Source organism: Arvicola amphibius, chromosome 12 (genome assembly GCF_903992535.2).
Source record: "Arvicola amphibius chromosome 12, mArvAmp1.2, whole genome shotgun sequence".
NCBI lineage: Eukaryota > Metazoa > Chordata > Mammalia > Rodentia > Cricetidae > Arvicola > Arvicola amphibius.
In genome coordinates, this window is record NC_052058.2 from 23,762,075 (window position 1) to 23,833,834 (window position 71,760).

General features: G+C 42.4%; 2 protein-coding genes across 6 annotated transcripts in view; both read left to right on the top strand.

The window, feature by feature from the left end:
* Positions 1-4,761: 4,761 nt before the first annotated feature.
* Uap1 (UDP-N-acetylglucosamine pyrophosphorylase 1) lies at positions 4,762-38,879 on the top strand. 3 transcript variants are annotated; one of them, XM_038349196.1, is made up of 11 exons: positions 4,762-4,918; positions 11,707-12,029; positions 20,253-20,457; positions 22,903-23,078; positions 25,207-25,379; positions 28,169-28,362; positions 28,878-29,018; positions 29,915-30,103; positions 31,117-31,167; positions 36,518-36,584; positions 38,294-38,879. In XM_038349196.1, the coding sequence occupies exons 2-11, from the start codon at positions 11,750-11,752 to the stop codon at positions 38,384-38,386; spliced, it is 1,569 nt and encodes a 522-aa protein (XP_038205124.1). In that variant the 5' UTR covers positions 4,762-4,918; positions 11,707-11,749; the 3' UTR covers positions 38,387-38,879. The 3 variants fall into 3 exon arrangements, with proteins under 3 accessions (XP_038205124.1, XP_038205125.1, XP_038205126.1); XM_038349197.1 differs by having other exon boundaries at positions 31,120-31,167; XM_038349198.1 differs by lacking the exon at positions 31,117-31,167.
* Positions 38,880-69,869: 30,990 nt separating this feature from the next.
* Positions 69,870-71,760, top strand: part of Ddr2 (discoidin domain receptor tyrosine kinase 2) — a 125,443-nt gene continuing 123,552 nt past the window's right edge. Inside the window, exon 1 of one of the 3 annotated variants that reach the window (XM_038350053.1) lies at positions 69,870-69,964. The gene's annotated coding sequence lies outside the window, so the exon portion shown is untranslated. Of the gene's footprint in view, positions 69,965-70,314; positions 70,482-70,615; positions 70,767-71,760 lie in introns of those variants that run through there. The other 2 variants (XM_038350055.1, XM_038350052.1) reach the window with 2 other exon arrangements.

Consider the following 71,760-nt stretch of genomic DNA (forward strand, 5'->3'; position numbering starts at 1 on the left):
CTGAGATTTTGTAGAGGGCAGAACAGTTTTTTTTTTTTCTTAAATCCTTTCTTTATTTAAATTTATTACCTGCAGGGGCCAGGGAGATGATGGCTCAGCAGTAAGAGCACAGGTGCTCTTCCAAAGGACCTGAGTTCAATTCCTAGTGTACAAACAACAGCTTACCAACACCTGCAACTCGAGTCTCGGGGCATCTCATGCCCTCTTTTGACCTCTGCAGGCACCAGGCATGAAAATGGTGCATAGACATGAATGCAGAAAAGAACACACATACACAGAAAATAAATGAATTTAAAGAGGTATCACATGAGGCAATATAAAGCAATTTTAATATGTAGGTCTACCTAAGGGCAAAATATGAGACTAAGTGATATCTCCAGCAGAAATAACTTGTGATAGTCTTATGTACATTATTCATGCTGAGCTGAGACGCCTCCAAGGTAAAATGTACAATAAATCCAAATTACATTTTGAGAAATATTTACATCTGAGAGACAGTATTATGGGCAGTTGTGTAGCAAAACAGGTGAGAGGTTCAACAGTCACCACATCTGTGGAAAGGCAGAAATGGGTTAATTTAAATGTAAGAGTTAGTTATTAATAAGTCCGAGTAATTGTCCAAACCCTTATAATTAATATAAGCTTCTGTGTGGTAATTTGGGAAGTGGCTGCTGGAAATTTGGAAACAGACGGGTGGGAGACAAGGCTCCATTTACAATATCAGAGAAGTTTATTATCATTGAACTTTTTAATTATTGGATTGTTTTCACAGTCATTACTTGCAAAGAAATGCTGCTGTATAGTAATAGTTTGGCTTTGAATCTCACTTTTATGCCTTCCTATCAATTTTGTCCTTAAGTAAATCGCTTCACTTTTGACAAAGCTGTTTCTTTATTAAGGGGCAGACCAGACGGTGTCTCGCCAACCCCACTGGGATGGAATGCAGAGTCTCAAGCCATACAAAGCTTGCCTCCTTGTGAGTTCTAAAGCTTTGCACTCCCCGGAGTCCTCACAGACCGACACACTTCTTTACTTTCTAGTTCATTTCATTCAGTGACTTAAGTGCTTCTTAGGTGAGAGTCAGTAAGTGGAGGAAGGGCTATGCATTCACTCATTCTTGTGTATCACTCCCGGCATCCCACACATCCTAGATAAACTGTTTAATCCAAAATCCTCTGAAGGACTGTATAAACGTTAGGAAGGTGTAGAAAACAGAGTGAAAACTCTGACATTTAACAGCGTGTTTTCTACATTTCACAATATTCCAAAACACACCCTGAACTACGGAAAATAGAAGTGTCGGAGGAGCGGTGAGCTAAACCCGTGTCATCTCCCAAGGGAAGAAATTCCTTGCATCCGAGGAAACTGTCATAAGAAAGTCAAAACGCTAATCTGTTCACCACCCACTTGTCTGCACTCTCTTGGAAACAGTGATGTCATAAGTGCTCAGGCCTTGCCCTGACCCAGTCTGGGCCGAGCCAGACTCTCCTGGTGCTTTGTGAACCTCCTGGCAAAAAGCTCCACGAACCAGCTGAGGCTGTCATGGTCAGACAATGGAGGGAAGACTCCTCTGGTGTGGCAGCCCCAAGTACTGGCACACTTAAAAAAAAAATAGGTGGGTCATAATGGATGACGAGAAACACAAAAATGTGGACAGACTGGCACAAGCGTGACACGTCACTGGGGAAATCAGCCAAACGGCTGTTTTTGTTGTTAAGTAACATTTCACAAAGTCAAAATAATTTACAATTTAGCAAAATATGTCCACCCAAAATAATATAAAATGACCATAATTTCATTGTCTGTGTAGAAAAAAAAAACATAAAACCTATTAATAATATATGACATTTCAAAAGTTTTAAATTGTTTAACAATAATGGTTCATCTAAAGCATGTTTTCTCAGAAGGATGTAAGGAGGGTGGGGACACACACACACACACACACACCTCCATCTATATATGGAAAATACACATGAAAAGATTTTTTTAATCGAAAATCATAGTGAATTCATTAATATATGTAACAAATATACATTAGCAATTATAATAAAAAATAAAGCATCCCACATCCCAACATTACTTTTTGTCTGTGTGTTTCTGGGGCTTAAGCTTACCCACCCTAGGTGACTGCTCTCTCTCATGGAGCTCTATTCCCAGCCTTAGTCTCTTCTGGAGTTTTCCCACACAACCAGCCCACTTCTCTTTTCCTTTTCCCTTCATCCTTTTCCTAGTTATTATCTGACTACTGTGGGGTAGCACTTTCTCTTCTCCCTTTCCAACTCTATAAAGCTTTTTGTGTGAATTGAAGTTCAGGGTGATTTTTGTTGTTGTTGTTGTTTTTTGTTGTTGTTGCTGTTTGTTTTTTGTTTTTCAAGCCAGGGTTTCTCAATGGCTTTGGAGCCTGTCCTGGAACTAGCTCTTGTAGACCAGGCTGGCCTTGAACTCAGAGATCCACCTGTGTCTGACTCCCGAGTGCTGGGATTAAAGGCGTGCGCCACCACCGATCAGCTGATCTTTTCAGATCTCAGAATATCTATCTGTCCACACATTCATCTATCCACCCATCTACCTAATAGATGGAAGTATTACCCATTTGTTATTACTGGGTTGAGCTCCTATTACTAAAAGTATGTAACTTTTGGCTAGTATTCCTTTTTGGGGGGTGGAGGCATTCAAGACAGATATTTTCTGTGTAATAATAGCCTTGACTGGCCTCGAACTCACTCTTAGACCAGGCTGGCCTTGAGCTCACAAAGATCCATCTTCCTCTGCCTCTTGAGTGCTGGGATTAAAGGCGAATGCCATCACTGCCTGACTTTTTTTTTTTTTTTTTTTTTTTATAGCAACTCTTAGGTAGGTATTTCCCTTCCCAATTAAAAAAAAAATCTATGGACAAATTTCCTGGTCTTAAAAAAATTATTAGTGTCGGGAGGTAATAGGAGTTAGCAAAGGTACTGAAGTTGCCCATGGAAATACATAAAAGCCTCTATCATGGAGCTGAGTACTGAAGGGCAGCCTTCAGAAGCATGAGGTGGTCCCTCAATGAGACTATTTTGGAGGGAAACAGTATCCCTTTGCTCCGTCTGAGCTCTGAGGGCCTTTATTTGAGTATTTGCTATTGTACTCATGCCCCTCCATTTTGAAAAAGAAGCATTTATCTCCTTTGCCTCTTTACTATACTAGAAACTCCTGGAAGAAACACTCTTGATCCCCCATGGTATCTATCATAAGGTCTAACATAGAATAACTCAACAAATGCATTTTGAACAATCTGCTCTTTCTTGAATGCTGTAGCCGCTGGGTTTTCTTAAGAGAATAGTTCAACCCCAGAGACATGCATATGCAAAGATCAAGGGATTCTGGGCAATCCCCACTGTGTCAGGTTCTATATTCTACATTTAAGACTCAGTGTTTTCAAAACGAAGTATTAAACCAGAGAACACTCCCCTATTGTTATCTAGCTCCAAGAAGGCACGTCTGACACCACCAACGGCACTGTGGGTGGCATTTACAGTTTCTCAGTTGACGTGGCATATAAACAGGATACCAGAAGGCATGCCTGACCAAGGTCAAGCAAATACTGCTCACAAATTACACCCCTGTCCTTGATCCTTTTCCACCAACTGTGTTTAACTCTCTGACCACCCATTCATCCTGCCATTCAACCTCTGGAGGGTAAAGATTTTCTGTTGCTGTCTGGGCAGTCGTCTAAATACCCCAAAGCCACAAAAAGTTCCTTACCGAATGGAAAATTATCTTTTAATTTACAAATAGCACCCCTTGTTAAATGATAAAATCTCTAAATGACATCAATTGATAGTAAAGTCTGAATGAAAATGAATATCCAAGAACGACTAAGGAAGCCGTTGAAAATCTAACCGAGGAACCCTGTCTACCAGATATGCTAAATTTAGGTCCTTCTGACAGCTCAACAAATTGAGACTCTCTTTCAGAATCTGAAAAACTCAACGTAACTTTAAATATAAATGCAACTTCACAACACTGAGAATACAGCCTGCATGTGCACACCCGCTGCTGATGGTGTGACAGGACGGCTGCACATTGGCTCTTTCCTCCGAGGGAGGTAAAGTCCACATACTCTGAGCTAAATCCCGCACCCTGGACTCATTCTCACTGACACACTCAGCACGACCTCGGGTTATCCAACCCCTTTTACTTGATTTCTTCTTTCACTTGTGACTGTGCAAAAGGCAACCGGGCTGGCTTCGCATCCTTGATCCTGGAAGACAATGACAGAGGAAGCCAGAGGCAGTGGCAGGCAGGTATCTGGAGAAGCAGAGACGAAACCAGCTAGCCTAAGGTCACAGCCCCGCCCCAGAGGGATCTCTGCCCAGAAACCCGCGGGTCTTTCCCAACCACACCCGGTGAGTGTTCGGAAATCCGTCGCCTGAAGTCACTGCCCGCGCTCCTCTCCAGCACGACCCTCCCCCGGTTAACCCTGAAGCCCCGCTTAGCAGCTTGTCCTCAAGGTGGCGCCTCCCTCAGGTCTTACCCTCCCCTGGGCAGCGCGCGCAAAGGGCCCCGCCCCCGCCAGTGCGTGAGGGGGCGGTGCTGCAGACTGACAGGACAGCGAGCCATCCCATTGGACAGAAATCTGAGTGACGCGAGACCCGCCTTCCCCTCGCAGGCGCCCTCCCCTTTGGCCGCTCCGGGAGGTTGACGTGTCGGACCGGCAGCCTTCCGCTCCGCCCCTCGGCCGCCAGCGCTCACCACGGCGAGAGGGGCGGGGTGGCCGGGGCCCACGCTCCTCTCGGCTGCTGCTCGCGGCCCGCCCCGCCGCCTCGACACCCCCCCTCCCCCCGGATGACGGTATATATTCCAGGAGGGCGCGGGACGCCGGCGAGTAGTCAAGCCGAAGGAGCCGGAGCCAGGCGGAGCCGCGGGAACGCCGAGGGAGGTAGGGACCCCTCCACCGCGCGCTCCCGTGCCAAGCGCGCGGACCGGGCCACGCGTAGCCGCACCGACCACCGCGCCGGCTGCCTGGAGCTCCCGAGGGGCGTGGGCTCTGTCACGGCAGGGCTGGGACGCGCGGAGGGACTTGGGGGACCCGGGAGAGGAGGCTGGGGCGGTGATGGAGTCCCCGACTCGAGTCAGCGGTGTTGCGAGTGGGCTCTCACCTGGATGGGGAAGAGGAACCAACCATGAGGGTCTCAAGTCAGGGCTCGGGAATAGTTGTGCCATATCTGGGGGTCCCCGGTGGGAATAAGCGGTCGCTGGAGTTGTCAGGGGGAAAGAGTTGGGGCGTTTTGGAAGCACGAGAGTAAAAATTGAGAGCTCAGAGAAGGACAGAGGATCCCGATGGGGGATGTGGCTAGCACCCAGCCGGCTTGCCACTTCCCTGCTTCGTTTGCTATTGATAGAGTGAGAGCGTTCAAATTTCAGGGTTCCTCTCTATTGGCCTGGTAGAAGGATAGGCCTGGAGGGCTGAGAGCATACATATGCTCTTGAAGATTTTTTAAAGTTTGGCCTGATGAAATCTGAAATCGGGTGGTAGTGATTATGCTAATATGTATTTATGTGAGGCAAAAGTAGTTTAGGGACTTGGAGGTGAAGTTCACTGGGCATGGACCCAAGGGTTTTCAGGGAACTGAAGACATTTGTCTATTGCACTATTAGTTGACTCACTTGGCTTGGGGGAAAAGACTTCATAGTCTAGTCTGTGCTGTCAGTTAGTGGTTAGGTTCAGTGTCTGTACCGGCTTTTCTTTTACCTCCCCCCCCCCCCCCCCCCAGGGTTTCCCTGTGTAACACTGGCCTGGAACTCATTCTGTAGACCAGGCTGGCTTCGAATTTTACAGAGATCCACCTGTCTCTGCCTCCCAAATGCTGGGATTAAAGGCATGTGTCACCACCGTTGACTTGGTACCCTTTTTCAAAAGGAGTTTACTAACCCCCATTTTTTTTTGAGGACATATAACAGCAGAGGTGGGGGAGGAGGAAATGGGAAATATTGAACATCTTTAATATGGCATTTAAATTCTAATAAAGGCAGCCGGGCACACGCCTTTAATCCCAGTACTGGGGAGGCAGAGGCAGGCAGATCTCTGTGAGTTCGAGGTCAGCTTGGTCTACAAGAGCTAATTCCAGGACAGGCACCAAAGCTACAGAGAAATGTTGTCTCGAAAAAAACAAAAAAAATTCTAATAAAGGCATGTTTGATAATGGCTTGCCATTTGTATTGATTCTGATGTTTTAGGTTATATCAAATTTAGTCATAATTTCTAGTGCAGATTTTTAGCTCTTAGATTTTTTAGTTGTCAGTATAAAAATCCATGTCTTGAATTCTTTTCTATTGCTATATACCATTTACTTCCATACAACTTCCTTGCCAGTATTACTAGGAAATATGGTACTATACTGATGGTTATAGCTATGCCAGGTAAATACAAATCATGATTATTATGAGTGTTACATAACATGTGAATGAGCTGATAGGATTTTGGTTACCTTTCTAGACGGCTGGTTTTCTGGATATTAGAGTTTACCATGAATTGTTCTATTTCCACAAATACGTTTTTTCAAGTTTCTAAAGGGAAAGGGTATTGAGTGACTTTGTTGTTGTTATCAATACGGTTTCTGTATAGCCTTGGCTGTTCTGGAACTTGCTCTTCTGTAGACCAGGCTAGCCTCAGCCTCCCAGAGATCAGCCTGCTTCTGCCTCCCTATTGCTGGGCTTAAAGGCTGGCCCAGCACTAAATGTCTGCTTAAGGAAGAGTTCTACTGCCCAGGTGGTGGTGGCACACGCCTTGAATCCCAGCACTTGGGAGGCAGGGTCAGGCGGCCAGCCTGGTCTACAGAGTGAGTGCCAGGACAGGCTCTAAAAGCTACAGAGAAACTCTCTGTCTCGAAAAACCAAAAAAAAAAAAAAAAAAAAAAAAAGAGTTCTACTCAGTCATTTGTCATAGAATGTCTGTGGTTTTTAATAGAAGAGCCATCTTTGATTTGACTCTTTAAGGCTCTGTGATACATTTGTAATGTCGCAGGACACACACTACTTGGTGGTTACCACAAGTGAACCTGTCAGAGTTTACTGTGATACAGTTGGTGTTACAGCAGCAACGGCCCATCCAACTTGTGTTTCCTTAGGGCCATGCTGAGTGGTTGACCAGGCCATGTTTGTGCTCACCGTGCTGTACTGTTCGTCTTAAGGATTGGATGAGAATCTGTCCCCTTAGAGAAGACCGCAGTGGCCTCTAGACAACTGCAGCCATCCTTGCTCTCTTCTCTGAATAGATTACTTTGGGAGGCATTTTTTTTCTTAGGCTCCCATTGAGTAGATTTTATTTCCTTGTATCTTTGATAAAATTTTTAGTTTTGTTCAGCTCACATAGTAGCTCTGTCATGTTCAAAAGGTTGGGACTTAGTGCTGTGGAACGCAGAGGTCACTACTTTAGCAGTAGTGCTTTATAGAGGCCTCTCGATGTCCTGGACACGGTCAGAACTGCTTTCTACCATAGTAAGGCACAAATACCCTTCACTTTTGAGGTAGGTGCTCCTCTTTTTGTTTATTGGTATGCCTTTGAGACAGGGTCGTGCTCTATAGCATGGGCACAGTCCCTCTCTATATAGCCTAAAGGATCCTCACCAATCCTAAGATTATGGCATTCATTGTTCCACCTGGCTAAGACCTGACTCTGCTCCATTTTGTAGACATAAAAATGTAGGGCATTGAGCTGGGCAGTGGTGGCACACAACTTTAATCCCAACACTCTGGAGGCAGAGGCAGACGAATCTCTGAGTTCAAGGCCAGCCTGGTCTACAAGAGCTAGTTACAGGACAAGCACCAAAGCTACAGAGAAACCTTGTCTCGAAAAAAACAACCCCCCCCCCCTCCAAAAAAAAAACCAAAACAACAACAAAACCAAAAAAATTTTAGGGCATTGAAGGGTTAAATAACTAGGTCAAAATCATAAACTTTGATCGGAGTAGAGTTGAGGTAGGAACCTGCCTGGTCTGATTCTAAAGTTCAGTGAAGGTTGCCATTAAATTATCCTGCCTGTATTTAAGTGAGACCTCTCCTTGGATTCTTTATATTTCCTCTGCTTTTGTGAGGACAGGGAAAGAGGATACACTTGGAGTCAGGTACACCTCAGCTACTGGGTGTGGTGATCTACCCCTTTAATCCCTGCAAGGTAGGCGGATCTCAGTGAGTTCAAGGCCAGCCTGGTCTATAAAGCGAGTTCCAGGACAACCAGAGCTGCTACACAGAGAAACCCTTTCTCAAAAAACAAAACAAAAGAAAAATTCCCATCTTTCTAGGTACTAGTATTGTAGCCTGAGGCAAATTGTGTACAGGCTTTGAGCCTCATTTTCTCATTGGTTGTGAAGATTATTTAAATTAGACCTCCGCATTGAATGAAAATTTTATTCCCATTTATAGACTCGAGTATTGGAAGTATTTATGACTTGGTATAGACAATGAAATTAGGAGAATGTTGTTCCCAAGCCTGACAGCTTCTGGAGCCCTACACATGCCTAGTACAAGAGGTGGCTCTGGTACAGCACAGTCCGTTTGCAGCACAGTTCGTTCTCCATGCAAGACTTTTTATGGGTGCAGGAGGTACAGGTGACCTGGCTCTTCCAGTTGGCTGCCACCTTTCTCCTGTGGGATAGACCCTTTGACTTTCTGTGTCTGGTATGGCAGTGGATGAGCCTGCACCTGCTACCTTTCATTGCAAAAGCCATAGTGCCTTGGTGGACACCAGCTGTAGGCTCTCATCCTCGTAAACTGTTGGGTGCTGAATGGTTGTGATGAGGTAGGAACTGTTTTGTAGGAAATGGACCTGAGGCATGGGAACTGCAGGAATGCAGATGGAGTGTTGATGCCCTGTACCACTTTGCACCATTCTGTATAAGGAGAAGAATAGGTTGCTTGTTTGGTATCTCCTCCCTAACTCCTGTTCTAAGCAGTTGGAATGCAATAATGTCTTTAGTGAGCCTCAAATTTATTTCTTTCACCCCCCCCCAACTAGCCTGCTAGTTCATGCCCTTCTTTTTTTCTCTATTTTCTTCTTTTTTTAGTTAGCATGCAAAATAATGGATTTCATTATGCCATTTTTAGACATGTATTATTTTACCTGGTTCATATTTTTTTTTCTGCCTTCTTAGTTCCCTTTTCCAAGTAGTCTTTCTTCTGTATTCATATCATACATACGTAGAAAGGGTATCTGTAGTTAAGTCTAGATTGCGTATAAGAGACATACGTTCTGTTCATTCCTCATTCTACTCACTTTACACCTGTATGTATGTGTTTTTTAAGTGTAGATTCTGCATATGAGAGAAAAATGAAATATTTGTCTGAATTTGGCTTTCTTCACTGATGGTCGCTAGTTCTACACATTTTCTGGAAAATGACATTGCAGTCTTTATGACTGAATAAAATCCCATTGGTCTAGATAGCATATTTTCTTCCTCAGTTTATATGTTCATAGGTATCTAAGATGGTTCTGTGTATTGGCTATTCTGACTGCGTGCAAGAACTGTGGATGTGCAGGTAGCTATCCCTGGATGCTGACTTAGATACCCAGAGGTGGTGGTGATAGCTAAATCTATGGTAGTTCTACTTTTAGTTTTTGAGTAGCCTCCATCCTGAGTTTATAGCATCATGTCATGCAAGGGTTCCTTTCTCCTTGCATCTTTACCAGCATTTTTAAAAAAGTTTTACTTTTTACAGTTTCAGTGTGTGTGTGTGTGTGTGTGTGTGTGTGTGTGTATGTGTGTGTGTGTGTACACATGCCACACACGCCACAGTGAATGTGTAGAGGCTAAAGTCAGCTCTCTTTTCTCATTATGTGAGTTCTGGGGATAGACCTCAGATCCTCAGACTTGGAGGCAACCTGCTGAGCTGTCTTACAAGTGTTTGCTTTTTTTGATGATAACCATTCTAGTTGGGTCCCCTTGGTTTTTCATACCCACATTTGTGTTTTAGCTTGCTTTCCTTCTTCTAGCTGTCTTTACCATGTATTCTGTATCATTGCTTCCTCTTTCTCTCTTGTTTGTCAGGATAGAGTTTCTCTGCAACAGTTCTGGCTGTCCTAGAACTCACTTTGTAGATTTTGTAGACCAGGCTGGCCTCAAACTCCTAGAGCTCCATCTGCCTCTGCCGCCTGAATGCTGGGATCTAAAGTGTGTACCACCACCGCTGGGCTCTTTCATCTTTTACATGGTGACAGTACCCTGTGTAGCATTCCGCTGTTGGCTTCCTATTGCTTACTCTTTGATCTCTAACCCATTACCTGGTTTTCTTTTTCTTTTTTTTATATTTATTTATTTATTATGTATACAATATTCTGTCTGTGTGTATGCCTGCAGGCCAGAAGAGGGCACCATACCCCATTACAGATGGTTGTGAGCCACCATGTGGTTGCTGGGAATTGAACTCAGGACCTTTGGAAGAGCAGGCAGTGCTCTTAACCTCTGAGCCATCTCTCCAGCCCCCATTACCTGGTTTTCATGGGATAGCCCCACCCTACACTGTATCTAGTCTCTGTGCTTAAGTGTTCACTTTCTGACTGCTACTTCTCTTCTTCACGCTTATACCCAGGGGCCATCAAGATCTTGTTTCCTACTCCCGTCTGTGTAATCTGCTTGACCCTGCAGATAAAGCTAGATTGTGAACTTTTTCCAGCCAGTGCCTTACCTCAGATCTTGCATTTATTAATACTAGGTGTGTGGTAAACTAAATATTTCTTCATTCTCTTACCTTTTAGCACTGTGCGGTTTAAGATTTTGATTTGTGATCATAGAATACTCGTGTTTGTGACTAACAGGTCTTCATCTCTGACTATTATGTGTGCTCACTTTTCTTTCCAGTTAGGGTCAGTGGGATTTTGTTTTTGTTTTTCAAGACAGAGTTTCTGTTTGTAAAGGAACCGTCTTGGAACTTGGTTTGTAGACCAGGCTGGCCTTGAACTCACCTCTGCCTGCCTCTGCTTCCCCAGAGCTAGGATTGAAGGTGTGCATCACCACCACCACCACCCGACTAGGGTCTGTGTTTTTAGTGAGTAGAGATATTCATGTGATCTCACTTGTTTTCCTGTATAAGTTGCTATTGAAATATAGTTTTCATGGTTATAGGTGGTCTTATTCTACTGATGATGGTTGTGCTCTGAATACAACAGTGGTTCAAAATGGCAAAAGGAGAACAGCTGAAATATGAAGTGACAGCTTGGCGTTCAGAGGAGTAGGGCAGCATGCGCCACTCCGCTGGCTGCACTGCTGAGCTTGTGCTGGAGTCTCCGTGATATGAGCAGTGATGACGATTACAGGGGATGGGTGGAGAGGGCTAGACAGTTAGACAGGACCTGTGAGTAAAATGCTTCATATGGTGCTGGCTCACAGTGCTGATTATTGTCTTCTGAGTATGCGCTTTCACAGTGTCAGAAAGGCAGAAGCTCATTTCTAAATATTGAGTTTTAAAAACTATTGTCATACATAGCTTAATGATGGGGTTATGTTGTGAGAGATGTGTCACCAGGCTATTTCATTACTGCGCAGGCGTCACAGCATACGAAACCTAAGGTAGCTAGGATGGCGTGATACAATCTTATGGGACCACTGTCAAATAAATAGTCTTGTTGACCAAAATGTCATTGTGCTGTGCATGATTTTTTAGTAAGGAAAATCCCCTCTGGTTGGAGCTGGACTTCTGCCTGTTCTTAATTCCTTTTCTCTTTTTGGTTCACAGCTCTCACAACTCTGCTTCTACAAAGTCTCGCTACCAGCGCACTATGAATGTTAATGACCTCAAACTCAGGTTGTCCAAAGCTGGACAGGAGCACCTGCTGAGGTTTTGGAATGAGCTGGAGGAAGCCCAGCAGGTAGACCTTTATACGGAGCTCCAGGCCATGAACTTTGAAGAGCTGAACTTATTTTTCCAGAAGGCCATTGGAGGATTTGATCATTCCTCTCATCAAGAAAAGGTGGATGCACGAATGGAACCTGTGCCCCGAGAGGTGCTGGGCAGCGCCACCAGAGACCAAGACCAGCTGCAGGCCTGGGAGAGTGAAGGTACTGAGCACGGGCTCCTGTCTTACACAGCATACTGTGAGATATGCTGAAATCATTCAAGTTGCTGGATCATATAGCTAATACTGTGCCTATCATACTAGAAACCAAGTGACCCACTAGCAAGTGACAAACAGCCTTGCCAAGGTAGCTGCAGTGTTTCCCATTGCTGATCTGTGCTTTGCTTGAATTATTGATGCCTGGCTTCAAAGCTCTTCTCATGCTGGTCTTTATTTGGCCTCAGTCTCTTTTCGTCTTTAAATTTGATACCTTTGCTGGGTTACTTTCCCTAAAATTTTGTGGCACAAAGTAAAAGTTCCAGTTTAAGCTGCTTTCATCTGCACTGCCTTAAACTGGCCCATGCCTGTATTTCCAGTTTTGTTTTCTTCTGCACTACTACTCCCCTTTCCTAGTGCTGCACATATTTTAGCTGAGGTGTTCTGTTATGCATTTTCTCCTGTGCTTATGTTTATCTTTAGCTTAGTCTGGCCTGTGCCTTTGCTTAGTGGGTCACCTTGAAGGTCGTGAAGTTGTGCAGGCAAAGGTTCTGTTGCTGTGGACTGGCATTCTTTGTTTTGTTTGTGAGATACTAGATCTTGAACCCAGGGCTTTCTGCATGCAGGAACGTACTCTGTGCTGAGCTATAGATCTAGACAGGGTCTTGGTAGTTGCTTGCTGGTTTTGTGCTCACTCTGAAGGCCAGGAAGACTTTGAATTTGCAGCCCTTCTGCCTCAGCCTCCTGAGTAGTTGGAGTTACATACCCAACTCTTACATTCATTTTTCTTTAAAATTTTTTCCTTTATTTTTAATATATATATTATATGAATATTAATATATTATATATGAATGTTTTGCCTTCATGTATGCCTGCACACCAGTTGTGTGCAGTGCTCTCAGAGGCCAGAGGAGGGTGTCAGATCCCCAGAGACAGAAGTTACAGATGGCTGTGAGTTACTGTGTAGGTGTTGGGAATTGAACTTAGGACCTCTCTAAAAGCAGTCAGTGCTCTAAACCACTGAGCCTTCACTCTGGCTTTCTTCTATTCATTCTTCAGATTCACCATATTTGCTATTTTTAGTGCTTTCTTAAGTGTCCCAAGTTGGATTTAGTTGTTTATGCTTGCATTTGATTCCACCTTTAATAATAGCTGTTTGCTTTTGTCTTTCTCATGTCATAAACTTTAGAAGATCAGTCTATGTTCTGATTGTCTATGCATGTCAGACATCAGTTAGAAGGAAAATTTGCAGTTATACATTGATCAATATTGTGTGTTATTTTTCCAAACATTTCTTGTTTATAACATGCTATAATTTAGTCTCATGTGTAGTACTAATTTGTATTTTTGAGAATGGCAGAATAGCTCAATTGTAGCTTTTTGGTAGAGTTGAAATTTTTGTTGTTTTATAATTTAGTAAGTACTCTTTTGTAATAAGAAGTTTGCTAGCCGGGCGGTGGTGGCGCACGCCTTTAATCCCAGCACTCGGGAGGCAGAGGCAGGAGGATCTCTGAGTTCGAGGCCAGCCTGGTCTACAAGAGCTAGTTCCAGGACAGGCTCTAGAAACTACAGGGAAACCCTGTCTCAAAAAAAAAAAAAAAAACCCCCCAAAAAAGAAGTTTGCTAAATATTATACCCTAGATCCATGCATAGCTCTGACAAATTACCAGACAAATCAGTTTAAAGGAAGAAACATGTATTTTGGGTCACAGTTTCAGAGAGTTCCCTCCATCCTGATTGGGAAGGCCTGTTGGAGCAGAGCAGTTCACATCATGGCTGACCTGGAAGGAAAGAAGAATGCCGCTGTTTCACTGGCTCCTTCCTTCCTCCTTTTATTCTACTGGGACTCCCACCCATAGGATGATGTCATCTTCATGCACAGTGGGTCTTCTTTCCCTTTATTTAATCATCTCTGGAAATACTTCCTGGATATACCCAGAAATGGGTCTTACCGGTCTCCTAGGTGATTCTAGATGAGTCAGGTTGACAGTGAAGACAGATCAATGTGGCAGGTTTTCTCAGACTGCCAGCTCCCAAATCATGACATGGAGACTCTTATTATTAGTTAATGAATGCTCGGCCTTAGTTTAGGCTTGTTTCTGGCTAGCTAACTTTTTTTTTTTAAACTTAAATTAACCTGTTTCTCTTCATCTACATTTTGCCTCAGAGCTTTTTACCTTTTCTTTAATTCTGTATGTCCTACTTTCCTGCTTCCTCTGTGTCTATCTGTCTGGCAGGCCAACCCCTGGCTGCTGCTTCCCTTTCTCCCTCATTCTCTCTTGAGCCTAGAATCTTCCTCTTACTTACTCTCTCTGCCTTCCAGCCCTGCCAATCCCTTTACTGCCTAGCTATTGGCCATTCAGATTTTTATTAGGCCAGTCAGGTGCCTTAGGCAGGCAAGGTAAAACAACAACACATCTTTACATAGTTAAACAATTCCGCAACACAAACAAATGCAACACATTTTTACATTGTTAATCAAATAGTCTATTCCAGAACAGACCAACAGAACCTTTGAATGTTTGTCTACATTTCTTGTTAAATCTGCCTCATTTTCTGAACTGAATGAACAAATGAGACTAATCTACTTTATCATAGAAATGAATATCAAGACACGGTTTCTCTAGTTTTGGAGCCTGTCATGGAATTAACTCTTGCAGACCTGGCTAGTCTTGAACTCACAGATATCCACCTGCCTCTACCTCCCAAGTGCAAGGATTAAAGGTGTGCATTACCACCACCTGGTTTATTTTTAATTTCTTGTATTACCTAGTTATATGTTTACTTTTTAAAAATAGTTTATTTTTATTTTATATACATTGGTGTTTTGGCCTTCATGTATGTCTGTGTAAGTGTATCAGGTCCTCTGGAACTGGAGTCAGACAGTTGTGAGTGGCCATGTGGTTGCTGGGAATTGAACCCAGGTCCTCTAGAAGATCAGCCAGTGCTCTTCACTGCTGAGCCATCTCTCCAGACCCACATGTTTACTTTATAGATGTGAATAACTTTATAGCTACAGTTTTATATTGGTGACTAGTTTTGTCTTTGACTTTTTGTCATCCTGTCTCTCACTCACTGAAAAAGGAAGATAACTGGCACCATTGGCATGCCCTATCCCTGTCTCCCTCCGGACTGACAGAGTTATTGATTGTTAAACTGTTCTGACGAGCTTCAGGGAGTTCAGTCTAGGACAACTGTTTCATTTAGGGAAGAGGAAGTAGATTCTAACTAGGCAGGTCTCTAACCTTTCACATCTGTCATAGTTCTACTCCCTTCTGTTCTGTGTATTTAATTATTCTATGAGGCTTTATTCAAGAGTATTCAAAGGCTAAACAGTAACCTGGAAAGATTGGTTTCTTCAGAGGATGCCTTTCAGATCTGAAGTGCTCAGGCATGGCTAACCTAGCCTCCTAGCTTCTTACTGAGAATTGGGCAGGACCAGTAAGGAGCAAGAGAGGAGTTTGGGTGATGCCCTGACTTATACTGACTTTGGAATCACTAACCCTGTCCTCCTCCTGGCTTTCAAAAGGCTTCTCCAAACCAGACACATGGGCTTCTTCCTGCCATATCCCAGCTGCTCACAGGTTCTCCTTAGCATTTGAGGAGGGTGGAGTCTTAGCATTAACACCTCAGGAATCTTGTGAAATGGCCGCAAGCAACAAGCAGGGCATCATTCAGTTTGAGTCTTCTATAGCTTTTAATGGGCTCTGTAGAACTAATCTATGGTCTACATTTATATCCACAGTTAGGACCAAGTATGGCCCAAGAGGGAGCAAAGCAAACTTCCTTTTGGCTCAGTGTCTGGGAGCAGTATTTATTTGTGGCTTTACAGTAGGGTGGAGGTTTGTTTTGTAGCTGACTTTATATCCTTCTCACTTAGCCAGAAACTGCTGTGTGTTTGCACATTCATAGCAAAAGAAAGTTTCTGCAGTTACTAATTGGAGGGAAGAGATTGCCATTGTGAAGGAATCTTATAATGTCTCAAGGACAACTCTGCTTTTTTCCTGATGGTGAAAAAGTGTTTTGTAGTAGTTTCAAAATGCCTGTTTATTGAAATAATGAACGTTGAAACCAAGGGTAGAAAGTTGTCTCTTAGGGGTTAATATGTAATCTCCTTGTTGACGAGAGATCTTACTTTAATTTGAGTTTTAAAGTGTTCTGGCTACATATAGAATAGTGGGGAATGATTGAGATCTTGAAAGAGAAGGAATTAGAAGTTTTGGGAAGAATGGCATTTTAGTAAAGATAAACTGGGAAAAGATGATTGGTTAATAAAAATATCTTTTATTTAAAATGCATATTTAATTAAATAAAATTTAATCTCCCACTATTATACTAATAACTATTCAGTGCTCCCCCTTTCTTGCCATGATGTATCTTCCTAGGATTTGTAGTGTTCCTCGAAGTGGATGCTAGGGCCCGGCTGCATCCCAGTACCTGCTGTGGTGTTTCCTCACTTTATAGTACTGTAGGGTCGAAAAGGAACTGTCTTGTGCAGAAGAAATGTACTCATAGCATTATCTTCTAATTTTTCTTAAATCAAGTATATCTTAAGGAAATTAGAAAATACTAAAAATGTCATTGGGAAAAAAAATACAATTTCTGTTGTTCCATAATCCAGAGGAAAATAACCACTAGTAATCTCATATAGTATTTTTTACATACTCACACAATATATTATTGTGTAGAATGTTATATGGACTTTTAATGAGATAGAAGTATATTATGATTATATTTTGAGACAAATATGGTATAGTGAATGCCTACATATGGTGCTTTGTCAAAAAATTATATTTTCTTTTTGATTATGTATTCCCCCTTTTGTTCCCTTTTTTCTTTGCTGTATTTTAAGGCAAATCCCAAATATTTTGTTTTTGACATCATAGTTCAATATATAATTCTAAATATGTATACAATGCCAAACGTGGTCTCCTCAGCCCACACTAATCACAGGCACCTTGTGTTTAATGCCTAGTGGAATTCATGATAAGGCCTTAGTTTATAGAAGTAGTTCAGATGGACAGAGATGTCCTTGACTAGTCTACTTTTTTGAGCTCAGCATTCTGGGAAGCAGTTTCAGTTGTAACATGATTAAAATGTTAAAAGACTTAAGGTGGGTGTGGTGGTACATGCCTATAGTCCCAGTGCATAGATGTGGAGGCAGGGGGATCAGTAGTAGTTCAAGTCCATTTTTGCGTGTAAAGGGAGTTTGAGGCCAGCATGAGCTATGTAAGACCTTGTCTCGAAAAGCCAAGCCAAGCCCCTTGTGTTTCAGTATTATTTCTGACGAGCTGGCTTGGATAATTTTCCTTTCTTTCCACTAGTCAAATCGCCTGTTGATGCCCCTTGGCTTGTCCTGGAGTGCTCACAATTTAAATGGAAGTTCCATTGTGCTTTGTTCAGAAGTACTGGTGAGACCATCCTTGTTTAGGCACCTGTCCAAGTTAAAGCACTGGAGAGGAACTAGTCCAACCAGGACGTCCTGCAGGAAGTGTTTGACCTTTAACAGGGCCACTGTAAACCTTCCCTTCCTTGTAATGTTATCAGGAAGAGTGCTGGGGCCTTATGGGCTCACAGTGCGCGGATCTCCAAAGAGATATTCTCTAGACCTGGGCCTGTCTCACTCTCACTTGCTTTTTTTTCTGTGCTTTAAAATCCTTCCTGTAAGAAAGTCTAACTATTGGTCCTATTATGAAGAGGTGAAAAAGGATAAAGGATGTGATTATTCAGACTTTCATATTTCTGGATTCTTGAGAACATATGTAATACATATATATAGTACATACATGCATATATATGTAAAAGAAATTTTGACACAAGGTTTTGCTGTGAAGACTGAGCTTGTCTTGAACTGTTTCTACCTCCAAGTGCTGGGATTACATGTGTGAAGCACCATGCTCAGACGGCTTTAGGATATGAAAAGTCCATAGTTTCCTAACTCTTATTCGGCCAAGTACATTTATGGTTAGTTAGCTTTTGTCAGCGCTCCCTGTATGAAATATACGCTGCTGCCACACAGTTTGAAATAATGTATCATTGTTTATTCCTGGAAAAAGTCACTGAATTTTTTGACTACTTAATTTCCAGCGGTATCTTATCTGTCATTATAAGACAGACACTGATTTTAGCACTGCACACTAGTGGTAAGCACTGAAGCATTGCTCTAGTTACACAGCTGGTACCCACGCTTGGGTTCTGTGAACAACTATATGAACTGTGTTTGATTTTTAACTGTCCTGGGCTTGATTCTCCATAGACTGCCTTTCTCCTTTCGTTTTTCTCTGTCCACTCATAGGCTAGAGTCAAGAATACAGAAACCCTTTGCGTGTGTGTATTTTATATGTGTCTTGTATATGCTCATAAGTATGTGAGTGTGTGAACTGTTGCACGCACAGGCAGAGGCCAGGACATCCAGGTGTCTCCTGCTAATGCTCTCCACCTTACTGCCTTGAGACGGGGTTCGTTTATGAAGTTCACCTTTTCTACCAGGTAGGCTGGCTGGCTAGGCTGGTTGGCCAGTGAGCTCTTGGGATCCATCTGTCTCCTCCAGTGCTGGGGTTACAGGCATGCAGTCATACCTAACTTTTAATGTGCATGCTAGAGATTTGAATCCAGGCCCTTCTGCATACAGAGTAAATTCTCTTGGGTCCACAGAAAATCTTTTTATTAAATTGCAATATATATAGATTATATTTATAACTATATATAATAATAGTGGTTGTTAAATGGAGGCAAGATACACATAAAAATATTTCAGTCTGGAATGTGCAACTGGTGGGCACAATCCCAGTTGTCTGTCTTGGGATGACCAGACTGGGTGCACATCCACAGATGGAAAGAACGGAGGAAGAGTGACAAGCTAGGTCTAGGAGACAAATGCCGATCACTTGAGTAAAGGATGAGGTTACTGTACAAACATTAAAGCTGATTCGCTTGGGAAGCTGGAGTAAAGCAGCAGTTTAGGGACATGGTCGGGGGAAGGACTTCATAGGGATATTTTGATGGCTGGTTGCAGCTGAAGAGAGCATTGAAGTGGTGTTGATGGCTTCAGATAAGCTGGTGTTTAAAGCCTGGAGCTGCCTGCAGGGCCCTGGCTTTAGAGTGGAATAGCTGAGGAAAGTGATGTTCTTACAGACTGAAAATGAACAATGAGAAACTTAGGAAAGATGGAAAGAGACACATTAAGAGTAAGACAACCAAAAATGTGTAGTGTGTGTGGAGAATACGTAGTGCAGAAAGCAAAGCCTTTGTCTGGAATGTGTGTGTGGAAAGGATGTTCAGCCATACGTCTGGTTCTGGACACCTGCGGAGGTCCAGACTGCAGTCCTCTGTCTTCAGTTCTGATCGGTCATGAAGTCTGACCTAATGAACTTTAAGTGGGGTGAACTTTCCCCTCTTAAGTTACCCCATTTAGTTTTCTTAATTTTGCCTTTTATAAGGTACAATTAAATTATATAGAAATAATAATAAAAAGCAAGAAAGAAAATTAAATCTCAGCTAGCTAAGGCTACTTTAAGGGTGAAAGTTATGGAAACATAATATGCCTTAAGTATATAATTAAAAAATAGCTGGTGTTGCTGAAGGAGGTCCTAGGACTTTGGTTATTGAAGAAAAATGTGGACTCAGAACTGGAGAGTACTCCGGTTTTATAGAGGTATGATTGTTTAAATTCTTGCTCTACCTAGTATATTATCTTTATGAAAACCTAATATACAAAATATATAAAATGTAAAGTTAGCAAATTAGAAACCATGCTACGTATGAATTTGAAAACAATGATGTAATCATCCATTGGTATTCTTGGGTGGTTCATTCTCGCTTCCATTCTAAAATGTGTGGATATTATGTCCCTTATGTAAAATGATACTGTTTCGGCGTATACCTACATATGTCCTTCTCCTTGCTTTTTTTTTTTTTCTTTTTTTTTTTCTTTTGGTCTGAGACAGTATTTCTCTGTAGCTTTGGAGCCTGTCTTGTAGACCAGGCTGGCCTCAAACTCACAAAGATCCACCTGCCTCTGCTCCCAGTGCTGGGATTAATGGTGTACGCCACCACCACCCGGCCAGAAGAACAGTTCTTAACAGCTGAGCCAATGCTCCAGCCCTAGAAACCTACTTTAATGTGTTTCTTGAAGCCTCTGTCTAGTTTTCGGATGTTTGAATGCATTGTCTAAGCTTAATTCTGTATGTTGATTATGGAAGTTTTGTGATACAAATGATTTCTTTTCCAGGACTTTCCCAGATTTCTCAGAACAAAGTAGCAGTTCTTCTTCTAGCTGGTGGTCAGGGGACAAGACTTGGAGTTGCATATCCGAAGGGCATGTATGATGTTGGCTTGCCATCCCACAAGACCCTTTTTCAGATTCAAGCAGAACGCATTCTGAAACTACAGCAGTTAGCTGAAAAACGCTATGGCAACAAGTGCGTCATCCCATGGTAAGCCAAGTCTCATGTCGAAACATCTGCTCTATAACCTTCAAAGTGTATAAAAACTTACTGACAGGGAGACACACTTCCTGTTACCAGTCTTCTTTGGAAGTATAATTCTCTGTATATGTATATGGTAATATATATTATAGCTGTCTATATGGCCTCAGTGGCTTTACAGGAATATATACTCTTTATTTAATTTTTACACCCCTGACTGAGCACCTTAGGAATTCCTTTTGGGTTCTATAAACCCTCAGTTCAGAAGCATCTTACTGATTGGTGGCCTGTCTAGAAGAGGCTTTCTGTTTGAAAACCAGTTTCCTGAAATCTGAAGGTGTTACTTTATTGTTTCTGATGTTGCTGCCCAGTGTCCAGTGTCATTCTGATTCCTAATCGTTTTCTTTGTTTCCTCGCTCAAGCATTTGGGACTGCTTCTTTATAGAATCTGAAATTCCATGATAAAATGGCAAGGGTCTGTTCTGGGTGCACGTTAGGCCTTTTCGGTCTAGCAGGTCAGGTCCTTAAGTACAGGTTGCCTGGTCCTCATTCCCCTCGCTCACCTCTTCCATGCACACCCCAGAGATGAAAGCTACTTTGACTTTTCCGCTGTGGGTCACACTTGTTTTCTCAGCCTCTGTAGCTCTCTGCGCACAGGCCCTCTGTCTGGTCATTGCCTCCTGGGCCCCACCATGGCAGTTCTGTGCTGCTCTCAGTTTTGTTTCGTTTTCTCTCTGATCTCTTTCTCAGAGCAGTTTTGGAGGGCAGCCTGTTCTGAGGGGGAAGCAGCTGTGTGGTTGATGTCCCTCAGGGCCTTATGACTTCAGTCCCATATGACCAACCAAACTGCTGGTTTTCCTGTCTCCCAGCAACAGCCTCTGGTCCTAGTACAGATTCCCTAGCCTGTACCAGCATGAGAAAAGACTGTCAGGACAAAGCAGCTGCTTATCCTGATTACCCTCTGGAAGATCCCCTGTCCCCCTGGGGGTGGTGTTCAGGTCTGATTCCACACTGCTCTGCAGCTCTCTGAACCTTTTGAAGACATGGTTTGCGAAATTATTTTCCAAGCTGTTCAAGTTCTTCTCAATACAAGTACTGGGATGCTGTGGCCCCCCCCCCCCCCCATCTTGATTCTTGTGGGGGTTTTGAGGAACATCTGTGTTCTATGTAGCCAACATGTTATTTACAACCCCAGTTTTTTCTTTTGAATTTTCCTTAGTGTTCTGTTTCTGTTCTTATGCAGAACAGTTTCTCACCTTTTATATTTGTATAAAACCAAGAATTGTGGCCTAACTTATCACAAAGATCAAAATGCCCAGAATGATTTACTTAGCAGACCTACTTACTGTAGTATTTAAAATTTACTTTTGTTTTGTGTGTGGATGTTTTGCCTTATCTGTTCTCTACATGCTTGCAGTACTTGCAGAGGCCAGAGGAGGGCCTCAGATCCTCTGGAAATGGAGTTACAGTGGTTAACTACACAGTGAATGCTGGGAAGCAAACCTGGGCCCTCTGTAAGAAAAAGTGCTCTTAACCTATGAGTCATCTCTCCAGCCCCTTCTTTATCAGTTTATTTATTCAGTGATTATTAACTGAGTTACTGTTTCTAAGTGCTAAGCATTAATCACTAACTGAAGCAAAAATTCCAACTTTTATGCAGATTATATTCTAGTAAGACCCTGAACCACTACAGTTTCTAATTGTAATTTTTAGATAGGTTTTTTTTTCTTCCTTTGCCATTCTATCACGAATTCAGTTGAGAAAAGAAAAAAAATGATTTGCTTATTTTTTAATTTGTATAAGTGTTTTGCCTGCATATATGTCTGAGCACTTTTATGTGTGCCTGATGCCCAGGGAGACAGGACGAGGCACTCCATCCCTAGAACTAGGGTTAGAGATAGTTATGAGCCACCACATGGATGCTGAGACTCGGGCACTGTCCTCTGGAAGAGCAGAGAGTGGTCTTAACTGTTGAGCCATCTCACAAGATCCTGAATTAAAGTTTTGTGGCAATAAAATATATAATTTTACTTCTGTGATTATACCGGGAAGGTGATCAGAGTCTGGGGTCTATTTCAGATTTTATTAAGAACTGCAAGAGAACATTAGCCTACAGTATTGATGTTATCTTTTCCCCCTCTATTTAGAATAAAGCTTTTAACTTTAGCATGCATTTTCACAGAGTTCTAAATTCTTACTTATGCCGCTAGATATTGGCTTCTGGGAGCATGTCTGATATTGCTAGAAGCTGATTTTTTGCATAAGGATTGATAAAATTTATGGAAGAAATTTAGCAGCTAATTAATGTGCCTTAGCTAGAAAAAAGATGAGGTGAGTCAAATGAGAAAGAAGCAGGTACTCTCGCAGACTCTGTAGCTTAGGAAGTGGATCCACTTTCCTTTGCCCTAACTCCTACAATACCATTGCTTAGAAAATTGGCTTTTCTTTTCTTAGGTATATAATGACCAGCGGTAGAACAATGGAATCTACAAAGGAGTTCTTCACAAAGCACAAGTACTTTGGTTTAAAAAAGGAGAACGTGGTCTTTTTTCAACAGGGAATGCTGCCTGCTATGAGTTTTGATGGGAAAATTATTTTGGAAGAGAAAAACAAAGTCTCTATGGCTCCAGGTTTGTTATCATCCGTATTTGATGGTTTCTTGATAGTAAAGAAACAAATCATTAACTTTTGATTTTCTTTTGAATGTATTGATTTGGCTGTTAAAAATAAAAGGGTCCTCCACTCTTTCAAATTGACAGTAATTTAAAAAGTTGAAATGGATGGAACCAGTGATTGTACCCCTGATCAGTTTTCTGGATATTCATTATCTTCCTCTGTGTGTGTGTGTGTGTGTGTGTGTGTGTGTGTGTGTGTGCGCACACGCGCGCACATATATATATATATATTCCCTCATATATACAACAATGTCTTCAGCACACTATTTACTGTAGTAAAAAACTGGAAAGCATCACTATTTAATAAGTAGGAGACTTGGCTAGTGGTGCAAGTCAGTGCTATATTGCTTGCCCGGTCTGCACAAGGTTCTGGGTTCACATGCCAACACTGAAAAACAAAACAAAGCTTCAAAATAGCAGAGGCTAAATGGTAGTTTACAAATAACCTTAGCTCTTAAATCATGTCGAGGTAATTGCTTAGAGACATTAAATGTCCAAGAGAAATCTTGATACATTAAGAGAGTACGATGCAGAACTGTATACACTGAGTAGGGTCTCTGGCTTGTATCTATGAAGTTAGTATATGCATGTCACCGTTTGTTGATGGCTTTTCAGTTCCACTGAAAGTACTGCTTATATAGCCACACACAGTAAGTGACCCGGAGTGTGAGTTAAACTGTGAGACCTGCATCTATGTGAGTCTGTACTTGGCGGAAGGACTGAAATCAATAGAGAGTAAACCAGTGACTTTCGCCATGTGTGGGCCTCTATTTCATCTGCATTCCTATTTACAGAAGGATATTATTGTTTTGAGGGAAGATTTCATGTAACCCAGGCTGGTCTGCAATCATGTAGCTGATGGGACTTTAAACTCCTGATCTTCCTTCCCCTACTTCCTAAGTGCGGGAATTACAGGTGTGTGCGGCCACACTGTTTTAGAAGGTACTGGAGACCAAGCCCAGAGCTTCATGCATGCTGGGCTACCAGCTGAACTGCGTTCCCAGTCCCTACATTTCTCTCTCTGTAGAAGAGTTTACTGTTATTCTTAGCTGTTTTGGGAACTTTTTCATTATTGTTTAAATAATGGTCAAGATTGTTGAAAGAAATAAAATAACAATGAAAACAGAAAAAAATCTTTTACTTACATTTAGTTTAAATCTCAATAGGTTTTTGTATAAATCTGGCTTCTTAACAAGTGAATTAGTATAAAATGCTTAAATAGTTTTATTTTGAGATAGTTAGTGTAGCACAAATAATAAAAACCCAGAGATAGAAATTGAGGTTCAAGCTGAAAGATCTGAAAAGCAAAGCAGCCAACCACTAGAGGGCTCTTACCTCTATGCCATCTTCCTGCCTTATATTCCTCTTTAGTCCTGGTATTAAAGGTGTGCACAGCCGGGCCGTGGTGGCGCACACCTTTAATCCCAGCACTCGGGAGGAAGAGGCAGGTCTACAAGAGCTAGTTCCAGGACAGGCTCTAGAAACTACAGGGAAACCCTGTCTCGAAAAACCAAAAAAAAAAAAAAAAAAAAAAAAAAACCACCACCACCACCACCAACAAAAAGGTGTGCAACACCACCGCCCGACTTCTATGGCTAACTAGTGTGGCAGCTGGAATTAAAGGTGTGTGCCACCCCTGCCAGGCCTCTTATGGCTGACTAGTGTGGCTATAGCTTTGCATACTCATCTTCAGGTAAGCTTTATTTGATAGATCATAAACAAAGTATCACTGTAGTTAAGTTAGTTTGGGATATAAATACAGGACTGATTTGAATCATAAATATTAATAAAATTTAAAATGGTCTGAAATAATCATTGCTTGATAAGTATTATATTGTACTATATATTATAGGCTAAATTACTGTTTGAGGTTTCCTGGACTTATATTACTGATGTTACTTTATGCATAATTATACTAAAAAGCCTTCAAAATAGCTTTGTTCTGTAACTTTTGACACCTGAACTCAGTGCTTATTCAGTTTTTAATTTTTTTTAAACTGTTATGAAAGCCATCCCAGTAAATCTTCTGGCTCTCTTCACAGTGGGTCATGGTATGCTACTAGTGGGTTATTTTCTTTTTCAGATGGGAATGGTGGTCTCTACAGGGCTCTTGCAGCCCAAAACATTGTGGAGGACATGGAGCAAAGAGGCATCTGGAGTATCCATGTCTATTGTGTGGACAACATACTGGTAAAAGTGGCAGACCCACGCTTCATTGGATTCTGCATTCAGAAAGGAGCAGACTGTGGGGCAAAGGTAATGTGAATAACCATTCTCTGTCAGTCTTTCTACGGTGATTGGCTGGTTTAGAACCATTCATCCTTCGAGTATCTGAGCTGTTCCATTGTTTTCATTACTTGATGGCACACTTGTCACAAGTAAGAATTTAAGCTGTGTGAGGAGGACTGACTCCTTGAGGTAGTGAGTGACAGGGATTGCTACATCTGTGGTAGACTTAGCACTCTGAAGTTGTGCTCGAGCAGCCTAACCTGCTGTTTCTCCTGCTGGCGTCAGTAAGGAGAGCGTGGTAGGAAGAGCGGTGTAGGCTGGAGTAAGGCATTTAACAGGGCTCTCACGGTGTGTGTGAATAAGGTAGAAATGCGGAGATTACAACAAAGCCATGTAAAGGTGATAAATGACTGCTGGAATACCATAAACACAGCATGCAGGTAGGTGTGTAGTGCTGTATATGGCGGCAGTTTTAAATATCTGTGTGTGCGCGTGTATGCATGTGAGATATAGATGAGGGTAGGGATAAGACAGTCAGAAGAGACCTGAAGATTTCAGGAGATTTAAAAATATTGATATAAACACTTTTATCTGAAAGGGTTTAAAAGCTTCTATTCTCAGCAAATAAAGTATAATATGATCATGTTAAATCCCATGGAGACTGACGAAATTATTGAAAAGTTTGGAATAAACATGGGAAGACGGTCAAGATAAAGCACAGGTTCACTTAACATAATGTCCTGCAGAGCCATCTGTTTTGGTGCAATGATAGGTTTTTTGTTTTACGTGTGCCCCACTAATGTGTATGTATGGCTAGCGTTTTCTTTATTCACGACTGGAGAGTATTGGTTGATCCTGTATTTTAGCTGTCATGAGCAATGCAGCAATAACACAGGAACACAGAATAACCTTGAGACGCTGACTGCAGTTCTTTTGGACCCATACGCAGTGGCGCTATCGCTGGAGCACCTGAGGAATATACTTGTGGTTTTTATAAGGAATTTCATATTGCTTTGCATAGTTTCTATGCAGAATTTATGTTTCTGCCAACAGTGTGTAAGAGTTTCCTTTTCTAGGCCCTAGAGAGATAGCTTGTGGTTATGAGCACTTGCAGTTCTTCCAGAGGACCTGGATTCCCTTTTCAGAACTAACCTGTCAGTTCACAGCTGTCTATGACTCCAGTTTCTGGGGATCCAATGCCCTCTTCTGGCCTCTGTGGGTACTGCATACAAACCAGCAGGCAAAACATCCATAAACATAAAATAAAATAGATTTTTTAAAAAAGTTACCCTTTCTATATATCACTTTTCTTTTTTTTGATGATAAACATTTTAATTGGGTTGACCATAAAGTAATAACAAAGAGGTGGAAATTCTAATAACCCCAATTTGACCATTACACACATATATTTATTGAATTATACTGTATTATATAAACATATAGTCATAATAATTTAAAAATGAAACAAATTGAAAAAATAGAGCATTTCAAATTGTAGAATGAGGAAACTGGTTAAGTAAAACTCCTCTCTCCTTCAAAAATCAGCCCCAAACGGACATGTAATTAAATATAAATGTTAAACTATAAAGATGTTAAAATGTAGAGTGTGTGTGATCTTGATGTAAAAGTAGAAACACATACTCTGACCAAAAGTGAATCCCATATGAATTTGAAATGTTTGTTAAAAATGAGACCTCAAGAGACATACCATAATCTTGGTTAAAGGATTTTCTGTTATACAAAAATGTCATTTCTCACCACATTAGTTTAAAAGTATAATAAAAAGTCATATTCAGAAGATGAAGTCCTCAATTTAGCAAAACAGGGTTTGAGAGATCGACGTGATAGGTCTAACAAGACACTTCCTTCTTTGAGATAGGGTATTTGCTGTCAGCTAAGGCTTACCTTCCTAAGGGGCTGGAATTATAGGTAAAGAACCACACAAGACTCTGGCTCTGAAGAGAATAATTGATGTAGTTAATCTATTTGAGGCATCTGTCTAATCAGATACTCAGTAGCACATGCTATGTGCTATAGCTACCGAGTCGTAATGGAAACATAGCATATTGGATGTAAGTAGCTACCAAGCTTGAGCCATCAAAGGCAAACAGTGCCTTCCTGACTTTGTTCCACTTGGTGTCACTCTTCTTTCTGAAATAGAAACGTAATCTTTACTGCTGTAAGCTTCTTATGATGCAGTTAACAAACAGTTTTGTAATTTAGAGTTTTATACTAATAATGTGAACAGTGTAAAAGAATATGATTATTTTTATCTCTCATGGCTGGTTGGATATGAGGGTGCATCGTGGTGACTGGAAAATAAACCTTACGTGCACTTAAAAACTCAGGAAATTCTCTGCCTAGTAAGGCATCTGTTGTAGAGTGTGGGGAGTGAGGGTGGCGAGAGGTTGATTGACAGGAATTACAAACAGCTTTGATTCACTACAGCAGACAGTTGACTACACAGGCACCTCCATGCTCAGGACCCTCTCGGTGCAGCCAGACTCTGCCCCTGCCTCTCTAATTGCTGTGTAAATGAGGTCCTCAATGGTGACTTTAGTTCCTTGCCGGAGACCAGGACTGGTCTTGTGTATTTTAAGAAGTCAGTTTGGTCCTTAGGAAGGACACAGTGTCCCTGATTTCTGGTTGGAAAGAAGTCTGTCAAAGATAGTTAATTTTTTTAAAGCTTAAGCATTCTCTTGGATTGTATTTAAAAATGGCATAAGTAAAATGTAAAGTTAGCCTTTTCGTGTGCATGTCTCCAAAAGAACCTTTAATTAATTTTTCCTTTGCTTTTGCCTTTCCTTGATGGGCAGGTGGTAGAGAAAACAAACCCCACAGAGCCAGTTGGGGTGGTTTGCCGAGTGGACGGAGTCTACCAGGTGGTGGAGTACAGTGAGATTTCTCTGGCAACAGCTCAGAAGCGGAGCTCGGATGGACGCCTGCTGTTCAACGCAGGGAACATTGCCAACCATTTCTTCACTGTCCCGTTCCTGAAAGACGTTGTCAAGTAAGAACAGAATAGGGACCCTCAACTTGTCTTTTTTAGTTGTTGTTAGAGACTGAACCTTTGGGGAGGTCGGCAGAAACCCCAAGTCCCGCTTCACAGAACTCATTTTCTTGAGAATCTGTGTTCTCAGAAAACGCCTCACTTGTGACTGCTTCTCCAAACTGTTTGAGGTGCTGGGTGTGGGCTGTTCCCTGTGCATCCTCCTGCCTCCAGGTGCTGGGACTGGGGCTGGGTGTGCACTGCCATGGCTAGCTTTGCTTTTTTCTTTCTTTAATGTAAAAATCATTTGAATATAACTGGGGAATCCAGTTATATGGTTTTTACATATGAACTGAAACTTTTATTTATTTTATTTATTTATTTATTTATTTATTTATTTATTTTATTTATTAATGTTCTTCACTCTGAAAACCTCAGGGTTACTTATTGATACTCTTGTGCCTGAGTATTTTCAGATTTTTTTTCTCTTTTAAATTGGAAAGTGATTATATCTTTTTCTTCCTTTTATTTCTCAGTGTTTATGAACCTCAGTTGCAGCACCATGTGGCTCAAAAGAAGATTCCATATGTGGATTCCCAGGGGCACGTAATTAAGCCAGACAAGCCAAATGGAATAAAGATGGAAAAATTTGTCTTTGACATCTTCCAGTTTGCAAAGTATGCTTTGAATAGCACCATAAGACCAAATATATGCCTTGAAATGCCGCTTTTTACTGTTAGCTAAGAGGCTGTGCTTGGGAATCCCCCGAGAGTGTCTATTTCCTCCAGACGTCTTGATCACAAGCGTGCAGTCTAAATTCATTATCACTCTCCCATATAACGCCGCTGTCCAGTGTGCTGTGGTCTGCGTGGCCGGAAAGCACAATATTAACAATAATCAACTATACTATCTAAGTCTGTTGCAAAGTTGCTACAGCTGTTTGTCTTTTACTCAGAGATGAAAGAGGGTAATATAAATAGTTGACTAATTTTGTTTCACAAAGTCCACCTGTAAATGTGTTCAATGAACTCTTTAGACTAGATAAAGATCACATTGCATAATGAGGTATATGTTTCAGAATTTGGCCAATATGAAAATGCAGAAACAGTTAGTTGTATAAGGTCATTCTTATACAACCATGTGCCTTCCTTTCCTTTCCCTTTTTCCTCTGTTGTTTGCAGACAGGGTTCATGTAGGCCAGACTACTAGCCAGGATGTGCTTGAACTCCAGGTCTTTCTATCTCCACCTCCTGAATGCTGGGTTATGAGTGAGCCTCCTGCTTCCACATGCTTCACTAAGGCCCTTTTTATCTGCCCCAAATAGATATTAATGTGATCTTGGACGTTACTTTTTTTTTATTTTTTTTTTGCTGTCTCATGTAAAATGAGTGTTGTGGAAAGGAGTTTCCATTCTGCAATGGAAAAGAAAGGTTCCATCTCTCTTTTTATTAGTGATGAACACTGTTTGCGAGCACTGGAAACCTAGTCACTGAAGGCCTTGGGATGCTGGGAGGAGTCAGGCTGTGTGGGTAGTTTGGTTTCCTGTGAATGAAGTCTCGTGGCTCCACTCTAGGAAGTTTGTGGTGTATGAAGTGTTACGGGAAGATGAGTTCTCTCCGCTCAAGAATGCAGACAGTCAGAATGGGAAGGACAACCCTACCACTGCAAGGCACGCTTTGATGTCCCTTCATCATTGCTGGGTCCTCAATGCTGGGGGACATTTCATAGATGAAAATGGCTCTCGCCTCCCAGCAATTCCCCGGTAAGTTACGGTCTTTGCTTTTGTATGTGTGTACCACTTTGAACTTCTTTCTCTTCTGCCTGATGTATCCCCAGATCTTTTCTTGTTTATTTATTTTTAAAGTATCATTGTGTGGGTAGTTACTGACAGAAAGTGACCACTGCTTTGCCCTTTTACGAAGGGAAGGTCAGCTTCACTTCTCCTTAAGAGGAAGCCCTTGGTATCGTGTCTGTCTGTTTTGAAGCATCCTCATTGTATCAGTGAAATAGATTCCACTAAATAATGGTCAGACAATAGTATTTCTGTATGTCATGTGGCTGATTCTGGGTCACAGAAGTTGTTTCTGCTGCCTTGTCTATTTTTGAGATCCACCAAAAACTTTCTCAACTACAGGCTGTCTGCAGCGTTCTCTTACCATGGCACTAGAGAAGGTGCAGTGAAGGGAAGTAAATGCCAGTTACATTCAGTGATACACAAGCTTCAGAAATGTTGTGGGTTTCAAAGGCTAAGAAAAAAGGCACTTGGAGCTTTTCCAATTTTATATAAAGCATTTTTAATCTAAATCCTTTATCTTACAATAGAACTCATCGGCACCTACAATATCCCTTTATAAATCTTTTGTGTTTTTGTATTTAGGTGAGTTATCTTGCCATTTAATTTTTTTTATAAGAGGCAAAATCCTTGCTGCATCCACCAAAGTGTTAGAAAGCCTCAAACATTGGGCCACTGGGCAGTGGCGTGCACTGTCCCCTTACAGATTCTACTAGAAGGAATGGTACTGGTTGTCTCTTAGTCAAGGCCACTCACAGCAGGTTCTGCCTTGTTAATAAGCTTGCTCTGTGACATGTCACATTATTCTCATGCTCATCTTTGATTATTGAGTTTGGTTTTTTAATTTAATTTTTTTGACTGTTTATAGATCCCAATTTATGATTTACCATAAAGGCATGCCATTTGGTTAAGTGTATTTTGCACCTCCATTTCATTGTTATTATTTGTTTCCATTCCCATTAATGCTTTTTGTTCCTACATAGCAGTGCTACAAATGGAAAGTCTGAGACCATCACAGCTGATGTCAATCACAAGTAAATATCCCAGCCTGCTTGCAGTGCATGGTGATGGGCTGTGCTTCTCTCCGTACTAACTGGCATCGTAGTTTAGTGTTCTGTCTTTTGGGGTTCTGGAGGGCGGATGATTGAAGCTCTGGTGTGGGCACGCTGCTTTCCTGGTGGCAGGTATCTATCTGGATAACACTAACTCAGAATCGGTGCATGCAGGAAGTGGGGAGCATGCTTTACTAAAGAATCTGAGCACGGGTGTTTGAGCCTATAGTGACATATTTGCAGGTGTTGGAATCCAGGACAGGTGACAAGCAGGGCGAACAAAGTTGGATCCCAGTAGCATAAGCTGGATGGAAATAGCATTGTGCAGTGATTTTTTTTTTTTCCTGAATTGAATACATACGCTTTCAGTATGGAGGGTGACTGTCCGGATGTTTATCAGCTTCTAATATGGAAGAGACCTCTTTTATTTTATTTGTACATGTTTTGTCTTTGTTATTGTTTTGAGAAAGGGTCTTGGTTTATAGCCAAGGCTGGCCTAGAAGTCTGTTCTGTCTGCCTTCAAGTGTTAGGATTATGGTCACATACCGATGTGTGGCTTGGGTCACTGTGCTTTCATCTTTGTGAGTTATTTTGATTCTAAATCACGTATCCTTTTTTCACTATCAGCAGTCCATTCTATAGCTTAGTGTGTATACCTCTCATCTGGTTACTAAAAAGATTTTTGTTTTTTTGTTTTTTTGTTTTTGTATTATTTTTGCCATTATCTCTGTAGCTGAAAGGTCAGCTGGTATTTTTTTTTACTGCCCTTTAACTAGACTTAGAGGCTGGAGAAATGGCTCAGTGGTAAGAGCACTGGTGGTTCTTCCAGAGAACCCAGGTTCAGTTCTCAGCAGTACAGAACTCTCTGTAGCTACAGCTCCAGGAGTCTTCCAGCTCCTTCCAGGCTCCTGAGCACTGGGCAGCAGGCAAGCCCATGGTGCACAGACATCTGTACAGACAAACTACCTGTCACATAAAGTACAAACAGCGTCCAGGACAAAGAACCTGGAGGTGGAAGCAGAGCCACTGGTTAAAAGCAGAGCCACTCTTGAGGACACCTCCCATCCACATGCCTCTTGTCGTGCTACTCATTCTCCCAGGGGACAAGGCTCTGAGCATTGTGTCTCTGTGACCCTGTAGACAAGAAAGGGATCTCATCTTATACATCTGTCTAGTTTCTTCCGGGAGTCATAGATGACTGTTGCCACTTACACCATGGGAGTTGGGGCACAGAGCCCTTTATCATGTTCTGCCACATCCTTTATTTTTAATATGTAAACAAACTGCTTTCATAATTTAGGAAATAATAGCTTTGCTCTGAGTTTCCTTATTGAACCATAGTGTTACTTTAAAACAAACAGTTTTGCCTGGTGGTGGCGGCACATATCATTAATCCCAGCACTTGGAAGGCAGGCGGAGCTCTGTGAATTTGAGGCCAGCCTGGTCTACAAGAACTAGTTCCAGGACAGCCAGGGTTGTTACACAGAGAAACCCTGTCTTGAAAAACCAAACTAAACCAAACAAAAACAGTTTTTTTTTTTAATGATGTAGCTAAAAGCAACATTATTATCTTATTTGGATTTTTTAAAAAGTGTTTCTTCCCATTGCCTTTTTTGTAGAATAATCAACCCAGATGACATCATAGGCTCATAAGAAATTCCTACTAAAAATCTTTAGTACCAAAGATGCCTACAGAGAGTTGAAAAAGATTATTTGAAAAATGAGATGTAAAAGGCCATCGAGATGGCTGGTTGGGTAAAGGCACTTGCCACTAAGTCTTATGTCCTAAGTTTGTTCTTGGAACCCACGTAAAGGGTTCCACAAAGTTGTCCTCTGACCACCACATATGCACTGTGGGAAGCCTGCCTGTGCACATGTACACACATAGAGGCATGCACGCACAACCCTATGATAGATACAAAAGTTAAGAAAAGAATGAGATATTAAAAGGAAATACTTCATGTGGGAGAGAAAAGAAACAGCTTGGAGAGACTAGGAAGAAAGGAAGCAGGGGTGTGGAGCTGACAGAAGGGATGTTTTTACTTTTCATCTTAATTTACTATTAGCTACTAAGAGATTGCTTGGTGAGGGGATTAGGGACCGTTTCTTATTGGGCCGCTTCACCTATAAGCTGAGAGTATACATTTGGTGATGACCACTTCTATCTTTCTTCCTTAGCTGTTGAAGTCCAATTTCTTGGTTTTGTCCCATTTGCATGCAAGGGCCACCACTGCAGGTCTAGAACAGAAGTTACGTATTCAGACCCGTTGTGTATTTGTTTCTTAGGTTCAAACCACATTCTCATCATAACTAAATACCTCAGGGGATGAAATGGAACTGGCTTCTATGCATCTTATCAGTGTGATGGGCCTGCATTTCCCCACTTGGTTAGTATGGCTGAGCTTCCCTGAAGGGTCAGAGTTAGACTCCTTGTCATAAGACTGTGACACATATGTGGGGGGACTGTGTCTCTTTTCTAGACTGTCATTTACCTTTGGAGTTGGTTTAGTCATATGTCCAGCAAGCTCAGCCTGCAGCTGCTGTCAGTCTCCTAGGTTCTGAAGGATCATATGCAGGAGAAGTAGTCATTTCTGACAGCCTATTGGAATTCATGGCCCATATCCATAGAAATATAGAGATGTTATCAGCAGTACGAGATTATGATCTGACCATGTGGCACAAGTCATCGCTAGTCTTGGAGATGGGATTGCTAGGTATCTAATTCATTTAGTTTATCAGTGAACAGCAGCAGTCGCTCTGAAATGAGTAGAGATGGCAAGGGGATGTTGAGGCCGGGGCTAAACTGTTAAGGATGGGTATGATCAGATGGACCATAGTTGGGATAACTTGGATTAATCCATTATTCTATAGCACCTTGTTCTGTGTGGAAGTAGCGGGATGCAGGGCATTGGAATAGACAGAGTGCCTGGGGTATACTCAGTTGACCTACTTGGAGAAAGACTGGCCTCAACTAGCCTTAGAAGCTCTCTGATTTTATTGATGTTTCCACAGTTTGAGAATTCATTCTTGGAAGAGGAGAGATCTCTAGCTTGGGGTTACAGAGAGGCAGGGTTTTACGTGTGCTGTCTCCTGTTGGCTGACTGTTTTCTGTTTTTAAGAGAGAAGCTCTTGCCGTACAGCCCTGGTTGGCCTCCAGCTCTCAGTGATCTACTTCCCTTGGCTTCTTCAAGTGCTGGGATTACAAGCATGTTCCATATGGCTTCCTTCCCTCCTCCCTCTCTCCCCCACTCCCTCCTTCCTCTTTTTTTTCAAAACTCTTTCTTAAAAATTATTTTATTGCCTGGCACTGGTGGTGCAAGCTTTTAATTCTAGCACTTGGGGAGACAGAGGCAGGTAGATCTTTGTGAGTTCGACGCCGGACTGGTCTACAGAGGGTGTTTCAGGACAGACTCCAAAGCTACAAAGAAACTCTGTATCAAAAAAATCAAAAAGCAAAGGAGTTTTTATCTTTTTAAAATTAAAATATACTTGCATCATTTTCCTCTTTCCTTTCCTTTCCTCTCTTCAGCCCCTTCCCCATACTCAATACCCATTTGATTTCTCTCAAAATCATGGCCTCTTGTTAATATATGTATGTAAATAATCTAAATCTAAATACAACCTGCTCTGTCCCTGTCTGGTGTCTCCTGTATGTATATGGTTTCAGGGCCAACCACTTGGTATTGGTAAGCAATTTGAGGGCTCTTCCCCGGGAAGACTTTTCTCCAGCTCTCAGCATTCCTTTGTTGTAGTTCCTGGTCTAGGGGTGGGGCCAGGTGAGATTTCTCCCCTTCGCGCTAGTGTGGTGTACTTCTTCATTCTTCAGCTTGTGTTTAGACAGCCATGTTGTTGAGGTATCACGTGTGAAGCTTCCCTGTCATTTCTAGGAGAAATTCTCACAGCCCTTCTGTTTGTCTGGCTCTTACAGTCTTTCTGCCCCATCTTCCGAGGCGGTGCTTTGTATTGGAGCTCTGTAGATGTATCAAGTGCGGCAGGACACCCACCATCACTTCTCTTTTTTCTGAGTTGGGCCCTGTGGTGCTTTCCTTCTGTTGCACAGAGAGGGTTCTTTGGTGAGGGTGAGAGCTGTACTTGCCTGTGAGCACAAGGGTGGATGTTTAGAATATAGTTATGGTGGCTTAGAAAATGGTGGTGGTTGGTTCTCCTCTAAGCTCCATATCCTCACTACCCTGTGTTAGCTGGTGTTTGGCTGAATTTCCAGTACCAGGTGTAGTTTTCCCATGCTAAGCAGATGATCAGGCGAGTTAGAGAACTGCTGGTTGCCATTATCACATCCTTCTGTGGTCCACGCTGGCCTTGACCTCCCCCTACTGAGTGCTGGGATTGCAAACATGTAGCACCGTAGCACCAGTGCTTGATTTATGCAGTGCTGGGATTGAACCCAGAGCCCCATGATGCATGGTAGGCAAGTAGTCTACCAGCTGAGCTACATTCTGAACCTACTGTTGGCAAGATTCTTGAGATAACAAATAGCACAGCTCTCCAAGGACTGACTATAAGGAAAACACTCCTGACTTATCTTAGATTATCTAGGAATTCTGAATTCCAAATGTCTGTAGATCCCATACTGAGAATTGACCAATGATGACACTGTCCTTGACACTTTCTGCTCAGTACTTTAAAGGGGGTTTTTGGTAACACAAGTATTTTTAGACATATCAATAAATTAACTGAGCTAGCACAGAGACTTAGATTGTATAAGAAAATCTTGTCCTGGAAAGCCATGGAACAAGGAATGGAATGTTTTCTAACTATGCTCTCCAATTTGGTTGTTGTTACCTACTTGTGGCTCCTGAGCGCTTGAAATGGGATTATTATGACTGAGAAACTGAAGTTTGAAATTCTCACTAATTTGAATATTTTCATTTTAAGTAGCTCTGTGGCCACTGTGTGGACCGTGTGACTCTAGAGTGTTTGTTAGCATTAGGATCTGACTTGTAGGTTTGCTTTGTGAGAATTATAATAAATGTGAAGGGTGCGAGAGACCTAGCAGTGCACCGGGCACTTAGATGTGTCTATCAGTCCTTTCTCACGACCTTTCTGAAACTGGAAATGAGATTGTGTAAGAGGGTCGTATATGAAGAGCTGGAAGTAATTATAGGTACTTGGTCAAGTATTTTGTATCTGACCATGAGAATGTGTTAATAACCTTAGGGGAATTTAGTGGAGGCTACGATCCAGGGCGGGTTTCATTCTCTAACAAGAATTTTGTTACTTGCAAGCTTCTCAGAGGAAAGCTATGGTCTTATTTTCATACTAGCAAGTAACACGGGAAGTAGAATCTTTAACACGCATGTGTATTTTTTCTTAGCTTGAAAGATGCCAACGATGTGCCGATCCAGTGTGAAATCTCTCCTCTCATCTCCTATGCTGGAGAAGTAAGTTGGCTTCACTTTTCCTTCTGTTCTTTTACAAAGTACTGTGTTTCTCCAAATAGCTAAATGTTTGCACCAGCAAGAAGTGCAAAGAGCATTTGAAGAGGTCTATATGTTAATTAGCTCATGTGGATCATGCCACGGCACACGCTAGTACCCTGTGAATACATATTATTGCCAGTTTAAAAAACCTCAGGAAAGCAGGGATCCAGTGTTGCCCGAAGCTGCATTAGAGTTGTTTCAGAGAATGCAGTGTCTTCCTGAGGCCTCCTCCAGGGAGGGGCAGGAGGACCTGTGTCTGTTCTGAACGCTTGCTAACTTCTGCTGTGTCTTCCATCTTTATCAGTGCTCTCCGTCTGTGCGTCATGACCCCTTTGGGGATTACATATCACATATGTTAAGATCAGATGCTTACATTACTATTCATAACAGCAAGATTACAGTTCTGAAGTAGCGACAGAATAATTTTATGGTTGGGGGTCCCAACAACATGAGTAACTGTATTAGAGGGTCACAGCCTTAGGAAGGTTGAGAACCACTGATCTATACCATAAATGAACTACTTACCATTAACAGAAATCTATAACATATAATATCTTTTACCTGCCCATTAGTGCCTATATAGGCTTTTAATAATAAAGTAAGTGTTTTATAATCACCTGACTGCTGTTTAATACATTCTAAGGTTTTCCTCCCACAGATACCTATCCGCTTTGTTCATACAGTTAGCACTGTTACCTTACTGACCTGTGGGTTGAAGTTCCCTCTTGTTCTGGTTACATAAATTTCCTGGAGTTTCTAACAGCCATCTTGCTTAGAAAATTAACTTTTTACTGATGATTGTGGGATGAATGATTAACATCTTAGTAAATGTAGAAATTGCATTATAATCACTTGGAAAGTATGTGTTAGGCTCTGGGTTTCAGCCATACTAGTGAAGCAAATAAACAAATAAAACAACACAAACCAAAAAATAAAGAGATTTGAATAAATTTTTTGGGTATTTACCTTATGCTTCCGTAAATCAGGTATTATATCTAGTCTAGAAAGTATGTGAAGTGGACTTCTAATTTTTTTTCTCTCCAACCAACTTTTGGGATTCATACCTTAACTCTTTCGTGCACCAACCAGGCCAGTGCTGTGAGGCAGAGACCACTTGTAGCAGGCTTTCTTCTGGGCCACCAACCAGCTCTCAGATCATGACATGGAGACTTATTACTAGTAATCAGTGCTCAGCCTTAGCATATACTTGTCCCACTAACCCCTATAACTTAACCTGTTTCTCTTCATCTGTGTTTTGCCTCAGTACTTTTTGCCTTTCTTTCATTCTGTATGTCCTACTCTTACTGTTTCCTCAGTGTCTGGCTGGCCTGAGCTTCTCCCTCTTCCTCCCTCCTTTGTTCTCTTCTTCTCACTTAGATTCCTTCTGGTACTTATCCTCTCTCCTCCTACTTATTTTCTCTGCCCTCCAGTCTCACCTATCCCTCTACTGCCTTGCTATTGGCTGTTCAGCTTTTTATTAGACCAATCAGGTGCCTTAGGCAGGCAAGGTAAAATAGCAACACATCTTTACATAAGAAATGCAACATACCTGTAAATAGTTAAAGCAATATTCTGCAACATAAACAAATGTAACACATATTTACATAGTTAAAGCAATATTCTGCAACGCCTGCTACTGTTCTGACTATGCTTCTTTTCAATCCTTTTAGGGGCTAGAAGGTTATGTGGCAGATAAAGAGTTCCATGCACCTTTAATCATCGATGAAAATGGAGTTCATGAGCTGGTGAAAAATGGCATATGAATCCTAAAGTGAGCTCTGTCATATGGGGAACCTTTATTATTAATAGACCAACTGTGAACGTGCGGGACCTCCCTCTCCTGGAAGGCTGAAGTTTGGACATTATTCATAGAGTTTCATTTTGCTTGCTGGTATCTGGTAAACAATACAAACGTCCCAGACGCAGCTGTCTGGACTTCAGACAACATTGTTATGATTCTCAACTCATTGAAGGTCTTATTTATACTTTGTAACTCTATAAGCTGTTAAGTTCTTCCAAGCCAAGGCTTACATTGGCCATCCAGGAAGCTTCCTTAGCTTGACTCTATTTCGGATATTGAGCATAACTTCACTTGGAGCAGGAAGCACTTGTTTGAAGTTGTACATAGTGAAAATAAGTCATTGTACATTTCAAAAGGTTTCTATGGTACTAAAATTTTGTTTTATTTTATCAGACATTAATGTTTTTTAAGAAAATAACTGGACAGCAAAATAAAATTATCTTTTTGTCTCTGGAGAGTTATTTGTACCTTAAAATTTCTATTAGCAAAACACAAAACTTGGCTGGACTTTGGAGATAATGCATAAATACAAACAGATTCAGAAATAGCTTTGCTTAGCAGGTAGCTGACTGTGGACTCTGTCTTCTGTCACTTTATAGTTTCTCCCTACAAAGATGTTCGTTGCCCCACCTACTGCAAAGAGCACATGGCCATGTCAGGAGGCCTTTTTGGTACCTGGCTGGGCAGGTGGGATGGATAGAACTACTAACAACATCAAGTAGATCCATTGCTAACTGATGACTAGGTTCCCACAGCAAGGGCTCGTCCAGCCAGCATGCCATATTCAAGTTTGAGACACACGTTATTCACTTTATTGTCCTTTGGTATTCTGTAGCACTTAAAACTTAGTAAGCTCCTCGCTGCGGTTCTGATTTTAAGTCAGGGGACTGAAAAATAAAGGCAAACGTGAATCTGCAGGAAGTCCTGGTCGCTGATGAAGGGTCTTCGTGTCTGAAAGTAATGAGCATCATCCGGGCAGTGGTGATGCCCACTTTCCGTCCCAGCCCTCGGGAAGCAGAGGCAGGCGGGGCTCTGTGAGTTGGAGGCCGGTTTGGTCTACAAAGCTGTTGCAGAGAGAAACCCTGTCTCAAACAAAAATAACATCTAGAAATTCTTCTATTTAGAGACCAACGCATTCTATTTTCCAATAAGCTACCATAAGATCGACCCCCATGTGAACCCTTAAATGTTTTTGTTTTCAAGACAGGGTTTATTTGTGTAACAGCTCTGGCTGTTCTAGAACTTAATTCTGTAGACCAGGCTGGCCTCCAACTCACAGATCGACCTGCCTCTGCCTCCCGAGTGCTGGGGTTAAAGGCGTGCACCACCACCATCCAGCGTTAAATGTCATTTTTTTTTTTTTTTACAGAGCCTATGCATTGTTTTTTTGATTTTTTTAACTAAGGCCTAAATTCTAGCATATTTCCTGTTTCAACAACAACAATCTATTCAGTTTTTCAAGAGATTTGTGGGCTGGGAATTGGAATCATTTGGCAACAGCACAGAATTTACATGAGACTTAATAGTTACTTAAATACAGATCACACTATAATAGCTTGGTCGGTAGTAACAGTTCACATAACAAGCTTGCGGGTGTGTTCCATGCATCCAGCGGAAGACAACAGAAGGGTTGCCAATCCTGACCTCTATCGCCAGGCTTGAAGGTAGGTTCCTAGTTTTGGGAGATGTTATTTTTAGCCCCAGCTTATATTCTAGCATTTCCTCCTAATGACTCACTGCTGCAGAGTCTGGCCTCAGTTCTGCTGGTGAGGTGGGAAAAAAACATGCATAGCATAAGAGTAACTGAAATACAGCCATCGCATTAGCTCTGGACTCTGATTTTCTGCTGCCTGAGATGGGTGGTTTTGCAATTCAGTCTGTCAACGCAAGACAACTTCTACTTCAAAGGTCTTAAGACAATTTATTCTGGAGCCGAATATGAGTGATCATATCTCAGAAATACAGATTTAGAGTACCCAAAATTCCGTGTTCCAATGTGGAAGTATTTATGAGGTTTTTATTGTAACAATAAAGTTGTAAATCAAGGTCCCTTTCAAATACTCTGAAGATGAAAATGAATCAGAGAAATCTCAGTTGTGAGCCTCATGCAGCCTCTTGGTTAGAGTAGGGTTTTGTTAGGTTAATAGATCCCAAAGGTATTTTTTTTTAAAAAAAAGTCTGTTAGTCACGGGATGTTAGACCTGAAACAGGTGGGTGAGGAATGGCCATCTATAAGATAGATAAGAAAGTTGTAATGCCATGACCTGCACCATTCCGACCCTTCCACACCACTGAAATTCTAATTAGCCGATCAACTTTTGCTGCTCAGCTGGCTTTCTCTGGATTCTTGTTCACACCTCTGCAGCTCTATTTTTATTTCTTATTTTTATTTTTTTTTTTTGAGACGTGGTTTTTTAATGTTATGTTCGGCTGTCCTGGAATTCACTCTGTAGACAAGGCTGACCTTTGACAGAGATCCGCCTGCCTCTGCCTCCTGAATGCTGGGATTAAAGGCATATGCCATTATGGCCTGACTTGCAGCCCCATTTTTTTTTTTTTTTTTTAGGAAAAGCACCCTGAGCAGTGATGCATGCATCAGTCAATGAGGTGTAAGTGCCCATTACATATCCAGCACTACAGAGGCATTAAAAAAACAAAACAAAACAGTACAGAGTCCATTTTTGAACTGTTTTCATTTTTCTGGGCAGTGGTGGTTGGTGCACACCTTTAATCCCAGCTCTCAGGAGGTAGAGGCAGGCAGATCTCTGTTTGAGGCCAGCCTGGATGACACAGTGAGTCCCAGGACAGCTAGGGCTACACAGAGACAGCAACAGAAAAACCATACCAGTTTTCATTTAATTGAAAAAGAAAATTCAAGTCATACCTAGAAAGATTACTCAGTGCTAAGAAGAAAGTTCAACTAGAGCAAAGTGATTGATCGTCATCAACTGGAGGTTAGCAGCAAGAGTTCTTAAGAAACCACTCAGAGGAGACTGACAGAGAGGAGGTGGATGGGCTGTCAAGAGTTAAATAGGGATGTCTCCTGACAGATCGGCTCATGAGGATGTGGAAGCTAACTTCTGTGACCTGCTGACCGTATGCTTGAAGTCTGAGAAAGCCAGTGTTATAATTCCAATCCAAAGCCAAGCTGGAAAACCCATGATGTGAGTCCCTTACAGTCTGAGAACAGGGAATGCCAATGACCTGGACCAGAGAGGATGGCTGTTCCACCTCAAATAGTAAATGCATGCTTCCTCAGCCTTTTTGTCCTGTCAGACCCTCCGTAGTTTCCTCATGAATGAGAGTGATCTTTACTGTGTACTGATTCAGAGTTTCAGATGCTAATGTCTTCCATTCCTCCTTCCCTCACCTCCCCAAGCATCTTTAGAGACACTGGGAAAGAATGTTTGACCAGCTTTCTAGGCTTTCTGTAGCCTAATAAAGTTGACCCAAAATTAGCATCCACGCCTCACTGTGGGAATATAGATGCTTAATAAATTGGGCTTAGAGCATTAAGTTCTAACAAGAAAGTAAATGTCTGCCACCTACTATGTATGAACTACATATGAACTTTAGAGTTTACAACAAAGGTTAGTGGGATGCTGATGCCTCTGCCAGCCTGCTCCAGACTCTGGGATGTACTAGTGCCACTTAGATAAATTTATGTTTAAATTGTCTCCAGTTTTTGACCGAATTCTTTCATTTTGAGAGAACTAAGGAGAAATCTTCATCTCTTTACAATGACATTATTCGAAATATACAGTGATCAAGAATTGGCAAAATGAATTCATGATAGAAAAAGCAGAACAGCAAAGTCCTATAAAAGGATAGCAACTGACAAGGAGCACAGGGAACTTGCCGGGTTTTATGAATACTCTGTACTCGGGCAGTGGTCATGGAGACATGTACAGAAAAAAAAAATCAAATCCTAAAGCCAAACAGTTAATATTTGTGCTTATTCTTTGAAGCTATGCCTCAGTTAAAAAGAAAAACATCTTCTCAGGCATTTTTCTTTCATGCATTATAATTCATTGATCAAAGATGAAGTCAAATAACCTAAATTTCATTACTAGTATATGGAAGAGTAGAGATTAAAACACAAGTCTTCTGGCTCTAAAATCTTGCCACACAGTCCAATCCAAATAGCATTCTGAAAATGTTGAGTACAATCTAAAGCCTTTTAAAGAAGAATAGGCAGAAACAGTTGTGTTTTTACAAGAGTTAAGCTCTGTGTGCTCAAGAGGAAATGGGAAAGTCAAGACAGAAAGAAGGGTGAACTTCACTATCACTAGTTCAAGGAAAAGGCAAATTGGCAAGCTTTGGCCTTTGGTCTTAGTTGGGACAGATTATAGCACAAGAAGAGAAAGGGCCAGACTATGTGGCCAGATGGCTGTGCCCGGACCATACACTTGGGCTACTGTGAAATAATAGGAATCTTGACAAGGTATATATAACATCAGCTGAAGGTCAGTTATTCCTGGGCTTGGTGACATTTCCTTGTTATTAGGAAGGTGTGTGTGTGTGTGTGTGTGTGTGTGTGTGTGTGTGTGTGTAACAGCAGAGCACTTCTGGGAATAATTAATAACATTTGAGGGAATCAGGCTATATTTAGGTGAATCTAATTGTTTCAGGGGAAGGGTTCCTACATTCTTAGCACATGTCCACCTGCTCATAAGAGATACCCTGAAGAGTAGTTCACTTGGCAGCCTGAATTTGACACACGTCAGAATAATGTCCCAGCAGAAGAGAGGACCTGAGAGCACACGATTCCACCCAACCCCATTCATTGAACAATTGGGCAATGCAATAACAGTCTTGTTAGCTCAACTATAGGAGATTGGAAGAAAATCTTATAATTTGTGTTCCGGTTGCAGGGGAAAACTGACTACCTTTGAATAGAAGACTCTTGAGAGACTAGCTGCCTTGCTTATTGGCTTGTTCGTTCTCAACTCAAAGATATGCATATTCAAATGAGATCCAATTAAAGGTTAAAAGTACTCTTTCAATAGCATTTATCAATCGAAAGCTATGGTGAGGGGCTTGTAATTTGATCCTTTGGTTCTTAAATATGAACTTTGTAAATGATAATATGTCTTAAAGTCCATAAGATTGGACATATCTGTGTATGGGGCTTTTTTTTAAAAAAAAAAAAAAACTGTCTGGAATCCTCTACAATGTAGCTGTTGTCTTTCCCCCAAGACTTAACCTACTTTTATTATGCCCAGCTGCCAGGAGGACTAGTTTAAAGAAAACTTGAGGTTAATAATGTGAGGGTATCAGACCCAGTATGGTGGTGCCCATCTGTAATTACAGCCCCTGAGAAATGGAGGCAGGAGGATCTGAAAGACATAGTTTGGAGCGAGCCTGACTACATGAAGTCCTGTCATGAACAAATATAAAATATGAGGGTAATATTGGAAGTCCTGAAGCAGAATGTACTTGGCAGGCTTGATTCTTCACATCTTCTGACTATGTTATAGACTATTTCCTGTGAGTTAGCTGTGTTGTTAGCCTCCCCTCCCCCCCCCCCCCCCCCCCCGCCGCCCCCGTCCCAGTTCTGTTGGCAGGCCATGGTTCTTTGTGGCTTTTGTGGAAGAGCTATGTCTGAGCAGCAGAGGGCAGTATAAACAAATGCTTAGATGAATAGTCGCTCAGCCTTGGATCTAGAACCACAGGGTTTTGGCTCTGGAGCAATCAATGTCACCACCTCCTACCCCTAACCAACTTGTCCCCCCTCCACCCACAGGTATGTCTGTATCACTTCTACTTGTAGGAGACCAGAGTAGGTAGTTAGAATGCTTTGTTTTGCATAGAAGTAGCTGAGGTTCTAAAATAAGTGACTCTCTTAAGGATGTGCTCCTAGTTAGTCACAGTTCAGATAAGACTGTAGATCTGAGCTGGGCTCAGGATTTAGGCACCAATGGTTCACCGAGAGCAATTCAACTCTGAGTGCAGTGTAAATAGCAGAGACCATAGGAGAAGACGAAGGACAGGGCTTACAGCAGAGACATAGCAATAGCAAGAATAATACAAACTGGTGACATTTCCCCTTTAGTATGTCTTCTCTGGATTTAACTTCAGCAAAAGCCCTTTTTAAAGAGGGGCAGGCTGGTGGTGTAGCTCAGTGGTAGAGTGTCTAGAATGCACAGCCCTAGGTTTGAAGCCTACAGCCTCCCCAAAAAGTTGTAGTGTAAATTAATCAAAACTAAAATATGACTTGTCATTTCATTGAATGTATTATTTTTTTTTGCATCTAGAAAAGTATATGATGATATAAGGAATTCTAATTCTTTGCCCTGCCCAGGCTCAACTTTCCCAAAGTCCTGTCCTCTAGAAATGACTGACCACGTTAAATTCTTTTTTAAAAAGTATTATTTGGTTTTAGGGCCGGGTTTCTTTCTCTTTGTGGTTTTGGAACCTCACCTGGAACTTGCTCTGTAGACCAGGCTGGCCTTGAACTCAGAGATCTGCTTGCAAAAGTGTGTGCACCACTGCCTGGCTTATCATATTATTTTTACTATTATTATAATATATATGTGTGTGTGTGTGTGTGTGTAGTATGGAAGGCTGCTTGTTGGTTCCTGCCTGCCCAGCTAACTTAGACCCAAAATAATCACACAGAAACTGTATTATTTAAATCACTGCTTGGCCCATTAGCTCTAGCTTCTTATTGGCTAAACTCTTAAATATTAATTTAACCCATCTCCATTAATCTGTGTATCGCCACATGATAGTTGTTTACTTACAAAGTTTTGGCATGTCTGACTCTGGCGGCGGCTCCATGGCATCTCTCCATGCCACCTTCCTTCTCCCAGCATTCAGTTTAGTTTTCCCCACCTACCTCTGTTCTACCCTATCAGACAAAACTAGTTTTCTTTATTAATTAATCAACCGTTTTCATAGCATACAGAGGGGAATCCCACAGTATGTGTGTGTGTGTGTGTGTGTGTGTGTGTGTGTGTGTGTGTACACGTGTGCCCTGGCAGACTTGTGGAGGTCAGAGGACAACTTTGTAGAGATGGTTCTCTTCCTCTACCTTTTTGTGGGTTCTGGGCTTGAACTCAGGTTATTGGCCTTATGCAGCAAGTGCTTTTTCCTTCTGATCCATAATGTTGGCCCCCCTTTAAATTCTTTTAGCTTTTAATTTTAGTATTATAGTTTGGTTCTTCAATGCTCCCCAAAGGCCAAGCATTGAAGCCTTGATTATCAGCTTTTGGTGCTACTGGGAGGCAGTGAAACCTTTAGGAGGTAGGGCCTGGGGGAAGGAAGTTACATCATTGGGAACATGCCCTCGAACGGAATATTGTCTTATTTATATAATTATTTGTATTTATGACATAGCTCCAAAGGAAAAACGGGAAGGTATATGCAGTGAGGCTCGTGCTCTGGTGAACTTTACTGCAGGACTTTGAGGTGTTTGAGCAATAATGTACATTCCCCACCAAACACTGGTTTCAAATTAGTGCCCTTTCCTGTTCCGTTCTCTGCTTCATTCTCCTGAGTTCTGATATGATCTGCTGGCATTCTTCTTACAAGAAGCCCTGGTTCTCCTGTGGCAGAGCAGGTAGAATTGGAGGTGTTGACTGCTTGGGCTAAGGAGGAGGAGGGTTTAACCCTCCTGGGTGCGTCTCAAACATTTTCCCAAGCATTCTCCTTTTCAGCCTCAAGCCTCACCCCTGCACTACAGGACAGCTGGCATCCCAGGACTAACCTTTCTGAGGAAATTGTGCTCTGCTTAGCAGGGGTGTCTCCCATTGTTGGCTCTGGGGTTTAGAAGAGTTAAATATACAGACTTTGTGATGGTTACTTTTCTTTGTCAATGTGATTGCATTTTGGAATTGCCTAGGAGACACACTTTCACCAGAAGGGACATTCCTGGACCTGCCCTGAATCTGGTAACACCATTCCACCACTGTTTATTTTTCTTCAGTTCCCTGTGGGTCCCCCTCAAGACGGTCCCTTTCCAACTTTATGGCCTTTTCACGACCCCCTTTTCTTTGAAAATAAAAATAACCAAATAACCCATGGAGTACAATTAGTGCTGTCCGCATGCACACAGATTCAAGGCCATCCACTTGTGTGACTTACCAGCAGCCATACACACAGTGAAAAATGACTTCCCCCTCCACCAGCAGCTATTACTGGCCAATGGCTTCTCAGATAGCGGTGAGGCCTTGTCTTTACCCCAACCATGGAGTTTTGCCGGCCTTGATCTTGTGTGGGTAACCACGGCTAATGTGAGCTCATGAGTACAATGGCCATCTCTTGTGCAGAAGACAACATTTCAAGGCATTCACATCCCCTCTTCAGTTCTTACATTCTTTCAGCCCTTTCTTCTTCATTGGTCCCTGAACCTTGGGTGCAGACGTGACAGAGATGTCTCATTGGGAGTCGATCACTCACAATCATTTATTCTTCGTATTTTGACTAGTTTTAAATCTCTGCGTTAACCGCTGCAAGCTACGACAAAGGAACAAACAACAAAACCCGTGCAGGCTGGTTTTGTGTGTCAACTTGACACAAGGTAGAGTCATCAGAGAGGAAGGAGCCTCAGTTGAGGAAATGTCTCCATGAGATCCAGCTGTAAGGCATTTTCTCAATTAGCAATCAATGAGAGAGGGCCCAGCCTATTGTGGGTGGTGGTCCTCGGTTCTATTAGAAAGGAGGCTGAGCAAGCCAGGGAAAGTAAGCCAGTGAGCAGCATTCTTCCATGTCCTCTGCATCTGCTTTTGCCTCCAGGATCTCTCTTGTCCTGTTTCAGCTCCTGTCTTGACTACCTACAGTGATGAACAGCAATGCTGAAGTAAGCCAAGTAAACCCTTTCCTCTCCAACTTGCCTTTTGGTCATGGTGTTCTGTCATAGCAATAGAAACGCTAATTAAGACAAAACCCAAAACCTTCTCTGACCGAGGTTATGAGTAGCCCAGGTCTGTGAGTAGAAAAAAAAACATATTTAGACAGATATTTGATATCATGACCATTTAGCAAAGCAACAATAGTAGACTCCCCACCCCTAGGCCCTATGGTCTCCCCAGCCATGAGGTTTTGACCAGGTTACAGTACTGGGGATGAATTCTTTCCTGGAGAGCAGGCCTCCAGAAAGTGGTTGGTTACTCTGTAACTAATTCCACAATTGCACCAGGGTCCATAGCTTTCCTCAGCAAGTTGGGGCTGTGGCCCGCAGGGTCTAGTGCTGAGGAAGACCACAGATATCTTCTCTCCCCAAGCTGCCTGCATAGCACCTTCTGGTACTCTGAAAGCTAGCCAAGGAGGGAGTTTCCTGGTCAGTTCCACTTTGGTTTCTCTATGTCCTGCAACCAAAATGTGTGGTTTCTTTGGTAATAGCGTCATACGATCTATGTATATGCCCTATGTCCCTTCACATGGGTTCTGGGGAATCGAATCCAAATCTTCATGCTTTTTGCAAGCATTTTACAAACTCAGTTTTCTTGACTATGAAATTTTAATTTTGGTTATTTGTAGTACCTTTCATTTCTAAAAGCTTTATTTAATTCTTTAAAAATAGCTTCTTGTTTATATGACTTATTTGGTAAGACATTGTTCTCAGACTTGCCTTTAACTATCTGGACTGAGTTTTTTTTTTCTTTATTTCTTGGAAAAGATTTATTATATCTGCTTTAATGTCTTTTACTGGTAAGTCTGACTTCCTTCATGACTATTTTTATCAACTATCTTTTTTTCTCTAACATGGACTTACTTGTTTAGTTGTGTGTAAGTCATTTAAAAAATATTGGACAGTTAATACAATGCAACCCAGTGACCCTGAAAATCACATTTTCTTTTTCTTCATTGTTACTAATTTAATGGTCTTCATTCCTTCAAGCATTGTGTGGCCACTAATGCTTCTGTTAGGTTGACTTAGTGCCTAGCTATAAGGGATTTTTTTTAGATAGTTTAAACCAAATGTTTCTCTACTTTCTGGTGCTGTATTCTATGTGAGAACTGGCGCACACTCTCAATGAACTGGCCAGCAGCTTATAACTCCTTTTCTTTTCAAGTCTTGCTTGCCCCGTATCTTATTGTTAGCCAGAGTTGAGCAGATACACCTTTCCCAGACATACTTATGGGCTTGTCTTTGAAGCTTTTATTTTTTGGTTTGTCAAGACACAGTTGTTCTATGCAGCTCTGGCTGTCCTGGAGCTCACTCTGTAGACCAGGCTGGCCTTGAACTCACAGAGATCCACCTGCCTTTGCCTCCCTGAGTGCTGGGATTAAAAGCATGAGCCACCACTGCCTGGAAATTTTGAGTCTTTTGGATTCCTAAGAAAATAGTGGAGGAATTTTTCAATGTCCATTACAGAGATATCAGTCTTTAGCTTTTTCTTTTGAGTATTTTGACCAGCTTCTTATTTATTTCGATGTGTATTTACAATTGTGTCACTATAATGTTGCACCATTGCCTGTTTTTTGATAAACACGTTAAAGATACAGTTTCCCAATGAGTGGAGTCTGAGTCAGGTCAAATAAAGACAACTCTTGAGAATATAGAGTTTTCAGACAAATGTCAGATGGTAATGTAAGGATTACAGATGGAATCTTTTAAAATCCTGCCAAACCTCCTGCGGTCTCTATAGGCCTTAATGGGTTAATTAGAGACTAGTGGGTAGTAGTTCTTTTTCACAGGTATGGTTTTGAGGTTGCTGGTCTGACTCTTTCATTTTAGTGGTTTGGGAGCAACCTTGGAACTTTGTGTATGCTAAGCAAATTCTCTACCTCTGAGCAATATTCCCAGATCAATGTTACTAGCAGACGTGTGTGTGTGTGTGTGTGTGTGTGTGTGTGTGTGTGTGTGCGTGTATGCGTGTGTGCGTGCAGTTGTGTGTTGAGGCTAGAAATCCATGTTGGGTGTCTTCTTTGATTGCTCTCCACCTTGTTTTTTTGAGGCAGGGCTGGTGGGGTCCAGCTTCAACGGAGTTCACACGTTCTAGGGGCGTCTGAGTTAGAAATATTAGATAGGAGGAAAAGAGATACAAGAAAAGGAACAGAGATGCAGGCAATCCAGTGAATACTGAATCTGCTTGCCTTTATTTTCCATATGCTTATATACCCCAACCCACAAAGGGGGGAAGAAGGCAAGACTGCTCTAACATGATACAAAGAATAAACAGAGAAATTACTTGCTTTAATACCTGAAGCATCAAGCAACTATATCCCGAGTTAAGCATTCTGTTGTTTAGGCAGGACATGCAGTGACCCCACCTTAGACCAAGCATTCTGTAGGCAGCAACTCTCTGGGTCAAACCTCCTGTCATATCCTTGGAGGCTCAGGAATAGACTTGAATTCTTGGACCTTTAGTTAAGGTGGAATGGACCCACTTCTGTGGGCTCCCACACAGGGTCTCACTGAACCTACAGCTAGTCAACTGTCTAGACTGGCTGGCCAGAAGGTGCCAGGATCCTCTAGATTACAGCTGCACGCTGCCATTCCCAGCTTTTATACAGATGCTGGGAACCTGAATTCATGGCCTCATTCTTTTATGGCAAACACTTTTCCAACTGAGCCATCTCTTTAGCAGTATATCCCACCACTTCTTTTATTCATACAAGGTCTCATGTAGCCCAGGCTAGTCTTGAGTGTGCTATGAAGTCAAGGATAACCTTGACCTTCTGTTCCTCCCGAAAGCTGAGATTCTAGGCATGGACTTCTCTATCTGGTTTATAAGGCTACTGCCAAGCTGGGCAGCAGAGAGTAAGAACAGGGCAAGTAAGAATGCACACAGTTTATTTTCTTGCCTAATTTTAAAGGCTTTTAGTTCCCATCCTTTCAATGGTTGCAAGTGTCTGGAAAGCTGATTTTAGCAATCTCTGTGGCACTCTTGTTTTGTGGAGCAGGGTTTTAGAGGCACCGGCTGCCCAGCTGTAGATTCTTCCTGCTTGCTGGCTTCTCACTGCGCTCTCAGGCGATGGGGCACAAGCATATGGATGTTGATGATCTTGAAAATGGTTGAATGAATGTCTTAACTTTTTCATTTTTTTCCCATCTAAAATGCTAGCTACAACACAGCATATAGAAAAGTTACCTTATAGACATGCTTCAAGGCCTGTGAGCATGTGTCTTTTTTATTACAGGACACATCTTGTGGCTGATCCCGTGACTTTGATTTCTAAGGAGGGACACAGCTGGTGTAAAGCAACCCACTCAGATACCAATTGCTTAAACAATTTAAAGGGTACAAGCATTGTTTTCTCTTGACGATCCCCTTAGACATAAACAAGACAGAATCACACAGGCGTTTTATGTTTATTGGTGGGTAAACTCAGGCATCGAATTTCATGGTTTAAACCAAAATCATATAACCAATGCTTATCTAAGAAATGTGATTGTTTGAGGCTCGCAGAGTGTACCCAAAAGGGATGTAATGAGGGGTTATGTGGGAGCCAGAGCTGCCTTACACCCTTCTAAGAATATGGGAGATGAATCCCAGAGGCTTCAGTTTCTGCAACTCCAAAAAAAAAAAAAAAAAAAAAAAAACTCCTAATGTATTCTGTTCTTTGTAACATTCAACAGATTCTTGAGGGAGAAAACTGTTCCGCTACAGAGCCGAAAGACCACCACACTGTCAGCCCGACAAACCAAGCAGAACAAATACCTCAATTTTCAGTCAGCTGGGTGAAAAAGTTCTGTTTTAGATACTTTCCCTCTTAATATGTTTTTCAAATGTTCAATTGGAGTTTTTATGATAGTATCACATTCCCTTAGAATATTTCTTTCATCAATATTGAGTCTGTTCAGGTCCCCAAACCCAGAACACCAATTTTATTCCCATTAGATTCTTCCCTGAAAAGTACAAGTTAAGTCCTTTTATATTATTCCAAAAAAACAGGCTTCTTTTATTTCTTCCATCCCTCTCTTCCAAATAATCACTCCTTTTTGAAGAACCAAACAATAGGAAACCAGCAGTGATCTGGACTCTTTCAAGTCCTATATTTAACCAGCAAGCTGTTTATTCAGAAACAAAATCTGACCTACCGGGTAAGCAATTTTTGTTTAGTATATCTGAGAGTAAGTACAGCCAGCCCTTGTGGAACCTCATCTGGCTTCCCATATACAACAGAGACCATTTAGTATAAAATAGGACACACCAAAATTATATCATTTGATAAAGTTCCAAAGTGGAAAATTAAAAGTTTAGCCTGTATTTTTATCATTCCACAGATTTTTGGGGGGGTGGGGAGGTGGGTGGGTGTGGTTGCTTCTTTTCTACTTCTAAATTTTTCTTTGAAGTGCAGTTTTTTCTTTATCCTTGAATATACATTTTTGAGAACATTCTGATTACACAATATTGTGTTTCAGAATCAAATATTCTGTGGCTTGCTTCTAGCAACATGGTCTTTTTAACTGATTCCAGAGCAGAAATAGAATAGTTGGGGAACTGGGACTGGGAGACGGGCGTCTGTGTGGTGTAGCTGTGTTCCCTTGCACCCTTAGCATCAGAGCACTCCCCTCATTTTCCTTTATTACCCCTTGGTAAATTATTTCAGATTTCGTAAATTTAGATTTAGACCAACTGACAAGGTCATCTTTATGGTGTTTTCTCTAAGATGGCTGCTGTACACTAGATTGAAAATCAAGATACCTGCATTTTGTGACTGTAGATGTGTGTGTGTGTGTGTGTGTGTGTGTGTGTGTATGGCATATAGAAGGCTCTACGTTTGATACCTTACTCTGCTCTGTAATCTAAAGCCATTAATCCCCCACCCTTTAAAAAAATTGTTTGTTTTTGTTTTGAAATCTGGTTTCCTTATTTAACCAGCCTAGACTTAAATATTCCATCCTCGTGCCTCAGTTTCCCAAGTGCTAGGACTACAGGGCTGTGCCATCATGTTGTTCAAACCTCAGTTCCCTCTTCTGTGATATGAGACAGTGGGGGAGGGAGGATGAAGGAGGAGTTGGACTCAAAGAGCTTCAAAACCTCTTCATGTTATTTATGTTTTTCTGTAGCCCAGGAAAGAAATCTTTCTGATTACGCAACAGAAACCTAAGTTACCCAGTGTTCAAGCTTCCTGAATTTCCTGAGTATGCTCAGTCTCTGCATTTCTATAGATATTTAGTATACGCTGAGTACATATGCACACACACGTGTGTAACATATAGCCTCTGCTTTCCACATAATAGCTAGTTAGCATTTATTTAGTGGTTACCAATGTATATTATATCACTATGATACCAATGTTATTGCAGTTATTTCAAAATATTGATGAGCCTAGCTAACTCTCACAGCAACCATCCAGGGCATGCTTCATGGATAGGAGGCACAAAGAGACTGAAAGTCTTTTTCACAATCAAGCTGACAGCATGCAGTTGAACTAAAATCCATACTCACTAGGAATTGTGATAGTGACCATGGCACCATGCCGCTGTACACACGAGAGTTAGCTTTATGCTTCCTCTTTATGTATACAATATTCTGTCTGCGTGTATGCCTGCAAGCCAGAAGAGGGTACCAGATCTCATTACAGATGGTTGTGAACCACCATGTGGTTGCTGGGAACTGAACTCAGGACCTTTGGAAGAGCAGGCAATACTTTTAACCGCTGAGCCATCTCTCCAGCCCCCTTTATGCTCCCTCTTAACAGAGAGTCATACTACTAGCTTTCTGTAAGTTAGAATAAAATTAGGTACAACTTTTGGACTCACCAAGATAGGAAAGATGTGGAATATTTTCTCTCAATGTGTCAATTGTTAGTAGACTAGATTATTGATGTATCCATTGCCTGTATATATTGTATATAGTTATTGTAATTGTTGTATATAGTTTTTTATATTAGTTATAACCTCCTTTTTAAAATTTTTAGACAAAAAGGGGAGGTGTAGTGATCTCTTGTTTGTACAAATAAAGTTTGTCTGAAGATCAGAGGGCGGTACTAGTCACTAGCTAACCATAGAGGTCTGGAGGTCTGTATAGACAGACAGGAAGTGATTTGGCTGGGTGGAGAGAGGAAATGATAAGGCGGGAGGAGACAGGAACCCGATCTCTTTTCGGGTGAGAAGTTGAGTAGGTAAAGTGACTGTGGCTTTGCTCCTTCGTCTCTCTGATCTCTCAGCATTTTCCCCTATATCTGACTCTGGGCTTTTATTATTAACACTTATTAGAACTCGTGTTACATATTGGCACCCAAATTATTTGCCTTTCCCTGTAAAATCAAACAAAATATCATTCTTCATTCAGTTCCTTTTTTCCTCTCCACACTTATTTCTCAGTTCTGTGAGCAAGCGTCTTGTTTCCATTCTCTCTGATTCTTTGTTTCTCTGTCTCTCTCTGTCTCTCTCTGTCTCTCTCTGTCTCTCTCTCTCTCTCTCTCTCTCTCTCTCTCTCTCTCTCTCTCTCTCTCTCTCTCTCTCTCTCTCTCTCTCTCTCTCTCTCTCTCTCTCTCTCTCTTATTGTTTTTCAAGACAGGGTTCCTTTGTGTAGCCTTGGTTGTCCTGCCTGGAACTTACCCTGTAGACCAGACTGGCCTTGAATTCAGAGACCTGCCTTCCTTTGCCTCCCAAGTGCCGGGATTAAATGTGTGTGCACCACCACTGCTATTCCCATCCTCTTTAAGAAGCAGAGCACCTGGCTCATTCCGTCTCTCCGTCTTCCGCATTCCGTATAGCCATCTCTTGTGCCTAGAGGTAGACACTGTTGCTTTTCTTCCAGTTGTTGCCAACCTAAATGTTTGGGTGGGGGCTCCAATCCAAGCCCCCTCCCCTGGGGCTGCCTCAGTCCATACTCTGCCCCTGAGAAAGCCTGCAAACCCGCCCCAGAGATGCTCAAGAACAGTCCCACAGGGTATTTAAACTCCACCCCCAGAGAACAAACGTAGTTTTTCGGTCTTCCTTTCCTGTCCCCTCTCTGGTGAGCTGGCAAGTCATCCCGGAGCATTTGTATCCATTAAACCTGTGCTTTCTCTAATTCGGTTTGATTTGCTCTGATTCGGATTATTGCGTCGGCAGAGAGGCTTATTGGAGTGTAGAAACGTTTCATCTGGAGGTTCCAGCGAGGGGCTGTTTTTCTCACCAGCCCACAGCCTCCCCCGCACCTGCTCTCTGCCAGGCTAAGGTGGGCTTCATCTGGGTAAGTTGTCCTTTCCAGTCATTGCCTTAAAGGGCCAGGGCCTCCTGCGATTTTTTGGACTGTCCTGCAAAAGATGCAGCTGGGCCAGGCTCCTGACCTCTTACTGGGACAAGGACGCGCCTTGCCCTGTGGGATCACTTTTTCAAGGGACGTTCTGTTCAAGGGAATTTCTCACACCCCTCTGTGTTTTTGTTTGTTTGTTTTTGACTCAAAATCTTCCGCAGTGGACGCATCGCACTAGGCTTTGGTCTGGCATAGATCTGTGAACTTGGCACCTGCAATTCAAAGCCTGATTGATATCCAAATGCTCTTGGGTGGCCTTTTACAAAATCTTTTAAATTGGGGCTATCTGACACCGTATGTCCTTGATGCCTAAATACTTTTTACTGGTGGGAGAACAAGTAAAACCCCCATATGCCCTTGGTGTTTGGATACTGCCCTCCTACTCTGAACTACATAGGTGTTCCGTCCTTCTGTTTCCGTTCTCTCTTACAGCATCTGCTAATCTGGCCCTCAGTGGACCACCTGTGTGTTGGCGATGCTCCTGCAACCTACTCCGGGATTTTTAAGTTGGTCAGCAGACACAGTTTCCTGGAAAAAGTTTTGTTCATCTGTCTGTTAAGATATATGTGTAGATAATGTGGCCACAGTATGCTTGTTTTATATATGTATGTATGCTTGTTTTAAAATATGTAAAACTTGTAACAACGACTCTGAAAATCTACAAATATGTGGATAGCTGCCATTTTTGGTTGAGGCCAAAGTAAAAGCCTCAGTACCATCTTTGCTAAGAGTACCGATGTGTGCTGGTTCTACCAAGGAGATGTTTCACATCCAGTATACTTTGGCTTTTAATGTATTCCTTCTAATCTTCTGGTACCCTGATTCTCAAGTGTCTTTACAGATCTGAGAGTATGGCTTTTAACAAAAGAGCTTCTTATGTTAGAGAGACATGCCAGCTCCTGCAGCCTCCTATAACTCCTCCAAGAAGATGCATGGTTGCAGAAGACCTTCCTTCTGGAGGCTTGCCTTTGGATATGCCAAAGCCACCCTCAGAGTAAAAACTGCATTTCACCTCATCAGCTGCCTGAAATGGACGGTACTACACCCCGGAGGATCAATCATCTCATCCTGCCAAGACAGGTGGACTGAACCCCACCCACACAGGAAAGTCTGTCAGGCTTTCTGGGCTTAGCAGCTAAAGGCAAGCACTGCTTCTAAGACTGGTGTTTGCCAAAGACCACAGAGAGGCTTGGGATTGCCTGGGTAGCTAACTTGACTCACTTCTGCTTATTGATTTATCCCTCTCAGATATGTCTAATGGTGCCTGATGACTTAAGGTACCCGTACCTCACTACTACATTAGTCAAATTTCCTGCTAGGAAGATAGACAGGTGGGCCTCTTTCACAGGCTTCATAGACCAGGATTAACAGGTTTCAGATGTATCTTCAGAGGTTCAATAATTTAAATTTCCTTTATTTGTCTTCTAAAATGTTCATGCCTTTTAACCTAAAGTCATAGCCTTTTTCTGTGACACCAAGATGTAGATCTGTTCCAGCTGTCTTACAGATACCCGCAGGGTCCTGGGAGAAGTTCTGCTGCTGTATCAAGAGATCTGGCCTGGTGAAAACTAATGGTCTCCAAGAGCCTATTTTGACCACATTTATTTTCAAGCATATTTTACAGGTCACTCCTCCTGCCTGGGCCAAGACCAATCTGCAAAGAGTTCTCCAGATAACACCAGCACCCACACCCATTCCTGGAACTTCACTGTTGGTACCACCTCTCCAGGCTCAACTCAAATAGGCACCTACCTAGCAACTGAAATCTGGCTTTAAAGGGTATATCTGCTCTCATCTCACTCATTTACCCTTGCCTCTCCTGTGCAACCAGGGCGCTTCTCCATCCCATTCTTCCTGGCAGTTAATTGCCCTTCCCATGGCTAGTCCCATTCATTGGACCAATAATAACAATCAATTTTTTTCTCCTAGCAACCTGCCTTCTCATCTCCCTCAAAGAACAGATGTCTGAGGTCTCCAGAATAGCAGTTAACTGGATGTCTCTCCACCCACACCTCCCACTGAGCGTGAGACCACCAACTCCTAACTCTCCCCTCCCCCATGTTGCCCCATGCCTATAGGAAGCAGCCAGTCTTGAACCAGTGCCCCTATACCCAAAGAGTCTGGATTGTTTGGATGGAGGCTTCACCCCAGCCTTTAGCATCCATATATCCAGAGTCTGGAATATTTGGGTGGGTGTTCCAGTCCAAGCCCCCTCCCCTGGAGATGTCTCAGTTCAGATTCTGCCCCTGAGAAAGCCTGCCAAACAATGATCCCTCCCCAGAGATGCTCCAGAACAGTCCTACAGGGTATGTAAACTGCCCCCTCGCCCCCGAGAACAAACATTTGGTTTTCCTGTCTTCCTTCCCTGTTTCCTCTCTGGGGGCCGGGAAAGCCTTCCAGGATCATTCGTATCCATTAAACCCGTGCCTTTTCTAAATTGGTTTGATTTGGTCTGATTCAGATTATTGTGTTGGCAGAGGGGCTTATGGGGGCGCAGAGACTTTTCACTAAATGCCTTCATGTCTTCCCTGCACAGGTCCTAGTCTCTGGGACCTTATCATTATTTGTTTTGCTTTGAAAATGTGATTTGCTTTTCCTGGCCTCGATGTCATTGATGGCTTGGTTCTCTCCAATTAAAATTCCAAACTACATTCATTTTTTTAAAGACTATGAAAAATTGCATTTTTCTATGAAGGCTTTGTGACTCACCTGACAAGAAGTCCTCTCACCTTTCTCTAAAATCCTGTACTATTTGACTGAGATTTCTGTCATGTCATCTTTTTTCTACCATGTGTTATAGCAGTGCTTATGACAGAACAGCCACTACGAGCCGCAGAAACAATGGGATAGGTAGGTAAAGCATAACCCTAACTCCTGCCCCCCACCCCCATTTTTTTTTTCAAGATGGATTTTCTCAGTGTAACACTCTTGAGACTCCTGAAACTCGATCTGTAGACCAGGCTGGCCTCACTGATCTGTCTGCCTCTGCCTCCCAAGGGCTCAGATTAAAGGCAAGTGCTGCCACCACCTAGCTATCCTCCAAAATTTTGACTATGTATACACACTGGAATACTACTCAACCACAAACAGAACGTGAGCCTGCCATTTCCATCAATGTGGGTGAATCAAGAAAACACTAGATTATTTCACCAAAGTATTTTTTCAAAACTAATTTAATTATTTCATTAAATATTATTTTGTTAAAAATGGTTTGGTAATAAAGCCATGAATGAGGCACTTTTAGAAATGATACAGTCTTTACAGACTAATAATGAACAACTAGTTGAAAAAAACAACACTTTGGAGGGGGATACCATTAGTTTGATAGACAAAATCCAGTCAATGTTGAAGGATGCTGAGACATTACCTGAAAGAATTCATGCTGCTGAATTTAATAATCAGAATCTGTTGAAAAGTTATGATAGATTAACAGATAAGGTATCTCTCCAGAAAGGTAATATTCATGCCATCAAAATTATGTCCAAGGATGAGATGTTATCTTTACTGGACAAATTTCATACCTTGGAATCCTCAGTGAGGGCATTAGAACAGAACACTGGACAGGAGATTCAGACTTTACAAAAGGCAGTGGTAAAAAGATTTGAAAAGATTGAGGAAACTATCAAAACTGATGAGCAGGGACAGAGGGTACAAGGACAGAATTCAGCCTCATCAATAAGTGCCAGACTCCGGGTTGACTTACCCAGAGATTTAACAGCCTGTCTCAGAAAGACCATCTGGTACAAAGTACCCTAAGGTGGTCAAAGAATATACATGGGAACCAATATGTATGAATGATCTAAAAAAAAAATTAAACAAGCAATAGTATTTATGGATTACATTCACCTTTTGTTAGGGAAACATGGGCTTCAAACAATAAGGCTACCTCACACGATTGGCTTCAATTAATCTCAGTGGTCCTAGAAGACAGACCTTAGCTGCTTGGAAGTGTTATTGGAGAGAAGAGGCAAAATTTTTATAACAACAGGGGAAAGCAAAAGGATTTGAGATTTCCCAAGATCAAATTCTTGGCAAGGGTTCTGATTCTCAGGACCAGGTTTTTTATGTTGAATGCACTTTGTCCCTATGTAGCACAGCAGCTTCAAATGCTTGGGACAGGATTCAGGAACTATGAAAGAGATTTGAATCATATATTAGGGTTAAATAGGGTCAGGGAGAACCCTTTAGTGACTTTTTTTTTTTTTTTACAAAGATTAACTAAGGCTATACAAAGTAGGAATAACAGACCCAGAAGCTAGATGTGTACTTATTGAATCTTTGGCTTTTGAAAATGCTAACTTAAAATGCAGAAATATCATTGGGCCTTTAAAAGTCAGATCAGTACCAATAGATGAATGGATCTTGCACACAATGAATGTGGAGATAATTGACTGTAGGACTGAGGCTTGGGTAAGAGAAGTGATTTTCAATGGTATGAAGAGACACCAAAATGCTAAATATTTTAATAGTGTTAGAATAGGACATCTGAGAAGGGACTGTAGACAAGGAATTCCTAGGAATGATGTCTCCTCTAGGAATGGCAAAAATAGAAAGACTCAGCCTTCTGGTATATGTAGGAGGTATGGCAAAGTTTGACATTGGACCAATGAATGTAGGTTGACAAAAGACAGACAAGGCAGCCTGATACCATCAGGAAACTCCTTTGGAAGCCTCTCACAGGCCCCCATGTCAAACAAGGTCCAGTCATTCCCAGTCACTGTGGAGAACACGTCTCACCAGGAAAATTAAACAATCCAGTGCTTATTGTAAAAAACCATACTATTCTGGGTGATGGAATAGACATGGAGGATGAATCAAAAACTCCATTAGGAAATAGGAAATGTATGTTTTGGCAGATTTCAATAAATGATCAAAGACCAAAGCTAACAGTGCATATAAATGACATTGTAATTGAGGGATTACTAGACATGGCTGCACACATATCATTACTCCAAATTCTTGGCATCTGAATTGGCCTCTTCAAGAGCCAGATATTTAGTTCCTAGGAATTGGAATAAAGCACAAGATGGGTTGAATGCATAGGGCCAGAAAGACAGAAAGGAAGGCTGAAGTCATTTGTAGCTAATGTTGCAATGAATTTATGGGGACATGACCTATTGCAGCAATGGAATACCCAGATTAACATTACTGCATTCCCAAAAACTCATGGGTATATATCTAAAGGATGCTCTATCGTACCACAAGGCCATGTTCTCAACTATGTTCGTAGATGCATTGTTTGTCATAGCCAGAACCTGGAAACAACTTAATGCCCCTCAACTAAAGAATGGATAAGGAAAATGTGGTACATTTACACAATGGAGTGCTACAGAGCAGAAAAATAATGACATCTTGAAATTTGCAAGTAAATGGATGGAGCTAGAAAACATCATATTGAGTGAGGTAACCCAGACCCAGAAAGACAAATATCATATGTACTCACTCATAAGTGGCTTTTAGACATAAAGCAAAGAAAACCAGTCCACAAATCACAATCCCAGAGAACCTAGACAACAATGAGGATCCTAAGAGAGACTTACATGGATCTAATCTACATGGGAAGTAGAAAAACACAAGATGTCCTGAGTAAATTGGGAGTATGGGGACCATGGAAGAGGGTTGAAGGGTAGGGGGAGAGGATTGGAGGGGAGCAGAGAAAAATGTATAGCTCAATAAAATAAATAAAGCCGGGCAGCGGTGGCGCATGCCTTTAATCCCAGCACTCGGGAGGCAGAGGCAGGCGGATCTCTGAGTTCGAGGCCAGCCTGGTCTACAAGAGCTAGTTCCAGGACAGGCTCTAGAAACTACAGGGAAACCCTGTCTCGAAAAACCAAAAATAAATAAATAAATAAATAAATAAATAAATAAATAATAAAAAATAAAAAACAAACAAAAAAATAGAAATAAACTTAGAGACAGGTAGAGAAAATGCTTATTAGAATTCTCAACATGGAGAGGAGTGGGGGAGGAGAGATGAAACCTGCAAATGATAGATAAAAGACAGAAGGACCAGAGTAAATGTGCCTCTATGGAAGAAACCTATGTATCCTGAGGAGTTACTACTACTTCACCTATAGCGAGGATCCTCTTTTTCTGTCTTTGGATTAATTTTTGTCAGAGACACTTGAGTTGTGCAATCGTTTAGGAAAGTATCTGCTTGTATTCTCTGGGTTGAGGCATTTAACACTTGAGAAATATTAACTAGCCTTTGGTATACTCTGATTAGTTGAAGCAAGATAGAGATCCCCAGGGTGGGTTATGGCTTATAAATATGACTTGAGACATCATGGTATCTAAAGCATTGTTTTAGGGATCATCATCGGAAGGCTTGGCGAGCATAGCAAAGCATGGCCTCCAAGGCCAGAGGTCATATGGGTGGAAGTCCGGGGAAGAGGCTGGAAAGGGTGGAGAAGGTACATTCAAGTGACCTAAAAGAGTGGTTGCAATTTGCCTGTTGTCTCTGCTTTAAAGTTGTCCTTCTGTGCTCTGTTCTGTGATGACACAGCTGGGATTTTGCAAACCAGACCCAGGGGTTCTCTCTGCAACAGGCTTCCTCTTGGGTTGTGACCAGGAGAGGCAGAGGGCAGACCCAAAAGGAGGAAGAAAAGAAAGAAGTCGTTGTCACTTCCTTGATATTAACGTCACTGCTCCAGATGTGGCACCTTTCACCAGCTGTGGCATTTCACACTACTGTGGCAGCTCGCTCCAGCTCCAGCTTTTTTCCTGTTTGGAGAACCAGTCTCCCTCAAAGTGCCAACTCACGATGCCAGAAGAAACCATATGGAGACCTCCTCAGATGTCAAACTCTAGTTTCATGGTGTCCCCTCCTTCCAGCTCTTTAGTCCAATCTGTCCACTTTTGTTCTTCTAGATCTAGGGTAATAACTACTGTCTGGTTATTTCCTGGTTAGCCTTCTAGCAGCCGTGTGACCAGTTCACCGTAATAACTCTCTTCAGCTTCTTTTGAGAAGCTCAGGGTTGTGGCTGTTCTTCTAAGGTTTCTGTTTCGTTTAAAGTGCATGGGTAGCCGGGCGGTGGTGGCGCACGCCTTTAATCCCAGCACTCGGGAGGCAGAGGCAGGCGGATCTCTGTGAGTTCGAGACCAGCCTGGTCTACAAGAGCTAGTTCCAGGACAGGCTCCAAAGCCACAGAGAAACCCTGTCTCGGAAAAAAAAAAAAAAAAAAAAAACCAAAAAAAACTAAAGTGCATGGGTATTTTGTTTGCGTGTGTGTCTATGTAGCACTCTATGCCTGTTGGCCACAGAGGTCACAAGAGGGCATTGGATAGCTAAAGCTTGGGTTACAGATGGTTGTGAGCTGCCATGTGAGTGTTGGGAATCAAACGTGGGTCCTCTGGAAGAGCAGCCAGTGCTTTTAACCATTGAGTAATCTCTCTGGCCCCCTGACTAAATTTAAAAAAATATTATTTTTTTATTATTTCTCTCTCTCTTCTCTCTCTCTCTGTGTGTGTGCATGCATGTGTGCACACACGTGTGTATGTGTTGTACCGTGTATGTGTTGGTGCCCATGGAGGTCAGAAGAAGGCATTAGAACCCTTGGAGCTGGAGTTACAGGTGGTTCTGAGCCACCTAACATGGGTTCTGGGAATGAACTTGGGTCTTCTGAGTAAGTAGCAAGCACTCTCAACTTCAAAGTAATCTCTTTTTTACATTCTTAGTAATGCAGAAATAGATAGAACTCTGTCTCCTGGACTTAAGGAAAAAGTAGTCAGGAGTCTAGACAAGGGAGTCAACAGGCAGTCAAAGAGTTACTGGGAACAGTCACATGAGTCTCTTAGCAATCCTTAATTAGAACAGTAATACCTTCCTTTCATTCCTATTGGAATGCTAGGAAACACACCAGTAGAGAGTCTTGGAAGTCATCTAACTTCAAATTACATAAATTCATTTGTCTCAGATTAAGCAGCAAATGGGATTATATCGGTGTTATTAGGACTCAGAGTGTGGTGTAGATCCTAGAACCAAAATGACAGCTCTCTATAGGGGAGGATTTAGGATTGGGAACTGGGAAACTGCCAGGCTTCTCATTAGTATCATTTTCCTGCAGGTTATTTCATCTCCCCTCCGGGGTCTTATTTCCTCTGGCTGATCCCACAGTCTACACGATACAGGAATATTTCTACTTCTGGCTCTAGGGTTGATCTCTCCTCTTTCAAATGAGTAGTGGGGGAGGGTTTTCTCTGCTCTCTTTTTTAATTTTCTAAAACAGAAACGAAAGAATGGTTTAGTTTAGATTTCTATTCATGATCCCTTCAGTTACGGCCATGGAAGTAGAGGTTACCTAATGCAAGCACAGATCCAGGCAGTCCAGCCTGCCTGAATGAGAGTGATAACAACGTCACTGTGGACCGTGAAGACCTTCAGGCATCTGTCATGCATGGTCTTAGCAATGACAATGAAACTTAGTTTGAGACAAGATCAGATTTTGGTCTTGATGTTTGTTTCAGATTGATTCTAGAAGGATGTGGGAGGGAGAAATGAGTCTTCAGGCAAGGATCCAGGGGCCCCGGTTTTAGTGAGCATGGGTCTGAAGACTCGGGACATAGTCCACCGTCCATCCTCATTAGCTCTCTCAAGCATATCCCAGAGTTCTTGTGAAAATTTAACTCTGTATCTAATCTTCATTCCATTGGAGAAACAGGGCTGCCAATCGACTCAGCAGAATGTGAGCTTTCAGCGTTTTCCAATGCTGCTGACACTCCATGAGATGACTTTCTCCCAACTCCATTCCTCATGAATCTGTGTTGAAAGAGGATTAATCAGAGGGACTTCTCAGCTGTAGTCCAGCTAGTCCAACAATGGCGGTCTCTCTCTGAGAAGGCTAAGAATCCAGTAGTTGTTCAGTCCACAAGGCTGGATGTCTCGGTTGGTCTTTCATCAGTGCTCGAACTCGGAGGAAGTGGTTCTAGAAACGGTGAAGGGAAGCCTCAACAGCAGGATAGATGAAGCTGCCAGCAAAAGCAAGGGCAAGCAGGCAAAAAGCAAAAGTTTCCTGATTCCCTGTCCTTATGTGGCTTGCCACGAGAAGGTGTGGCCCAGATTTAGGGTGGGTCTTCTGACCTCAAATCAGGAGAAATCGCTCACAGGGATGCCCAGCTGCTCCTGTTTTAGCTGCTTCCATGTGTAGCCAAGTTGACAACCGAGACCATACCCCTCAAGTCACTCCCATAATTCCTCACAGGTCCATGATGCTTTGCTGATTTTTCCTATTTTATCAGCAGCAAATCTCTTCAGTGGTTCAAAAGAAAACATTTTTTTTTTTTTTTTTGTGCAACTATTCTCTGTCTTGGACATGAAGGGCCCTGGAGAACACTGATTCCATCTGTAAGTCTAACATCTGAGCCTTCCTAAGAGTACAGAGGCAGAAACTGAAAGGGAATCTGAGTGCTGCTGCACACTCCACACAGAAAATTAACACCAATGCTATACATTTTTTTTTTGCTGCCGTGAAGTACATAACAGATTAGAAGGAGGTGGTGTTTATGGTATAACTCAGGACAACGGAATGGAGAGACACCCAAAGAGCAAAATGGTATAAAGTCTCTAAACTGAGATGCTGTGGAGGAAAACATATATGATTTTAATACTTGTTTAGAAGCTCCTCCACTCAGGTGACAATCACAGATATTATCCCTGCACGTATCCCAGTGCCCTTCGGGCATAGATGAGGAGAATCATGCAAATATTTAAAAGTAAGTCTTAAAAAAAAAGGGGAAGCGATTTGATCACACAAACCTGGGTCCCAGGCAGACCAGTGCAGACTGTTGCTCCTCCCCCTCCCCATGCTGGAAAAGCCCCCGGCCTGGAAGGGAGGCAGCCGGTATTCTTCATGCTTCACAGAGAGGGCTAGGGATGTGTATACAATGATTGCTCCAAACTCTGACAGAGCAGGGAAGACGCTGCTGTTCCTCAACTCTGTTTTGTTGTGACAGGTGAATGAATGTACGAGGTGATTGCTTTCAGATTGCAGGACAAGCTACAAATGGCAGTAGGGAAAGAATCAAGATACGTATAAAACAGATCGTGAGTGTCAATAAACAGCCAACCTGTTGAAAGATGTTGTTCCATGGAGCATTTTAAAGTAGGCTGCTTTCCTGTCTAAGGATAGTACAGTGATCCAGCCTTGTGGCTGGAGAGAGGGTCGTATCTTTAGGATCATGCTGTGGAGCAGGCTGTCTCAATACTTTATGTAGCCATCATTTTTTTTTTTTTTTTTTTTTTTTTTGCAGGAACCCAAGCCAAATTATGGCTCCAAGTTCCCTGGTCTTGCTTCTTCACCCCTCTTCCCAGGAGGTGTACGCAGAGAGGAAAGAAAGAGCAGAAGGCAGGGAAACAGGCTGCCGTCCACTAGAATCAGGTGACCAGCTTGGTCTAGAGGCTCTGGGAAGGTTTGCTATTGATACCAACTGCACAGAGGGAGTACGCAACATCAAAAGAACTGGACAAAAGCTCAGATGCCACTGCCGATGGCCAGCCAAAATCTTTAAGTGAGCTCCTGATTTGCAGGCCCCCTTTTCCTCATGTGGAACACAAGGATATTGATATCTGCACTGAGTACATATTGGGGCTGTCTGAGGATCAGATGAAGTCATGTCTGCAAAGGCACTCTTTAAACTGTGATATATTATATGTGGCATTGTTCAGAACAAAGACAAAAGGACTCTTGTTTTCACCATTAACCCCAACTTCTTCTGTACTCTGCTCTACAAACAGTCAGCAGATAGCCCCATTTGAAATTCTCTCTTAATTCTCATTTTGTTCTCTGGTGGGAGCGCTTCGGGGAAAGAGACGGTCAGCGATGGGTTTCATGAGTGGAAAAGGCTGGGAAAGGAAATGAGTTCTCGTATGCATGACATGACTTCAATCTCTGAAAAGTCAAACATGATTTTCCAAGGGTTCTTCAGTCTTTTCTATTCACGGTGCAAACACACTTTATTGTTAGCAAAGCAAATGTGTGCACACATGCCTTCTAGCTCCACAAGGCATTGGGCAAGTTGGGATCTCTGTACATCAGTTCCTTCTGTGGATACAGAGGATGTCAGTGTCCCCTCCCTATGAATCCTTGTGCGTATCAGAAGTAGTGATAGATACAAGGTTCTTAAAAGGGTGCCTGGCACATTGTGAGCACTAAATACATTTTATGTGTTATGTATATTAGATAATACTTAATCCATTATCTCATCAGATCCTCACAACCCTGCGAGTTGTCTGCTCATATTGCTCTTTATTTTATGACCAGCTAAGGGTTTGCTCAAGGTGATTCTGCCCTGTGGGTATTTGATTTTCAATCATTCCCCATGAAGAAGACCATCTATTAGCATGTAGGGTGAAGACTTGTACTAGAAAGGGAACAATCTCAGTGCTAGGCTGATCTTTGAAAGACTTTAACATAGAAAGACAGAATTCATGCTTTGGTGCACATGGGTCTACAGACAGTTCATAAGCCTGTGAAGATTTGATAATCACAAGCAAACTCCCAGGAGGAAACCGAAAACAGTCTACACGGCTGTTTAAATATTTAGAGTAGAAAAGCGGTATTTCCTTTGGTCCCTCTCACCCAACTCGACCGTATGCACTGTTTTCTGTTTTCATGTTGGTGTGGTATAATGCTTTTTACAATCTAGGCATAATCAGTCTTTAGTAATTATTGTTATAGAAACAATTTGGCTGTCTGCCTACTCTGTCTAGTGTCTTCTGATAACTGACTTACCTGTGAGGGTGGCTCTTGGAGCCCATGCCTAGGACAGCACGCATCGCCTCCGGCAGCCCTTCAGTTGCAGAAGATGAACACATGGAACACGCCCGACTAAAGCAAATTCTGCACCCCTAGGTTCTGGAATCGGGCTCCAAATACTCCAGTCATCTTGTCATGCTTACTTGGAGTGAAGAGGGATAAAATAAAGAACTAAGGTCCTATTTTAGGATTACCACCTTTATATATGTATGAAAAGAAACACACACACACACACACACACACACACACACACACACACACACACACACACACTCTGGTTTGCTGCCTGGTGGGGGAGGGGAAGAAATGAATGCACACAGAGAGTGGAAGGCAAAACAAGAAGGCAGAGAGAAATCATGGACTAGGTCGGTCATTGGCAGACAATTTCTGTGGAAACGCACATATCCTTTTAAGGATACATTAAATTTATTTTACTTAATCCATGATCTCATCAGATCCTCACACCCTGGCAAGCTGCTTCCTGAAGGCGCCCAGAGGTGTCCAGCTCCTGCGTACTTCCAGGGGAGATGGCGCTAGTTATTTCTGGCTCAGCGCTTGTGCTTACTCGGATCTCGGTTGCAGACTAAGACAAGCTCTTCAAAAGGCATTTGTCATTTTCGTGTTTCCTTAATTGGGACTGCTCTGTGTGTGTGTGGTGGGGGAGGGAGGTGTTGGGAATTGAACCCAGGGTCTTGCACATACTTCGGCAAGTGGTCGATACTATTACGCCCCCACCTGGACCACTGTGTTGTCACCATCCCACATAGAAAAATCCTTTTCTAGAAAGTAAGACCCTACTAATGGAATTGTGTGTTGCTTCTCAGTTAATTCATTTTCAGCGTAAAAAAGAAATCCTAACTAAGAGGTATTACCTTCTATGGAATAAAAATAATTGTGATCGCTATGACTCATGTTTCCCAAGCCCAACAAACCAGGGGGTAGAATCTGCACACAAAAGAGTTGATAAATCAGTCTGTCTCCACATCTGTTCCCTCAGCGTTAGGGAGTCCAGCTTACTCAAAACTGTCAAACGGTCCTAACCTCCTCGGGGAATTTTCTTTTGTGCTCCATGAGCTGGTCCTCTAAGCTTTTAAGTAATATTTGCTACCTCCTTTCTTTCCAGTCCAGCAATGACTCTCCAAATGACAATGAGGCCCAGCCCTCCTGGCTCCACCAGAGAGGGCCTGGGAAACTGAGGCTCAAAGATGATTCTTCTGGGACTGGAGAGCTGGTTTGGTGGCTTAGAGCACTGGCTGCTCTTCCAGAGGACTCAGGTTCAATTCCCAGCACCCACATGGTGGTCACCAGTTCCAGGGGATCAAGCATCATCTTCTGATGCCGCAGGGTCCTAGGCACACATCTGGTTCTCAGGCATATACAGGCAGGCAAAACACTCATAAAAAAATAAAAATAAAAAAATAAAAAAACCAATTCCTCCTAATGCTGTAAGTGGCACTTAAGTATTTTAGTGAAATACTACTTTTAGCTTTTCCTTGCTTTTGTTTTGATAGTATCTATTTCTTAGAGTTCATAATTAGACCTGCGACGTGGCTCAAATTAACCAGGAGAACAGGGAATTTGGGGTGATGTAATGGTTTGCATGACAAATGCAGCATTTTTTTCTCTAAGCTACTCCTTACCTTTGGCAAAATTTAGTTGGACTTACATTTCCTCATTGTGTGTGGTGTGTTCATGCATGTGCATGGGTGTGTGTGTGTGAATGCCTGTACGTGTGTGTGTGTAGGCTAGCAGGTATGGAAGCCAGAGGTTGATGTCTAGTTTCTTTCTCAATAACTTTTTACTTTGCTCCCCCCTGAGATATAGTCTCTCACTAAAACCAGGGCTTGCTGATTTGGCTAGACTGGCTTGCCACTAAGCCCCAGGGATCCTTCTGTGTCCACTGGCCTTTTTGCAATGATTATAGGCAGTTGCATGTTTTTATTATTATTATTAGTAGTAGTAGTAGTAGTATTAATGTGGACATAGGGATGTAAGCTCACTCTTCATGCTTGTGTGGAAAGTACTTTGCCTATTGGCCCATTTCTCTGGATCCTGGACTTGCACCTTTCAAAGCCTGGTGGTTCTCTCTACTCTTCACTTTCCTCCAGAAGTTTTCTTGCTCTGCACACAAACTCCTGATGGGGTCGTTCATCCATCCTCAGGCACAGCCAGGGGATTTGGGTTTTGAAGTCAACAATGCTGGCTTAAGAATAATTATAGACACACATAAGTGAACAGCCTGGCCTACGAAGCAGCGTTAGAGAGATGTTGATGTTTGAGGACACACATCCACAGATACCTGTCTTTTACTAGGCTCAGGCTTTGCAAAGCTATCCCATGGCTTCTCAGCTTTAACTTGTGATCCCACCAAACCTGGTTCGTAGACATGGGGAGGCAGATTCTAAGCATGTATCTTCAGCCAGATGTCCACGGATGTCTCTGGCAAGCACCCAGTGAAGTGTCTGACCCATGATTTTTGTGTTTATCAAACTGAGCTAAATGTCTGGGCCTCAGTTACCCTCACACCTGATGTCATATGCTCTGCGCTGTTTGAACAGTCCTCTCAAGAGATGTGTCTCTGTTCTGCCCTTATCTTTGTAAAATAAACTTGATTCTCATTTTCTTCTCCCCAGTTGTATTTTCTGTCTGTCATTGTCTGTGTGGTTGGCCTTGGCACAGCCTTCTCATTTTTTGTGTCCTCTCCCACTGTGGAGCACGGCTTTCACAGCTGCTTTTTGACTCTCGGGGCCCGTGCTGAGCTTATGACCCTTGAGTGACTCACCCCTGACAGCATAAATCTTCATTTCATACAGCCCAACTGGGGCTTTCTGTGTGTCACCAGCCAAGTCCTGCACTTACTGAGGTCTCCCATACCTTTTCCCTAGGAGCCCCACCTCCCCGGCTGTCTACTCAAATGAGGGCAGGGAAGAGTTGGCAATCCACTCAGAAGAAACCCATGGGAAGAGGTATCACCGTGAAGAGGCTAGCTCTAAAAGGGAAGCTGAGTCTTCTGAACTTACCTGTGACCGTCTGCCTCCCTCCACAGCTCTGCTCCCGCAGTGGCCACCATACACACAGAAAATCAAGACCCTTAGGTCCTATGCTTATCAAGAGGGATCCAGGCTTTGAAGGGTTAAGGCCAGACCCTGGGTGGATGGACAAGCCTAGAGCTCAGCAAGTGTCCCTTCCCTGTCACCTACATGGCATTTTCACATGACATCTCTTTCACTCTGGCCACAGAAAGGAGACTGACTGGTGGGGCAGGAAGGGGCTGGCTGAGAAGAGGAAAAAAATTACAAAATATTTGGAAAGTTTGTAAATCGTTGTGTTTTCATTTAACAGCAGGAATCTCAGCAGTAGCCAGTTGAGAACTGAATTTTTTTTTAGAAAGGAGAAATCCTGGACGCTAGAACCATCCAGGTTCTTCTTTTTTTCTTCTTTCTTTCTTTCTCTCTTTTTTTCTTTTTTTGTAGAGTAGGAAGTGGGGCGGGGGAGGGATTAAATCAAGCCTTCTTCGAGGACTCAGCTCTGAGTTCTCATGGCCAAAACACGAAGGATCAGCGCCATGCCTGTGACTCAACTGTCCAGGAAACGTGAAAAGGAAGAGAGTCCAAGCCTGAAGCTGTTCTTATAGCTTCAGCTCCAGTAAGGAAAATGAGATGGTGGTGGGGTGACTATCCTATGACGGGACCAAGTCTTGGAGGGAAAGGCACGGGGAGGCGCGAGGAGGGAGAGAGGGCAGGAGGGAGCCGCGTCTTTAAGTCTGTCCTATGGTTATACATATTTTTCTTCTATGAATGGGTTTTGCTGTAAATTATAGCTTTGCTCGTGGTCCCTTGGGTCAAAAGAAATAGTCTCTAAACAGAAAACAGCTCTGATTGGTGACTTGCCTTCTCCCTCCCCAGCCCCCTTCCTAATTGAAAGCAAATGTACAATATATTGGATGCTGGGATCCTTGGCGCAGGCCCAGGAATCCTCAGAATGTGAGGTTTCTCTCAAAGGCATCTTGCATCAGCCTGTGGATGTATGCCTACCACGGGGGCTCCTTCACCGGCAAAGTGGAAAAAGAAGTGGTTCACAACAAATTCTTCTTTTGGGGTTGGGGGAACACACTGGATTATAACCGTTTTCTTCTTTTCAAACCTGGCGTCCCTGGATGGAAGTAAGTGATGTGGCTCTATTTTTTTTTTCTTTTTTGTCTCTCTCTTCATTTTCTTTTTTCAAAAACGAAAGCTCTGAGTGTACTTCGCTTGGTGTGTAGGAAAAGTTTTAAAAGCGGCAGCGGACAGTTTGAATCAAGGAGGAAGGGCGGGAGCCGGGCACTACAGACTCAGGACCAAGGCAGAGCTCACGTTTTGGGGTCTGGATTTGTGTCAGGGAGGGAAGAAGAGGCGCCAATAACCAAAGAAGGCCGAAGCGAAGTACATGACTCCATAGCAGCTGCAAGGTACAATAAACAGCTTTAGCAGAGTTGGAAATGTTGGCAGGCAAGACAGGCCGATCGCAGAGTTGGGCTGCCGGAGCGGGGAGGGCCAGGAGCTGTGTTTTCAGGCATTGAGTGGTGGTGTTTGAAGGGCCTGAGTTTCGGTGAGAACACAACCTAGCACCTTTTGTGATTTAATTGTGGGAAGGTCAACTGTGGGTGAGATCTGTGGACGAGGGGTGGCTTGACCTTTGGGCTTGGGTGGCTGGGCGGGAAGGCCAGCTGCCTGGAGGGTTTGCAGTAGGTGACAAGGATCAATCGCTTCCCAGACTCTCAGTCTCCCCGGTGCTAGGGGCTTTTCCTTTTGTTATCAGAGGACTTGGGGCTGTTTCCAGTTGGGACCCATAGTCCTGGCTGCGGTTCAAGAGGCCCATCCAAGTGAGAGAGTTCTCTCAGAGTGGCAGACTTACTCAGGCCAGCCATTTGAGGAGAGTTGGAAGTGCTTAAGCCAGTGGCAGGCTTTAGCACCATCTTAACCATTCAGCTTTCCGCATCCTTCCTAGCGGCAGCTGGAGTCCGGAAAGGGTCTTTGCAATCGCCATCTCTTCTGACCCTCTCATTGAACAAATTTCAAAAAATGATAGCAGGGGACTGACTTGTTCAGGGTCTCACAGCACATTAGAAATGACATGGAAAAATGCACTCAGCTGATGGCGTGAGTTCCCGGCGCACTCCGTGTCGCTTCCTGAGCCTTATTTTTAAGATTTGGACGAAACAATAGAGGAAGGTCATCCTGAGGATGTTAGCAGCAATAGAGAAGATGGGAGTAACGGTTCATCAGCTAGTGGTCCTTGGTGTGTGTGTGTGTGTGTGTGTGTAAAATGAAACAAAAAAAAATCTAACATTTGAATCCTTGATCTGACCATCTTCCACATTCAGAGATTTTCCTGTTATTTGATTGAGTCCCCACGATTCTGTAAGGCATTGTTCCTATCTTATGGGAAAGGATTTTAAGACA

Bases quoted from the DNA above. Each gene is read 5' to 3' on its own strand.
- Uap1 (XM_038349196.1), top strand. From the start codon at position 11,750: ATGAATGTTAATGACCTCAAACTCAGGTTGTCCAAAGCTGGACAGGAG. The intron at 23,079-25,206 runs GTTTGTTATCAT...TTTCTTTTTCAG, and splicing joins CAAAGTCTCTATGGCTCCAG to ATGGGAATGGTGGTCTCTAC. The intron at 36,585-38,293 runs GTAAGTTGGCTT...CAATCCTTTTAG, and splicing joins TCATCTCCTATGCTGGAGAA to GGGCTAGAAGGTTATGTGGC.